The sequence below is a fragment of the Lactuca saligna genome, chromosome 4, assembly GCF_052625555.1.
Source record: "Lactuca saligna cultivar CGN05327 chromosome 4, ASM5262555v1, whole genome shotgun sequence".
Lineage (NCBI taxonomy): Eukaryota > Viridiplantae > Streptophyta > Magnoliopsida > Asterales > Asteraceae > Lactuca > Lactuca saligna.
The window spans coordinates 179914943-179987031 of NC_136420.1; the positions used below are offsets into that span (position 1 = coordinate 179914943).

General features: G+C 36.7%; 4 protein-coding genes across 9 annotated transcripts; 2 read left to right on the plus strand and 2 right to left on the minus strand.

The window, feature by feature from the left end:
• Positions 1–24473: 24473 nt before the first annotated feature.
• LOC145040362 (uncharacterized) lies at positions 24474–25202 on the minus strand. Its single transcript, XM_078988302.1, has 2 exons — positions 24896–25202; positions 24474–24781 (listed from the first exon to the last, which is right to left on the minus strand). The coding sequence occupies exons 1-2, from the start codon at positions 25200–25202 to the stop codon at positions 24474–24476; spliced, it is 615 nt and encodes a 204-aa protein (XP_078844428.1).
• Positions 25203–29225: 4023 nt separating this feature from the next.
• LOC145040363 (uncharacterized) lies at positions 29226–29717 on the plus strand. The gene has a single exon (XM_078988303.1). The coding sequence runs from the start codon at positions 29226–29228 to the stop codon at positions 29715–29717; it is 492 nt and encodes a 163-aa protein (XP_078844429.1).
• Positions 29718–32064: 2347 nt separating this feature from the next.
• LOC145043135 (UBQ, helicase-c and DEAD-like helicase domain-containing protein) lies at positions 32065–39577 on the plus strand. 6 transcript variants are annotated; one of them, XM_078991693.1, is made up of 24 exons: positions 32065–32296; positions 32514–33209; positions 33638–33734; positions 33833–33930; positions 33996–34154; positions 34286–34354; positions 34437–34559; positions 34641–34790; positions 34892–35023; positions 35101–35180; positions 35706–35800; positions 35899–35966; positions 36058–36159; positions 36261–36331; positions 36428–36535; positions 36604–36679; positions 36789–36925; positions 37004–37448; positions 37512–37667; positions 37745–38025; positions 38115–38238; positions 38889–38984; positions 39092–39154; positions 39383–39577. In XM_078991693.1, the coding sequence occupies exons 1-24, from the start codon at positions 32138–32140 to the stop codon at positions 39434–39436; spliced, it is 3639 nt and encodes a 1212-aa protein (XP_078847819.1). In that variant the 5' UTR covers positions 32065–32137; the 3' UTR covers positions 39437–39577. The 6 variants fall into 6 exon arrangements, 5 of the variants coding, with proteins under 5 accessions (XP_078847819.1, XP_078847820.1, XP_078847821.1 ...); XM_078991694.1 differs by having other exon boundaries at positions 34005–34154; XM_078991697.1 differs by lacking the exon at positions 32065–32296 and having other exon boundaries at positions 32864–33018; positions 33099–33209.
• A 9080-nt stretch (positions 39578–48657) lies between these two features.
• On the minus strand, positions 48658–50593 carry LOC145043136 (uncharacterized). Its single transcript, XM_078991699.1, has 2 exons — positions 50457–50593; positions 48658–50008 (listed from the first exon to the last, which is right to left on the minus strand). Exons 1-2 carry the CDS (start codon positions 50475–50477, stop codon positions 48854–48856), a joined length of 1176 nt encoding a protein of 391 aa, XP_078847825.1. The 5' UTR covers positions 50478–50593; the 3' UTR covers positions 48658–48853.
• Positions 50594–72089: the final 21496 nt, after the last annotated feature.

The following is a 72089-nucleotide window of genomic DNA, read 5'->3' on the forward strand; positions in this document are numbered from 1 at the left end:
AGGAACTCAACGGTAAAAAGACAGACAAAAATGGAGCTCGTATGCGAAAGTTATGGACGAAGCTTAGTCCATACTTTTCGAGCACGGCGAATTCGATACAGTTTTGTAAATCCGAGATAGAATGAGAATTAGCCAACGAGGTCTAAATGAAAGTTAAAGATCTCATTAATAGGAACTCAACGGTAAAAAGACAGACAAAAACGGAGCTCGTATGCAAAAGTTACGGACGAAGCTTAGAGCCTACTTTACTATAAAACTCCTATAAATACAAGGGTGAACTCCTCATATTTTCTTCACACCATAAGCCTCTCTTTCTCTCTCTAACTTCTCTCTAGCCTTCCTAAACCCCTCCCAAGTCTACGGAACCTCCCTAGCACGAGAAGAAAGCCCCGGAGCGCCCGACGGCTCCGAGAAGAAAAGCTTTCGGCTTGGAAACGCTGCTCCAGCGAAGCCCGGTTTTTAATAAAAACTCGCTGTAAGTGAGCTACGCCTATACTATATTTAATATAGATTTTATTTAATTATAGTAACATTATTAGGACCTTAAAATAACTATTTGGGCTATTATTATGAGTTATATTGAGTGTTATTTAACGCTTATATAATAGTAATAATAGCTAGACTATTAATTAGTCGTGGTTAACGTTAAAAACTAAACCCTAGTGGTATTGATACTAGGTTTTGTCGAGGAAAATTGTTTTGAGATAACGAAGTGCTGTCTGAGTTCGGAATCACCACCTAATCAGGTGAGTGCATGGTCCCTTTCATCTTACACATAGATATGAAGTATTTATTATATAATTTACGTGTTGTGAGTGCATAGTCCCTTTCATCTTACACATAGATATGAAGTATTTATTATATAATTTACGTGTTGTGAGTGCATAGTCCCTTTCATCTTACACATAGATATGAAGTATTTTATATAAACTACGTGCTATGTGTGCATATTATCTGAATACTTGCTGTCTATGTTGGATGAACGTTTTATACATGTTTTAAAGGATTTAAACTGTATATGTATTTTATATATACGAATATGTTGGGTATGATGATGGGTAGATAAATGATGAGAGATAGAAGATGACGTGAGTATACATTGGCAGCTATAGACTTAGTGCCTATGGGACAAACACCGGTAGCTATGGACTTAGTACCTGTTAGACGTTGGTAGCTATGGATTTAGTACCTGTTGGGAATTGGTAGCTATGGACTTAGTACCTATTAGTAGACGCTGGTAGCTAAGGATTTAGTACCTGTTGAACATTGGTAGCTATGGACTTAGTATCTATTAGATAAAGACTGGTAGCTATGGATTTAGTACTCGATGAATAGACTATAGCAGCTATGGAATTAGTGCTTTATGAACGAACATTGGCAGCTATGGATTTAGTGCCAGTCCTAGAACCCTGGAAGTAAGGGACTTCGGAATAAACGAATGAAGGATAGATGACTCTTAGGTTAAATCCTTAAAGAGTAAAAAAGATAATGGGGATGGGTAACTGGGTTGATTGTTTGATTAAACATAATAATTATATTATTGTGGGTTGAAAACCCTATGTACTCACCAGGTTTCCCAACCTGACCCACTCAGTTTATGTATACCACAGGTGACAAAATGAAGTGACATTACACTGAGAGATTTAAAGAGATGTAGATCACTAGTGTAAATAATTGTAAGTTCTGTTTATGCTTATGTTTCTGTATTAACGATGACATCCCAAACGTTTTAAGATGAATAAAAATACGTTTCTTCGAAAATGTTTTAATAACGTATTTATCGTGTTTTTCTGGGATCAAATTCCGCAACCTTTTTATAAAATGAAGTACTCTGATTTTCATAAAGCATAAACAAAATCGGTCTTTTCTGGCCGTGAAAATGGGGATGTCACAGTTGGTATCAGAGCATTAGTTTAAGCGAACTAGGAATATGGATTTATTTCTAGACTTAAACTTAGAATGCTAAGCGATGATTGTGAGGTGTGAGCACTAGCTTAATTTAGGAATGATGCCTAAATTGCTTTTATGTGCTAAATGATTTGTTATGCTATAGTTTGATCGGATCTATGGTCTGTTGCCGACCGGATCTGGAAACCTTATGTGTTTAGGATTCTAAACGTACGAATACAATATTAGAACTAGCATATAAACGTTTCGGAGTGATAAGGATGATTTAAACGTCAATCCTAAGTAAAGATCTAGATTCACCATATTCGGTGTAGAGATCAAGATGGCAAGAACCCGTAGCGGAAACGTAAATGCGAATGGGAACCGAAACTAACCCCCAGTGGTTCAGCAAATACCTGTTGCTGAAGAAGTGCGCCTGAGCCAGTCACCATGGCTGGAGTTCAAGCCATGATTCGGGCTATGTTAGCTAAACAAAGGGAAGAAATGAGACAGATGTTGAATAGGGACGAACCTACCGTACGTGTTGAACCGACGGAGCCAGTTCCCGGGCAATCTGAGGAAGGGAACTACAGCCGCCAAGTGAGTCAAGTAGGGACTCAAGGTGAGCAAAGGGATGGCCCAGAAGGGAGAAACAACAAGGATGGGCGAATGTACAAGAATTTCTTGGGTGCGAAACCACCAAGCCTCTCAGGAAGCCCGAAGCCGGTTGAGATTATGGATTGGATCTCTGAGATGGAGATGGTGTTTGAGAGCTGCAGCTGTAATGAGAAACAGAAGACTGTCTTCGCAGTAAGACAGCTGAAAGCTGGAGTCTTGAGCTGGTGGAAGCTATTGGCAGATACGATGCCACGAGGAAAAGCCTTAAGGATGTCGTGGGAAGAGTTTTTGGAGCAGTTGAAAATGCAGTACTGCTCGGAGGTAGATCTGATAGACCTAAACAACGAGTTTTAGAATCTGAAGAAAGGGAAGATGAGTATTGACGAGTATGCCACCGTATTCACCGAAAGGATGAAGCTATTCCCCTACTTGGTGCCTACTGAACTCTCCAAGATTGATAGGTTCGCTAACGGACTGCCCATTGACTTTGGCCCAATGGTCAAAATGGCAACTACTTTGAAAGCAGCTGTTACGGAAGCTAAGAATGTAAAGGCCCAGATAAGAGAAAAGGGTCTAGAAATAGATAAGGTAGGAGAGAAGCGAAAGTTTGAAGGATCTTCAAGGCCGAACAAGGAAAGCAAATTCTCAAAGCTTGGAGGAGCAGATGGAGGTGAAGCAAGATGGTGTGATAGATGCAAGAAGAAGCATGGTGGAAAGTGCAACGAAGAAGTGACTTGTTAGAAGTGTGGGATGACTGGTCACTATTCCAAAGACTGCACGCATAATGACAAAGTATGTTACGGATGTGGAGGTAAGGGCACATGTCCAGAGACTGCCCAAGGAAAAATAAAGCAGCAAGACCAGAAACGCCACCAAGGCCGAGGGCATTTCACATGATCCTTGACGAGGCAGAGAACCATGCAAGGAATCAAGAATGAGGAATTCTTACCCGAAGATCGGATTATGCAGTAGCCATAGTTTCGTACGATGTAGCCTGGTAGAGGCATAGTCTAGGGTGAACTTGAACACCTATGTAATAGTTTCGAGAAATAATGAAATCTTCGTTTTGTTATCTGGTGTGTGAAATTGTTGTGTGATTTGCTGCATGGTGACTTGGGAAACTGCGAGACGATACTTGGGACGAGTATGAGTAGGTGTGAATGGTAGTAGAGGCCTATACTACCGGAAGCACAGGACTCACACTTGGATCAGGGAAAGTCACAAGGTTACCAAGAAACTAGTAATTGATTTTGTTTTATTCATGTGTGTCGCTACCATTGTTTCGGTAATGACTAAGAAGATTGTTGTTATCCCGACTCTAGTGTTCATATCACATTGAGTCCGAATACAATGAGTAGGTTACGTGGTTCAGAGAACCAAGTTCGATGTAGCGTCCGAAAAAAACCAAACAATTGAAATCAAAGCGATCGATAGAAGTATCGCGTTCGTTGTTAAAGAAGTTGGTAGCCAGAAACGCTACATGTTAAAGTGTGATTATATCACATTAGAACATGAAGGAAGGCATAGTCTATTTTAGAATTTAACTCTAAGAGACCTAAGTCTAAACGTGCATCACATGATGATAGGTCATAATTTGAAGTCTAGCCTGAGGTAGAGAGCAGGTGCACGATCGAGTACTGCATACAGTCAATGAGTCTAAGAGATAGACTTGAAGGAATATAGAAGTTATAATTATTACCTAGGATGAAGAGATGATGTATGGAGTTATTATACGAGCCCTGTTTCGTTGATGATTCCGGGACGTAATCATCCTAAAGGGGAGATAATTGTAACGCCCGTAGATCCGGGCAAGTCAATTTAGAGGCAATATGGGTCGAAAACGACTTTTCGGAAAAAGATTATTTAGAATAAATAATTTTAACCAAGTTATATTATATGTCACAAGGTTTCCGTACATATAAAGAACGCCGAAATCTGAGTTATAACGAAGAAGTTATGGCCCGTCGAAGTTTTACGGCAAAACCGGCACGGCACCGAGAAGCGTAAATAGTGAATTTACGATAGAGCGAGATTTAGCCTTAGCGATCTAAAAGAAAGTCGTATAATATGTTAAACTAACAACAGCGATAAAAAGAACGCCCAAATCTGACTTCGTATGAGGAAGTTATGATTTTTCTAAGATTTAGCATAGCAGTGCACAGCCCGAAATCTGAATTTTAGATCGGTCGATTTTTAGCCGACGGGATCTAAATGAAAGTTGTAGTACTCGTAAATACCAACGCGTGGATATAAAGAACATCGATAATAGAGCTCGTATGCGAAAGATATGGACGAAGCTTAGTCCCTACTTTTCGAGCGCGGCGAATTCGATACAGTTTTGTAAGTCTGAGATAGAATGAGAATTAGCCAACGAGGTCTAAATGAGAGTTGAAGATATCATTAATAGGAACTCAACGGTAAAAAGACAGACAAAAATGGAGCTCGTATGCGAAAGTTATGGACGAAGCTTAGTCCCTACTTTTCGAGCACGGCGAATTCGATACAGTTTTGTAAATCCGAGATAGAATGAGAATTAGCCAACGAGGTCTAAATGAAAGTTAAAGATCTCATTAATAGGAACTCAATGGTAAAAAGACAGACAAAAACGGAGCTCGTATGCAAAAGTTACGGACGAAGCTTAGAGCCTACTTTACTATAAAACTCCTATAAATACAAGGGTGAACTCCTCATATTTTCTTCACACCATAAGCCTCTCTTTCTCTCTCTAACTTCTCTCTAGCCTTCCTAAACCCCTCCCAAGTCTACGGAACCTCCCTAGCACGAGAAGAAAGCCCCGGAGCGCCCGACGGCTCCGAGAAGAAAAGCTTTCGGCTTGGAAACGCTGCTCCAGCGAAGCCCGGTTTTTAATAAAAACTCGCTGTAAGTGAGCTACGCCTATACTATATTTAATATAGATTTTATTTAATTATAGTAACATTATTAGGACCTTAAAATAACTATTTGGGCTATTATTATGAGTTATATTGAGTGTTATTTAACGCTTATATAATAGTAATAATAGCTAGACTATTAATTAGTCGTGGTTAACGTTAAAAACTAAACCCTAGTGGTATTGATACTAGGTTTTGTCGAGGAAAATTGTTTTGAGATAACGAAGTGCTGTCTGAGTTCGGAATCACCACCTAATCAGGTGAGTGCATGGTCCCTTTCATCTTACACATAGATATGAAGTATTTATTATATAATTTACGTGTTGTGAGTGCATAGTCCCTTTCATCTTACACATAGATATGAAGTATTTATTATATAATTTACGTGTTGTGAGTGCATAGTCCCTTTCATCTTACACATAGATATGAAGTATTTTATATAAACTACGTGCTATGTGTGCATATTATCTGAATACTTGCTGTCTATGTTGGATGAACGTTTTATACATGTTTTAAAGGATTTAAACTGTATATGTATTTTATATATACGAATATGTTGGGTATGATGATGGGTAGATAAATGATGAGAGATAGAAGATGACGTGAGTATACATTGGCAGCTATAGACTTAGTGCCTATGGGACAAACACCGGTAGCTATGGACTTAGTACCTGTTAGACGTTGGTAGCTATGGATTTAGAACCTGTTGGGAATTGGTAGCTATGGACTTAGTACCTATTAGTAGACGCTGGTAGCTAAGGATTTAGTACCTGTTGAACATTGGTAGCTATGGACTTAGTATCTATTAGATAAAGACTGGTAGCTATGGATTTAGTACTCGATGAATAGACTATAGCAGCTATGGAATTAGTGCTTTATGAACGAACATTGGCAGCTATGGATTTAGTGCCAGTCCTAGAACCCTGGAAGTAAGGGACTTCGGAATAAACGAATGAAGGATAGATGACTCTTAGGTTAAATCCTTAAAGAGTAAAAAAGATAATGGGGATGGGTAACTGGGTTGATTGTTTGATTAAACATAATAATTATATTATTGTGGGTTGAAAACCCTATGTACTCACCAGGTTTCCCAACCTGACCCACTCAGTTTATGTATACCACAGGTGACAAAATGAAGTGACATTACACTGAGAGATTTAAAGAGATGTAGATCACTAGTGTAAATAATTGTAAGTTCTGTTTATGCTTATGTTTCTGTATTAACGATGACATCCCAAACGTTTTAAGATGAATAAAAATACGTTTCTTCGAAAATGTTTTAATAACGTATTTATCGTGTTTTTCTGGGATCAAATTCCGCAACCTTTTTATAAAATGAAGTACTCTGATTTTCATAAAGCATAAACAAAATCGGTCTTTTCTGGCCGTGAAAATGGGGATGTCACAACGCGCTCCTAGCAAGGCCATCATCTCAGTACGGAAGGCTCCCAGCCTCTCATCCAAAATCTCCAATATACCCTCCTTGACCGTGCCAAAGATCACAGGAGTCTGAGCTAGAATACTGCGCGTCACCTCGGCTGATATCAACTCTCTCATCCGCTCCTCGAGCTGCTCGGCCCCTAAACCCGAGCCCAATCCCTCTCCAGCGCCTGATCCGCCCGCTGGCCCCTCTTGCAATGTCACCATACTGGAACATATAACATAACCATTATCAGAATACTCCTCACTGCCGCGAGACCAAACATACTCACTACCAGGTTCCCGGTCTTGTCTCGGCCTTTCCCGAATCGAGTACGGATCCTCTGCTTTCAGTAGTACGGGCCCATACTACCTTCCACATCTATCCGTACTTTCCTCAAGAACTGCTTTGACTCCACCAGGTCCCTTTTCTACTACTACTGCTCCCAGCACTACCTCATCCTAGGCTTACCCTAGGGAAACCTTTGACTCAACTCAAACCAGTCCTCAGCTGCTGAAGGCCTCCTTGCAATGCCAATTAGCCATTACCTAGATACCATCACATGTGACGAGGCTCAGATAATCCTTCAAGTAAAAGACTCGTTCCTACAATGGTTGGACTCAAACAAGAGCTGCGCAATAGGACCAAATCCTACACTCTGAGATTATTCAACCCTGATCACATGTGACGTGACGTATCTGTTGGATAAGGTGTCTAAGTCCATAACTATTTCTGGTATGTACTTGACCGGACCCGGCATGGTCCATTTGGGTTGCATGGCACCATGCAATTGGATAAACTAAATGAGAGAAATAACGCTTGGAGATTATTAATATATTATAAGTTCTAATATATTAATAATATTATTTGATTAGTTTGATCAAGAATTAATTTAGAATTAATTAAGTGATCAAAAGATAACTAATTAAATATATGGGTTGATTAAGTAAATCATCCATATCTTGTATAGTGGGCTAAAAGGCTCCATGGATCATCAAGTTGGGTTCCACCCATAGGATGCTCCATGGATGCTCCATGGGAGTTACAAACCCATGGGTCATGGAAATGAAGAGTCATGACACATTAGGGTTTAACCCTAGATGTGTCAACACTATATAAGGAATATGATCTCCTCCCAAATCGGTTACACTAAGTAATAAGAGGGCTTGGCCGATTTTGAAGAGTGTGTATTCTCTCATAAGTTCTTCCAAGAGCATTTGGTGTTGTGTGAAGCATTTGAGGCATCACCACTTGAGGTGCTAGGCTCACAAGGTTTCAAGGAACACAAGCAACAACAAGGTAAGTTATTCTATCTATACTTTATGTTAAAATTGTTCCCCATGTATGCTAGATAGGAATATAACCTTGGAATTCAACTTTGCATGACAAATTAGACAAACATAGATCCAAGGTTATTAGGGTTGCATGTACACTTAGGAAGTGTTAGAATGCTCAAAACCCATCAGTGGTATCAGAGCCTAGGCTTGTTTGTTCTTATTTGTTCTTAAAAGTTGAAAAACAGAATCGAAAATTTGCTGTCTGCGATCGGACTCGCCGAGTCCATAGGGGGGACTCGTCGAGTCCATGTGTATCTTCAACCAACTCGGCGAGTCATGTTCATGCACTCGGCGAGTAGGGTCGAATGAGTGCAAAATTTCGATTCAGTTGCTGGAAAATGAATTAGAAACATTACCCTAAACTGTTTTGGTAATTGTAAACTTGTTTTTGGTGGTGTAATGTTTTTGCTAATTCATTTACAACAACTAGTTATCAAAAATTACAAAGTTTTATGTAATTTTTGATTATGTTCATATTCATGTTCTTGTTCTTATGATGTTTTAGATGATCATAGGAATTATTTGTAACCTATTTGGTAGTTTAATTCTTGATCATAATGTGTTTTAATGGAGTCCATAACTTATCCTTAAGTTATGGAAAACCAAGAGTCACACTTGAGTTAAAACCATTAAGAAAAACACAAGAGTTATAAAAATGAAGAGTCTTCATTTTATGACTCTATTAAACTCATAAGTTACAAGAAATGAAAAGTTTTGAAAGTTACAAAACTTGCCCTCAAGTTTTGGAACAAGTAAAGTTAAGTTAAAACTTTAGTTCCAACCCCTAGAATTTTAAAAGTTAAAATTCAACCCTTATACTTATATTATGATAATTTAATAATTATATATATATGTATAAGAACAAATCGTCTTACCGCTAGTACGCCTCATTCACGAAGCCGGTCTATAAGGTGGGTATAAGGTTGTTGCCTATAAAATGGTGACTTAATGGGTGTATATTCTCACCCACCGCTTGCTTGACTGGTGGAGGGTCGTTAGCCGAACGGGTAAGACAAAGACTTATAAATTCTCATTCAAAGTATGATGAATATATAAAGTAACTAAACGTTTTATTAAATTCCCAATCTTAGTTACTTTAGGAAAAATGTGAATAAGGTGCTAATCCATGAAATTACACTTTACACTTTGTCTGAGTCGTTGGTGGAGCGTGTGTGGTTAACCGGCACACTAACTTGGACTTAACAAGGTAGGTAAAGGGTGACTTAAGGTTTATTATAGTATTGGTGGAGCGTGTGTGGTTTACCGGCACATCGATTGAGTGATAAACTTTAAGGGTACCAAGTGATTTGCATGGTTACTTCACACCTCGTTTTGTGATCCTCGGCATCCCAGTCACAAAACCTGGAGGGCACTCCCGAGATCGAAACATGCCTTTGAAAAGTTCATTGGATCTCAAAGAATCTAGGAATTTCTAAAACCAATAAAAACTAAATATTTATTATTTCGGTTTTCGTGGTGGAAATTGGTGAATCGTCATTCACCTACCTTTCAAATATGGTATAGCTTAGATTACGGCATACCTCTTCTAAGTTATATTATATTGTGATTGGATCCTAGCCTTAATATTACATTTGGGTGTTTTATTAAGGACTCTCTTAAATCTAAACTAAACTTGTTCTTCTTCTTCAGATGTCTTCAACTAATGCTTCTGGCTCGAATCCTAATGGCTCCTTTACTCTTATGAGTCTGTGTGGGAAAGTCACCTTTGATGGATCCAACTTCAATAAGTGGATCAGAAACATCAATGATTACCCGCTACGAGGACAAAGAATATGTCCTAGACAAGGAGCTTAAGGAAATTGACGAGTCCACTGCAACTCCTCAGGAGATCGCTGACTTTCATACTCATGAAAGAGATGCAACCAAGGTGGCTTGCATCATGTTAGCCACCATGACAGCTGAACTCCAAAAGTCTTATGAAGACTTCTACCCTTATGAAATGCACCAAGATTTGATGGAAAGATACCATCAAAGTGCACGACAAGAGAGGTACGAAGTCATCTGCTCCATGATAACAACCATGATGAAGGACGGAGAGTCTGTCACGAGCCACATGCAGAAAATGCAAAGGTATGTGGATCGGTTGCTGAAGCTCAATGTGAACTTCCCTGAGGAGCTTGCAATAGATATCATTTTGCACTCCTTACCATCGTGCTATGATCAATTCCGCATGACATATCACATGAACAAGGAAGAGGTCACCCTCAGCAAACTTCAGGGACTTCTCAAGACCGCAGAAACAGGTCTTAAGGGGAAGTCGGTTGCTATCACTCCTACTCCAGAAACAACTCCGGTCTTGGCAATCGGGCAGAGTCGAGGGAGGAAGAGAAAGAGATCTTCAAAGGGTACCAAGGCTCGGACCCTTGATGGCTCTTCTTCAAGTGGAACCAAGAAAGGTTTCATTACTCCTTCTTCTGACCCAAAAGAAGCTGAATGCTTCTATTGCCACGAAAAAGCTCATTGGAAGCGGAACTGCCCAAAGTACCAGCAAGATGTAAAGGATGGGAAAGTCAAACCCAACCATGCAGGTATTTACACTATCATTTCTAATAACTCACCCCATTCGAAATCTTGGGTCCTTGATACAGGTTGCGGAATTCATATTTGCTGTGACTTGCAGGGACTAGGAAGAAGTGAGAATGTGGAGCAAGGAAGAATAAACTTAATCATGGGGAATAGGAAAGTTACACCTATCACCAAGATTGGAGTTTATACTTTATCGCTAAGTAGTGGGTTAAATTTAGATTTGAATAAGTGTTGTTATTCGCCAGAAATGGCAAGAAATATTATTTCCTTTCATGCATTGTACAAACAAGGTTTCACCTTTTCGTTTGATAATGAAGTTGGTTCGATTAATGCTTTCTTTAATAATGTACTTTATTTTAAAGCATTACCTTGTGATGGTGTGTATGAAGCTGTATCTATTGTAGATAACTTAGGAAATAATGTTTTGTGTATTGATTCTACTAATAATAATAACTTGGATAAAGCATCGTTATGGCATTGTCGTCTTGGACATATAAGCAAGAAACGCATAGGCCAACTCCAAAAGGATGGAGTCTTGGAGTCGTTTGACCTAAAGTCAAATGATAGTTGCGAATCATGCTTACTTGGAAAAATGACAAAGTCACCCTTCATAGGCTCATGTGAAAGGGGTGAAGGTTTGTTGGACCTTATACACACGGATGTGTGTGGACCATTCAAACATGCCACTAGAGATGCTAATCGTTATTATTTGACTTTTACCGATGATTACAGTAGATATGGATATGTCTACTTAATCAAGCATAAGTCAGAGACTTTCGAGAAGTTTAAGGAATTTAAACAGGAAGTCGAGAATCAATTAGGCAGGAACATTAAGATGCTTCGATCTGATCGAGGTGGTGAGTATCTTAGTTCAGAGTTCCTCGACTATCTAAAGGAATGTGGGATTGTCTCACAATTGACACCTCCCAGGACACCGCAGTTGAATGGTGTGGCTGAAAGGCGTAATCGAACCTTGTTGGACATGGTTCGTTCCATGATGAGTCGAGCTTCGCTACCAATTTCATTCTGGGGGTATGCCTTGGAGACTGCCGCCCATGTCCTTAATCTAGTCCCTACAAAGAAAGTTGCCAAAACTCCTCACGAGATGTGGACTGGTAAAGTACCTAAACTAGACCACATCAAGATTTGGGGCTGCGAGGCTTTCGTGAGACGCGAGACTCATGATAAGCTCGAACCCCGAAGCGAGAGGTGTATTTTCATCGGCTACCCACAACATTCCTTTGGTTACCTCTTCTACAGACCTAGTGACAACGTGGTCTTTGTAGCAAGAAGAGGAGTCTTTCGAGAGAGAGAGTTTATAAGCCAAGGAGACAGTGGGAGGCAAGTTGATCTTGAAGAAATTCAAGAGTCAAGTGGTGAAGGAACTTCAAACTCTAGCCCTCAACTTGAGGAGGAAACTCTTGTTGAGCCAATTGACGAATCTGTACCTCTGAGGCATTCCACGAGAGTTAGGAGTGCACCTGAGCATTACTATGGATTCCATATTACTGCAGAAGGTGAGACACTTATTAGTGATGAGACACTAGTAAGTCAAGATGACCCTAACAGCTACGAGGAAGTCATGGCGGGCCCCGAGTCTGCTAAATGGAAAGAGGCTATGGATAGCGAGATACAATCCATGTATGACAATCAAGTTTGGAACTTGGTTGAGAATGTACCAGGTCGAAAGACTGTAGGGTGCAAATGGGTCTTCAAGAAGAAGACCGACATGGATGGTAAAGTACACACTTATAAGGCTAGACTGGTTGCAAAGGGCTTCTCTCAAATTCCTGGAGTGGATTATGATGAGACCTTTTCTCCGGTACCCAAGATTAAGTCTATTCGGGTTCTGTTAGCCATAGCCGCATTTCATGACTATGAAATTTGGCAAATGGATGTCAAAACCGCTTTCCTTAATGGGAAGTTGGCTGAAGATGTTTACATGAGTCAGCCAGAGGGTTTTGTCAGTAACGAGTACCCTAATAGAGTGTGTAAGCTTGAGAAATCCATTTATGGATTAAAGCAAGCACCTCGCAGATGGAATCTTTGCTTTGATGAAAAGGTCAAGGAATTTGGCTTTTCTAGGAGTGAAGATGAATCTTGTGTATATGTCAAGGCTAGTGGGAGTATAGTTAGTTTTTTGGTATTGTATGTGGATGACATACTACTCATAGGAAACGACATTCCAACCCTGCAGGAAGTAAAGTCCTGGCTTGGAAAGTGTTTCGCTATGAAGGACCTTGGTGAAGCTGCCTATATTTTGGGGATAAGAATCTTGAGAGATCGGAGTAAAAGACTAATTGGACTGAGTCAAAGTACCTACTTGGAGAAGATTCTGAAGAGATTCAGAATGCAAAACTCCAAGAAAGGAGAGTTGCCCATCCAGAGTAGCGCCAAGCTGAGTAAGACACAAAGCCCTAGCACTGAGGCTGAGATAGCAGAAATGAGTCGATTACCTTATGCTTCGGCTGTAGGTTCGATCATGTATGCTATGACGTGTACTCGACCTGATGTAGCCTTTGCCTTGAGCATGGTTAGCAGGTTTCAGGGGAACCCTGGCAAGGCACACTGGATTGCGGTAAAGAATATTCTCAAGTACCTACGAAGGACTAAGGACTGGGTCCTTACCCTCGGTGGGAGTGATGACTTGAGATTTGTAGGGTATAGTGATGCTAGCTTCCAGACTGATAGGGATAACTTCCGCTCTCAGTCGGGCTGGGTCTTTACCCTAAATGGAGGAGCAATTTCTTGGAAGAGTTCCAAGCAAGAGACAGTGGCAGATTCTACTTGTGAATCATAATATATTGCAGCTAGCGAAGCGGCAAAGGAGGCGTTATGGCTGAGAAACTTCATTGGAGACCTTGGAGTTGTACCAGCTATTAAAGAGCCGATGGAAATTTTCTGTGATAGTGAAAGTGCTGTTGCCTTAGCCAAGGAACCAAGGGATCACGGGAGATCCAGACACATCGATAGAAAATACCATTTCATCAGACATCGGATCGAAGAAGGACTCCTCGTGGCAAAGAGGGTATCATCGGATGAGAACCCAGCAGATCCCCTCACGAAGGGACTGACTCGGGTTAAGCATCTCCAGCATGCTCGGAGCATAGGGCTGAAGGATGATATTAGATTTAGTAGTTAGATAATCTTGAAATTTGTAAAGTGTAATTGACATTTGATGATGAATAAAAGTGTTTTATTTATGAGTAAAGTGTTGCTATCTCTTGTCGATCGTTTACTATATTTCTTTTGCATGTTTTGACTTCCAGAATAATTTTGTTTGGTTTAACATATTATTCAAACCTCCACAGTCGGTCATATGTCGGAAGTAGGTATGAATCAAGACTGTCATGTTTGATTGTAGAGGTCTAGGACAAGGCTACAACAATCATGAGTGCTCATAAGTTCTGAGCATTGGACTCAACCCACGCTCACTGGAATCACTTCATGGAATTCTATCTCGAGTGATCGTGAGACGGTAATATCATATAAGTCTTTAAACCTAGAGATATGATTTGTTACTTACGAGTTGGTTATGCATTGATTGTACGAAAAACGCATTGGTAACTCGATGTTATAAAATCGTGCTCTTATGTGTAATTCAATAAGTAGTAGAACAAACATATGAGTCGAAGTTTATCTGTTCCTTCTTGGATTAGAAGCTGATATCTGGGCCCCTCGATGATTTTGTTTTGACCTATGTACCGGGCCCGGTCAGAACTAGATTGATGTGTTCAATAAAGTTCTTTGTCAAACAAATCGGAAATCGGGAAACAAATGTTGGACAATAAGTAAGACATTGTTCCATGTATTTGTCCGACTGATATCTAGAACAGAGGATTATATGATCACTTATCTTAAATGGCGTACCATCATCTTCTCAAGTTTCGAGAAACCTTGTAAAGAGCTACGATTGCCGATCGGTTCCTGAAGTCATACTTGCAGTAATAGTTATTAGACTTATCCAAGTGGGAGACTGTTGGATAAGGTGTCTAAGTCCATAACTATTTCTGGTATGTACTTGACCCGACCCGGCATGGTCCATTTGGGTTGCATGGCACCATGCAATTGGATAAACTAAATGAGAGAAATAACGCTTGGAGATTATTAATATATTATAAGTTCTAATATATTAATAATATTATTTGATTAGTTTGATCAAGAATTAATTTAGAATTAATTAAGTGATCAAAAGATAACTAATTAAATATATGGGTTGATTAAGTAAATCATCCATATCTTGTATAGTGGGCTAAAAGGCTCCATGGATCATCAAGTTGGGTTCCACCCATAGGATGCTCCATGGATGCTCCATAGGAGTTACAAACCCATGGGTCATGGAAATGAAGAGTCATGACACATTAGGGTTTAACCCTAGATGTGTCAACACTATATAAGGAATATGATCTCCTCCCAAATCGGTTACACTAAGTAATAAGAGGGCTTGGCCGATTTTGAAGAGTGTGTATTCTCTCATAAGTTCTTCCAAGAGCATTTGGTGTTGTGTGAAGCATTTGAGGCATCACCACTTGAGGTGCTAGGCTCACAAGGTTTCAAGGAACACAAGCAACAACAAGGTAAGTTATTCTATCTATACTTTATGTTAAAATTGTTCCCCATGTATGCTAGATAGGAATATAACCTTGGAATTCAACTTTGCATGACAAATTAGACAAACATAGATCCAAGGTTATTAGGGTTGCATGTACACTTAGGAAGTGTTAGAATGCTCAAAACCCATCAGTATCCACCTAATGGCTAACTCTCATTACTTAGAATCCCACAATGCACAAAGAAAACAGCATTCAGACAAGGGGAAATCTAACCATAACATACTCAAGCAATCATGTCCACGTAGCAAGAATCTGAACTGGCGTGCAACACAACTCATAAACTCAGGCATAACCTAATCAGGCTATCCTACTACTGACTATTCAGCACTATCATACAGATCAAAAGCACATATAACAGGCACATAAGGCATCCTCCCTAGTTCCTTAGTCCTAATCTAGCATGCTGTTCTATTAACTAATAATCAAACCGTAAACTTGTATGGGTATTTTGGAGTACTTACTTGAGCTCGGTTGATTGCATGCACCACACCTCTTTTCTCTTTTCAAAGTTCTTTTCTTTCTGAATTCTTTTTACATTTCTAAAACCATTTTCTCTTTCGAAACTCTCTTTTTACAAAACTGACTTTTTGTTTTGAAAACTCCCATACCAATTCCTCAGTTTGAGTTCAGACACACCCGAGAGCATGTCCAAATCCCTCAAACCAAGGCTCTGATACCAACTTGTAACGACCCAAAATTTAAGACCAAAAATTTATTTTAATAAATCATTACTTAAAGTAAAGTTATCATTCCAAAACATAATATGAGTATAAGTTTTCAAAACGCATGTTCATTATCAGAGTAAACATTCCCAGGCTGTATAATCTATGGTGTGTGCCATGTGATCACCCCGAGCTCTTCCCTCCGCTACCAGAAGTACCTGAAACCAAAACTGAAAACCGTAAGCACGAAGCTTAGTGAGTCATGTCCATGTCCTAAGGCCTCGCCTATCCTGGGCCTCATCCATGTCCTGCTACTGATGAGTCATGGGACCCCGTCCACGCTCCTAATGGTAGTGAGGTACAGGCCTAGCCCACTCTCACTCCTGTTCTAGTTTGGGCCTCGCCCCTATTCTGCTACTAATGAGATATGGAACCCCATCCACACTCTGCTATTGGTGAGATACAGGACCTCGCCCACACTCACCTCCCTACCAGGCACATACATGTATCACACAGACAACAAGTCATATAAACAATTCCTTGGGCACCCGCCCGCTATTACTGGACCTCGTCCTGAAAATAATACTAGCATATTGTGCCTAGGGCTAACCCCCGGGTCTTCTACTCATAACTACATGGGTCGGCATTGTGGCCTTAGACCCATTCACACAAAGGGAAACTCACCTGCACTGGCTGAACTTGCTGATGATCTCACTAGTTGCTGCCCGACAACTCACGAAACTCCTGCTTCCCTTGCTCCCCGAACTACCAATATCAATGCAACACTGAGTCTAACTGACCCCCGAAAGACAACCAAGTCCACCCTGGTCCAAGGTCAAAGTCCTGGTCAAAGTCAACCTTCCAGGTCAACCCTACTCGTCGAGTCACCCTACTGACTCGTCGAGTTCATAATGTTCAGATTCCTTCCATTCGCGACTCGACTCGCCGAGTCAGTCCATGACTCGCTGAGTCTACCAATTTATGAGTCCAGACCTGTCCAACTCACTGATTCGAGTCTCAACTCGAAGGGTTTGGGGTTTCGCGACCTGACTCGCCGAGTCCAAGAACAGACTCGCCGAGTACAAGGCAATCTTCATATGACTCGACGAGTTGTTCATCCCACTCGTCGAGGTTCTCCACAACTTCATGCTACTCGCCGAGTCCACTCAAAGGACTCGCCGAGTCCCTTCAGTTCTCCTTACATGCAGAGGACTTTTGAGTCATGCATGGGCTCCAAACTATATATCTACCCTTCCCAAGCCTATTCCTCACGTAAAGTTGCAAACTTTACGTGTAGAGAAGGAGATCTAGGCAAAATATACCATAAACTAGGGTTTAAGGCCAAGGGGCTTCAAAATCGACTCAATGGTTGTTACTTTATGCTTCTCCAGACCATAACACACTTGGATCTGAAGTAGCAACTCCAGATCCGGCTTCTAACCAATAAGGGTGGCTAATAATGGCTTAAAAGCCCTAAAACTCACAACCAAGATTTGATCAGAGGGAAGGAAATGACTTAATACCTTAAATACTTCAGAAAGGTTCCACAAACCCCAGATCTGAAGCAAATCCTTGAAGCTTTACTGATTCCCCTCCTTCTTCTTCCTTCAAATTACCCAAAAATGGCTTGGAAGCTTGAATGTACAACAATGAAGGCTTAGGCTTCGTTTTCTGAACAAGGGAGGCTCTAAGGAACCCTAATGGAGAGAATAAGAAGCTTAAATAGCGCCCAAAGTCCCGGATTTAGGGTTTTCCTCGCACAGACCAGAGTCGTCGAGTCCACTTGGCCGACTCGCCGAGTTGGCCACTTACACCTTGACCCGGATCCCGCTCGGACTCGCCGAGTCCCTCCTTGGACTCGCCGAGTCGACCCTTAAAATTAGGGCTTTTCTTTCCCTTCTTGGCCTTTAAAACTTTGGGTGTTACACTAACCCTATATATATATATATATATATATATATATATATATATATATATATATATATATATATATATATATATGTTATAAATTTGATGTAATTAAAACAAGATTAGTAAAACTAAACTAAGAACCTTTAAGAAAGAAGAAAGGAAATTTGGAGAGAATTTGATAACTTATATAAAGTATTCAAATTGGTGTATCTTTTACATATGTGATAGTGCTATTTATACTAGTTAAATCACTAGACATAATTAATGAGTTCTTACACATATTTGACATATTTATCATAAGAGTTGAAAATAACTCTTACACATTTGACATTAGGAAATGTTGTCATTCAATTATTTACAACACCCCCCCTTGGATGACATCATTTCAAATTAGAGTTCAACCTTGAAGTACTGCCTCATTAAAAACCTTGCTAAAGAAAACCCAGTGGGAAAATACTTTAGCGAAGGGAAAAAGAGTGCAGTATATAGTTGACTCCCCCTTATTTAGACATTTGTCACATTATATTCTATGCACATGTCGCATTCCAATGCCATGGACATGTTTCCTGAATATTGCAGTAGGATGTGCCTTCATAAAAAGGTCTGTTGCATTGTTACTGGATTGAACATATTTGATTTCAACTTGATGGTTCTTTATAAGCTCTTGAGTGTACTCAAAATTTTTTTGGAGGTATATGTTTTGTCTTGTCGCTCTTGATATATCCTTCTTTCATTTGAGTGACACATGCTGAGTTATCTTCATATATTAAAGTTGGACATATATCCTTTTCAAGTCCACATGAAGTTAAAACTAGTTGTGTCATTGATCTTAACCATGTACATTCTCTACTAGCTTCATTTAGTGCAATTACTTCAGCATGATTTGAGGATGTGGCAACAAGTGTTTGCTTTTAAGAACGCCAGGAAATTGTAGTACCTCCATTCATGAATACGTATCCAGTTTGAGATCTAGCTTTATGAGGATCGGACAAATAACCTGCATCTGCATAACCAATCAAGCCTTGTTTTGAATCGTTAGGGTAAAATAACCCTAAATCACTAGTTCCTCGAAGGTATTGAAAAATATGTTTGATTCCATTCCAATGTCTTTTTGTTGGGGCTGAACTAAATCTTGCTAGCAAGTTGACTACGAAAGAAATGTCAAGTCTAGTATAATTGGTAAGATACATAAGAGCTCCAATTGCATTTAGATATGACACTTCTGAACCAAGGACTTCTTCATTTTCTTTGCATGGACTGTGACATCCCCAAAATCATGGCCAGAAAAGATCGGTTTTGTTTATACTTTATTTCAAAATCAGAGTTATCTTTTAATAAAAGGGTTGCGGAATTTGTCCCAAAACAATAATATGATAAAGATTTATCAAAAGCATTTCCATAGAAATGTATTTCATTAAAAGACTTGGGATGTCATGTTCGTACAAATCAAAAGTATAAACAGTATAATACAAGCCTTACTACATTATTTCATATCTACAGGCCTATATCCGTAATCCCTCGTCCAAAACATCACACCTATGCTCATGCGCCACTACCTGTAATACATAAAACTGAGTGGGTCAGGCTTGGGAGCCTGGTGAGCACATAGGGTTTTCAACCCACAATAAATAAGTTTATTAATTTCATCAATCAACAATAACCCGATTACCCGTTCCCGTTATCCTCACTTTACGTCCCTAAACACCTATCATAAGGGACCTAGCCTAAGGATCATCATCGGGACGGACACTACTGCTAAGGGGATTCCTCAGCAATAAATGTCCTAATAGGCAACCATGTGGGGGATGGAGTACACCGGTGAACACATCGTTCACAACACCTACAGGTTGCGAGCCTGCTAGTGCTCCACTGGACTGTCTAGAAGAGTCCGTGGTCGTCATCTATACTCCGCTAGATGACTGGATCAACAACAACAACATCGAGGCCTCTCATCATTTTATCACACATCACCTATTACATCTACCCATGTTTTACCCCAACATTTTCGTAGATATAAAATACATATACAGTTTAAATCATTGAAAACATGTATAACAACGTTCATCTAGCATAGATAGCAAGTATTCAGATAATAAACACACATAATACGTAATTTATATAAAATACTTCATATCTATGTGTAAGTTGAAAGTAACTATGTACTCACTTGATTAGGTGGTGACTCAACACTCGGACAACGCTTCGATACTCTCAAAATAATATTCCTTTGATAAAACCTAGTATCGATACCACTAGGGTTTAGTCTAATGATAACCGCACAAATTAATTATCTGACTATTATTATTATTATATAAACGTTAATAACACTCAATATAACTCATAATAATGGCCCAAATAATTATTTTAAGGACCTAATAACATTCCTATAATTATTTGAAAGCTATATTAAAAATTGCGTAAGCGTAGCATACTTACAGCGAATTTGATCGAAAACCGGAACTTAATTGGAGCAGCGTTTCGAAACTGAAAAACTCCTTTTTCTCGGGACTCCGGGAGCCTCGGGGCTTCCCTAGGGTGCTAGGGGTTTAACTAGGGCTTAGGGGTGGTTTGGGGTTGTAGAGAGAGAAAGTAGTGAGAGAAAGAAGGTGGAAAGGTGTGAAAAATGGAGGCATCCTCGGCCTCCTTTTATAGCCGCGAGGGCCTCGGTACGCTGGGCGTACCTCGGACCCTACGTAGGGCGTACCCATCGGATAAGAGTGCCAACGAGGTTCCAACTGTCTGACACTCAGAGTAGATCAGGGCTAGGGTACGCGGGGCGTACTGGCTTCGGACGCGGGGCGTAAGCGAAGGGCGATGTGTCAAGATCCGAAGCGCGTTCCTTCCTCAGCGATGGGCGGCCCAGATGCAGCCACGTCATCACTCCTCGCAACAGACTTCGTAGATTCATGCTTCAACTTTAAAAATTCGTAACTTTCGCATACGAGCTCTGTTTTCGACGTTCTTTATATCCACGCGAAGGTGGGAACGTACTCTACAACTTTTGTTTAGGGTCCGTTAGCTAATTTTGGCTCGATTTTAAATTTTTTATTATCAACGGGCCGGGACACGATTGGTCCGTTAAATCCTCATAACTTCTTCATCCGGCATCCGTTTTCACCCATATTTTTCTTGTTACGCTACTCTCAACGAGATCTTCGATTCTCCTTTAGGTCGTGTCGGCTAAAAATCACTTGATCTAATATTCGAATTTCGGGCTGTACGCTGCTATTCTGAAACTTCGAAAAATCATAACTTCTTCATACGAAGTCAGATTTGGGCGTTCTTTTTATCGATGTTCTTAGTTTAACATATTCTACGACTTTTGTTTAGATTGTTAAGGCTAAAAATTCTTCTATCGTAAATTCACTATTTACATCTCTCGGTGTCGTGCCGGTTTTGCTGTAAAACTTCGGCGGACCATAATTTCTTCGTTATAGCTCGGATTTCGGCATTCTTTATATGTACGGAAACCTTGAGACATATTCTACAACTTTATGTAGAGATATCGGGATTACCTCACACTTTAATTTTGACGCTCATTTTTATTCTTTATTAATTATACATTTATAATTAATTAATAAACACATAAACACACATAATTCACATAATACTCAAATATTTCATATTTATTACTTAAAAAAAAGAGTTACAATAGTTGACCTAGACTATTACATTGACAAAAGTGCTTAGCCCTGAAACCCGAGCGTTACATGGACGAAATGGATCCTTGTCAATATTTAATGATCTAACAACCATTGGAGTGCTTAAAGGATTTGCATTGTCCATATTGAAACGTTTCAAGACTCTTTCTGTGTAATTTGATTGATGCACAAGTATTCTGTTGGGCATATGCTTAATCTGTAAACCAAGATAATATTTGGTTTTTCCAAGATCTTTCATTTCAAATTCTTTCTTTAAAAGTTCAATCACTTCAAGGATTTCTTTATTCGTTCCAATGATGTTCAGATCATCAACATAGACTGCTATGATCACATATCCAGATGTTGTTTTCTTAATAAATACACATGGACAAATAGTGTTATTTTTATAACCTTTACTTGTCAAATAATCGCTTAAACGATTGTACCACATGCGCCCAGATTGCTTTAAACCATACAAAGATCTTTGTAATTTTATAGAATACATTTCTTTGGGTTTTGTACTTAACGCTTCAGGCATTTTAAATCCTTCAGGGATTTTCATATAGATATCACTATCAAGTGATCCATACAGGTAAGCTGTAACAACATCCATAAGACGCATCTCTAAATTTTTAGATACTACCAATCTGATTAAATATCTGAAAGTGGTTGCATCCATTACAGGTGAATAAGTTTCTTCATAATCAATTCCAGGTCTTTGAGAGAAACCTTGAGCAACAAGCCTGGCCTTTTATCTTACAATTTCGTCTTTCTCATTTCTTTTCGTACGAAGATCCATCTATATCCTAATGGTTTCACAACTTCAGGTGTGAGGATAATGTTCCCAAAAACCTTTCTCTTGTTAAGAGAATTTAATTCAATTGGCATAGCTTCCTTCCATTTAGCCCAATCATTTCTTCTTTGACAGTCAATGACAGATTGTGGTTCAGGATCATCATTCATAATATCAAATGCAGCTGAATAAGAAAATATTGCATTTACACTGTCAGTTTCATTTTGGTCACATATTTTATTTGGCTAACCATAATTTTGTGCATCATCCTCTTTTCCTGGGGGAATTTGAATAATTCGTGTTTCTCCAGGAACATTTTCCTCATGATCTAGTGCATTTTCTGATCCTCTTCTTTTTCGTGGGTTCTTATCCTTAGAACCAAATGGCCTTCCATGCTTCAGGCGTGTTTTAGACTCTTGAGTGACTTTATCATCAGATTGTCCATGTGGAATGTCAATTCGAGCTGGAACATTGACAACGGGTATATATGATTTAGTCACCCTTTTTGTGTCAGTAAATGCATCAGGTAATTAATTTTCCATTTCTTGGAAATGCATTATCTTTTGAACTTCTATATCACATTACCTTGTGCGAGGGTCAATATATGATAAAGAAGCCTCATGCCATGACACATCCTTTTCCATGATCTTCTTTTCTCCACCTAATGATGGGAAATTTGCCTCATCAAATTGACAATCTGCTAGGCGTGCTGTGAAAACATCACCTGTTAATGGTTTAAGATATCTTATAATAAAGACTGACTCATAACCAACATATATTCCCAACCTTCTTTGAGGACCCATTTTTGTCCGTTGAGGTGGTGCAATAGGGACATATACTGCACACCCAAAAATTCTCAAATGGGATATATTTGGTTATTGACCAAAAGCAAGTTGTAGTGGAGAATATACATGATATGAACTTGGTCTTATGCGTATCAATGATCCAACATGTAAGATTGCATGGCCCCAAACAAACACAGGAAGTTTGGTCCTCATTATCAATGGTCTAGCTATTAGCTGGAGACGTTTAATCAGTGATTCAGCTAAACCATTTTGTGTGTGTACATAAGCAACTAGATGCTCAACAATAATTCCGATAGACATACAATAGTCAATAAATGCTTGTGAAGTAAATTCACCAGCATTATCAAGTCTCACTCTTTTGATAGTATAATCAGGGAAATGTGCCCTTAATTTAATAATTTGGGCAAGAAGCTTTGCAAATGCCATATTACGAGTTGATAATAGGCAAACATGATACCATTTGTTGGATGCATCTATTAAGACCATAAAGTATCTAAATGGTCCAGATGGAGGGTGAATCGGTCCACATATATCACCTTGAATTCTTTCTAGAAATCTAGGTGCTTCCCTTTCAACTTTCATTGGAGAGTGTTTTATAATTAACTTTCCAAGGGAACAAGATGTACATGGTTTTATGCTATTAGATTGAGGGAACTTTTGGTCCTTCAATGGATGCCCATGTGTATTCTCAATTATCCTTCGCATCATTGTTAATCTTGGGTGGCCCAACCTATCTTGCCATAAACTGAATGTCCCAGGATCACAATGTTTTCCTTCGATTACCATATTTGATTCAATCATATGTATATATGTATAATGCATACCGGGATCAAGTGTTGGTAGTTTTTCAAGCACATGACTTTTGTCTATAATATACATATATTTCTTATTTTCAATGGTCACAGTCTTTGTGTCATATCCTTTGAAATATATGTCATTGAAACTTAATAAGTTTCTATTAGACTTTGGAGAAAATAAGGCATTCTCTATACAAAAGTTTGTACCATTTAGTAATATAAAATGGGCTTTCCCGGTTCCCTCTATCAAGTCTGTAGGACCTGATATTGTATGTATAATTGTTTTTGTTGGTACTAATTTTGAAAAATATTTCTTTGATTTCATAATAGTATGTGTACTACCACTATCTGCTATACAAATATCTCCAATCTTTTCTTGGTGTTGTGCTCCAGTTGGACTCATATTAAACTTCACATATGAAAGGAATAATTAGTGAATAAACATAATCATAATTATTATTAAAAGAAAGTTCATTTATTGAAGGAAAGGAATTACATGCAAAATAAACGAAGGAAAAACAATTTTACTAGAACAATAATAGATTTTTTTTTAGTTAATGTCTTCCATGTCATTGCAGAAATCTGCAACATTTAGCGGAGTGAATTCAACATTATCAATGAGGTTTGCTTCTTTTCCTTTTCCTTTAATGGACTCTTGATAAAGTTGACAAAGATGTGCAGGTGTACGACAGGTCCTTGACCAATGGCCTGTGCTACCACATCTATAACATGAACCATCAGATTTTTGTGATGTCCCAGTGTCATGCCTTGCCACTTTGGCCTTATCTTGTGTGTGGACATTGTTTCTTTGTGAATGTTGGTAATTATTCCTTTTCTGGCCACGACCACGATTATTACCTTGTCCACGACCAGAATTATGGTTCTGATTATGGCTTTGGTTTCGATTAAAATAGCCACGGCCTTGTCCTCGACCACGACCACGCCCTCGTCCACGTGTATTGTTTCAATGACTATCAATATTTGTAGCATTTACTACAGGAAGTGCTACTGATCCTGTTGGACGAGATTCATGGTTTTTCATCAAGAGTTCATTGTTTTGCTCTGCAACGAGCATACATGCATTCAGTTCAGAATATCTTGTGAACTTTTGCATCCGATATTGTTGCATCAAGGTAATGTTTGTTGCATGAAATGTGAAGTAAGTTTTCTCCAACATATCTTCATCAGTAACTTCTTGTCCACAATATTTGAGTTGTGAACATATTCTAAACAAAGCTGAGTTGTATTCATTTACTTTCTTGAAGTATTGAAACCTCATTGTTCTCTATTCATCTCTAGCATTTGGAAGTATAACTTCCTTTTGATGATCAAATCTTTCTTTCAAAAGATTCCAGAGAATACTTGGATCAGTAACAACAAGATATTCAAATTTTAACATTTCATCAATATGCTTACGAAGAAAAACTTGTGCTTTTGCTTTGTCTTGTGCCAAGCAATTATTAAATTCATTTATAGCATTTGAGATTCCCATGGACTTAAGATGCATTTTTACATCTATCATCCATGGCACATAGTTTTCCCCGCTAACTTCAAGTGCTGCAAACTCGAGCTTTGCAATGTTGGACATAATGTAACTATAAATTTTAAACAAAATAAAAATTAAAATCCATTTATTTCAATAAATATTACACAAAAAAGAAGCGGTAAAACTAACATTGCATACAAGCCTAAAAGTAGATGAAATTCCATATTATCTTCGATGTTAAAGATTGGGATGAAAAGTAACATGACTATTATAGTCATGATTATCACAAACGGGTGAATCATCATGAAGCTTGATTTCTTGAAATTGATTTGTTTGATAGAAGAGAAAAATATTTATTGTGGGTAAAATAAGCAGGGTAAATATGTTTATTTATAGGAAAAAAATATAACCGTTGTTTTTACTGTTTATAACCGTTGCATATATATATATATATATATATATATATATATATATATATATATATATATATATATATATATATATATATATATATATATCCGTTTTGTATATTTATAAATCATTTAATAAGATTTATAACTAATACATAACTTTACTTTGTATAATTATACTAATTAGATACATTAATAAATATTAGTAAATGTTAAAATAAAATTATGAAGAGTAAAAAATAAACATTGACATGTATAAACAAATATAATTTAAATGTTAGTATGCGTAAAAAAAAAAGTCAGTTGCATAATATAAATGTTAGTATGCATAAATAAAAGTTAGTTGCATAATGTAAATGTTAGTATGCATAAATAAAAGTTAGTTGCATAATGTAAATGTTAGTATGCATAAAAAGATCAGAATACATAAAGAAATGTTAGTATAAGAAATAAAAATCGTTAGTAGTCCATAATATCCATAATGTATAAGTTTTATTAATTCATTAGTATTATTATTATTTTAATATGATGAAAGTTTTTATAATTAATAATGTTTTTACTAAGTAATACATACCTTGATTAAGATACATGTGATTTCCACTTCTAAATAACATTTGTTTGAGCTTTCGTGCTGATAACGTGTTTTAAATTTGATGTAATTAAAACAAGATTAGTAAAACTAAACTAAGAACCTTTAAGAAAGAAGAAAGGAGATTTGGAGAGAATTTGATAACTTATATAAAGTATTCAAATTGGTGTATCTTTTACATATGTGATAGTACTATTTATACTAGTTAAATCACTAGACATAATTAATGAGTTCTTACACATATTTGACATATTTATCATAAGAGTTGAAAATAATTCTTACACATTTGACATTAGGAAATGTTGTCATTCAATTATTTACAACAATATATATATATATATATATATATATATATATATATATATATATATATATATATATATATATATATATATATCCTCCTTTATAACCTATCCTCCTTAATAAATGAAGGTTTTTTTTGCCACATGTCAATCTCTCATGAGTTTTGACACTTATCATTTTATGGTATTTTTAAAATAAATATTATCCACTTGTCAATTTTTGATTTATTTTAATTTTTAAAATTAAAATCATATACTTATATATATAAATTGCAATAAATACATTTCTTCATTTAATCTTATTTAAAGTTGTACATTAAAAATATTTTATATTACACTTTAATTTAATATTTAATTTTTTTAAATCAACCAGTGTATTACACGGTTTCACATAAGGGTGAGCATTTGGACCGGTGACCCAGACCGGACCGGTAAACCGGACCGGTGAACCGGACCGGACCGTTTTTTTGGACCTCCGGGCCGGTTCTCGGTTCTAAGTTTTGTATCCGGTTCGGTCCGGTTTTTTTCCCGGTTCGGTCCAGTTTTTACCGGGTCCGGGACCGGTTGGACATGGTAAAAAAAAAAACTATCGGCCTTATTATACCATAGCAAAAACGACGTTCCCTTTCCCATAACACGTAATACGGCTATTACCGATAATTTCCAAACCAAAAAAAAACCTCATTCGATGTCGATCATCTCAAATCCCAAATCGGCCCTAGTCTTTTTTGAAATCTGAATCGCATCGCAAGCAGCAAGCAATAGTCGTCTAGTACTCTAGTCGATGCCAAGCAGCCAAGTAGGGGTTACGAAATCGGAAATCTGAAATCTGTATCCTCAATTCGCAAGTAGCCAAGTAGCAATTCGCCAATTCGTTTCTCTCAAGTCTCAACTCTCAAGTGTGGTTTCTCTCAAGTCTCGATTCACTCAAGTCTCGATTCACAATTAATGGAATCAAAAACCGGGATCGCTAATTGGATTGCACTTGATGATGATGAAATTCAAGTAAGGGTTACGATTTTTGGTTCTTTTTTTGTTAAATTTTGTTGAAATAACAAACAATATTGTTATATTTAGTTGAATACTTGTCAAAACAAAATTATTGTTATTATATGTAAACTAAGGTTATGTTTTTTGGTTGAATTTTGTTAATATTTGTTGAAAATTATAAAGAATGTTGCTACATTTTGTTGATTAATTGTGAAAACATTTTTGTTTTGATTGCATGTAAACTAGGGTTTTGAATTTTTGTTGATTTTTGTTAATTTTTATTGAATGTCATAAAGTATGTTGTTATATTTAGGTTATTTGTTGGTAAAAAAAAATTATTGTGATTGTATGTAAAGTAAGGGTATGTTTTTTGGTTGAATTTTGTTAATATTTGTTGAAAGTTATAAAGTATGTTGCTATATTTTGTTGATTAATTGTGAAAAAGTTTGTGTTTTGATTGCATGTAAACTAGGGTTATGATTTTTTTGTTGATTTTTGTTAATTTTTATTGAATGTCATAAAGTATGTTGTTATATTTAGGTTATTTGTTGGTAAAAAAAACTTATTGTGATTGTATGTAAAGTAAGGGTATGTTTTTTGATTGAATTTTGTTAATATTTGTTGAAAGTTATAAAGTATGTCGTTATATTTTGTTGATTAATTGTGAAAACATTTTTGTTTTGATTGCATGTAAACTAGGGTTTTGAATTTTTGTTGATTTTTGTTAATTTTTATTGAATGTCATAAAGTATGTTGTTATATTTAGGTTATTTGTTGGTAAAAAAAAATTATTGTGATTGTATGTAAAGTAAGGGTATGTTTTTTGGTTGAATTTTGTTAATATTTGTTGAAAGTTATAAAGTATGTTGCTATATTTTGTTGATTAATTGTGAAAAAGTTTGTGTTTTGATTGCATGTAAACTAGGGTTATGATTTTTTTGTTGATTTTTGTTAATTTTTATTGAATGTCATAAAGTATGTTGTTATATTTAGGTTATTTGTTGGTAAAAAAAACTTATTGTGATTGTATGTAAAGTAAGGGTATGTTTTTTGATTGAATTTTGTTAATATTTGTTGAAAGTTATAAAGTATGTCGTTATATTTTGTTGATTAATTGTGAAAACATTTTTGTTTTGATTGCATGTAAACTAGGGTTTTGAATTTTTGTTGGTTTTTGTTAATTTTTATTGAATGTCATAAAGTATGTTGTTATATTTAGGTTATTTGTTGGTAAAAAAAAACTTATTGTGATTGTATGTAAAGTAAGGGTATGTTTTTTGGTTGAATTTTGTTAATATTTGTTGAAAGTTATAAAGTATGTTGCTATATTTTGTTGATTAATTGTGAAAAAGTTTGTGTTTTGATTGCATGTAAACTAGGGTTATGATTTTTTTGTTGATTTTTGTTAATTTTTATTGAATGCCATAAAGTATGTTGTTATATTTAATGTAGGATACGAATGTTGATGAAGAGGAATTTATTGAGGATACACCACAAATCAATTTAGTTGATGATTCGGCAAAAGATGATCAATCAAATGTTAACAAACGAAAAAGAACAAATAGCAAAACGAAAACAAGTCACAAAAAAAAAAAAAAAACAAACAAGTGGCAAAGAAACATCCTCTTGTTGGGACTCATTTGATAAAGTTATGATAAAAGAAGATGATGGTATGGAAAGAAGATATGGAAAATGTCAATGGTGTGAAAGGCTACTAAAGGCGGATGTGGAAAGGAATGGGACTTCTAGTTTACTCAAACACGTAGATCGGTGTCAAAAAAACCCGAATAAGCTACAAGATCCAACTCAAACCAAATTGAATCTAAAAAAGGAGTCAAATGGAGATACTAGTGTTAAAACATGGAAACACGATGATGCAAGGATCAAAAAAGCATTACTTAACCTTTTTGTGGTAGGCGAATTACCTTTCAAGTTCGTTGAAAACGAGGCTTTTGTGGAATACACCAATGCACTTAATGCTAAGGTTGTGTTGCCATCTAGACATACAATATCCTGAAATGTTTCCAAATTTTACATAGAAGAAAGAACCAAAATGCTTCAATTTTTAAGTAACCCAAAGACCACTATACATTTGACAACGGACACTTGGACGTCTTCTTGTCAAAGGACTACTTACATGGTGGTCACGGCTCACTTCATAGATGAGAATTGGATGATGCACAAGAGAATTATAAACTTTAGGGAGATAGATAGCCATAAGGGAGAGGATATGGGCCGAGAATTACTCGATTGTATTCGTGGATGGGGAATGAAAAATGTCATGACCATTACCTTGGACAACGCCGCTACAAACGACAAGGCAATGGACTTTTTGGTCAAAAAGTTGCCCAATCTTTACAAGGGTGGAAAGCATTTCCAAGTTAGGTGTATGGCTCACATTTTAAACCTTATCGTAAAGGATGGACTAAAATACCAAAACTATCATGTTGAGTGTATCCAAAAGGCGGTACGGTACATTAGATTGTCACCACAAAGAATAAACAAGTTCAAGAAGGCGATGAAAGATTGTGGCTTACAAACGAAGAAGTTTCTATGTGGTGACACTCCTACTCGATGGAACTCGACTTTCGAGTTATTTAAGTCCGCATATGAGTTACGAGAGGCATTTACGGAATTTGGCATAAGAGGTAATATTTATTTTTAAGTTATATATCATCTTTTCAGCAAAATTATTAAGATTTTGTTTAGACTATAATTTTGTTTGTTTATGTATCTTTGACAGATAAATCATATGAAAGGGATCTCGGTAGAGTACCGGAAAATTATGACTTTGAAGTTGTAACCGAAATGGTGAAATTCTTTGAAAAATTCAAAACAAAAACAGAGCTTGTTTCGGCTACATCAAAACCTTTGGTAAATCTTTTTATCAGGGAAGTCTTAGATGTGGACATACATCTAAGAAAATGGTCAACCAAACCAATGTTTCTCGATATGGTAAAAGATATGAGGACGAAATACGAAAAGTATTGGGGTGCATACAACAAGATGAATGATTTTATGTACTTTGCGGTTTTACTTGATCCTACCACCAAATCACCTTTTTTGTTACATGCTTTTAAAAAAATGATCGGGTACATGGAACCATCATTGACCCCCGCGAGCATAGACATAAAAGCACGTCAAATGGTCCGAGAGGTTGAGAATAGGATGGAAAATTTATTTATGACCTACTTGGAACGATTTGACAGCGGTGGATCATCTCAACAAGAAGCGAGTCAAATAGCCATTGATGTTGATGATGATAATGATTTTTTCGGTGATTTTCTTTGTACGGGAGGTAGCAACTCGGATCCAACGGATAACGAGTTACGAACTTATTTGAAAGAGAATATAGTTAATTATAAAAAAGATTTCTCAATTCTCGGGTGGTGGAGAGTAAACGCAATTAGGTTCCCAACAATTGCTCGGATGGCGAAAGGTGATTACTTTTTTTTATACTTTCATAATTTATTTATAAATTAATGTTATTACAATTTAATTCTTTGTTGTTAGATATATTGGCGATACAAATCTCAAGTGTAGCGTCCGAGTCCGCGTTTAGCACATGTGGTAGAGTTGTAAGTGAGTATCGGACTAGTTTATCGACGTTGATAGTTGAAGCTTTGTTATGCACCCAAGATTGGGTGAGAAAAACTACAAATTCGATAATTGACAACGTTGATGACATCTTGAACGATGATGATATAGCTTTGGGTAAAAAAAAATTACAAGCTTTGTTCTTTTTTTATACAATATTACTTTTTATTAAATACTAACAACATTTTCATTTGTGTTTATGTAGAGATTGCACAAGCTTTAAATATATTACATATTGATGACAATGATAAGGGGAAGAAGCCAATGGAAGATTAGATTACGAGTTTATGAAGTTTGTTGTTTTGATTGCTTTTAAAGTTTAAACTTTAAACTATGTTTTTTGTTGCTATGGTATTATTTTTGTATGTTTGTGTTTAAATTGTTAACTTTTGTTGGTGAATTTGAAATATATGTTAGTTGTTTTTATTTGGAAAATTAAGTTTGCAAGTTATAATATTTTACATCAATGTAGATTACTTATACTTTATGCAACTAAAGTGGTACCGGTCCAAACGTGTCCAAAAACCGGAAAACCCGGACCCGGACACGGACACGGACACGGACATGGACATGGACACGGACACGATGCATCCGGTCCGGTCCATGGTCCACGATTTTCTCCCTAACCGGTCCGGTCCGGTCCAAATGCTCACCCCTAGTTTGACACCTAGTATTTATTCAAATAATAAATTCAATTCAATTAATTTTTTTTTTTGTTAGATTTATATATTGGCGCGTTTAACCAAACGGACATCACATGTAGAAGGGTTTTGTTCATCGTTTATCCGCGAACCAGTGCCACCAGAAGAAAACCCTAAAAACCAGTTGGAAAACTGTTGAATGGAAGAACCAGAGACGCAAATTGAAGTCCGATCCCTAACCGGTGAAACAGTAACTGTCTCAATTTCCTCGAGTAGGACAATTCAAGAACTCAAGCTTCTCCTTAAACAAATCTTTCCTCCCGCAACCACCTCCTCGAACTTCCACCTTTTTCTCAAGGTATTCGCTTTCAAATGTAGATACATATGCGTAGAAATGAGTCTGTGAATTTGGAGATTGGGGCAATTAGTGCGGTATTGATATTTAATTATTTATGTATGTGTATATAACTATATATCACTGATCATAGAAACTTAAAGACTGCAATTGCTTCCAATTTCTTTCAGTTTCTGCGTTACTGTAATCTGATTGTCTGCATTGCAATACGTTGATTCAGGGCACGAAACTAAGCTTGCAGAGTCAGATAAGTAGTACCTTGATTTCCCATGGCGAATTTATTGTTCTTCTTCCGTTTACAAAGAAGGACAAACAGAAAATCGTGGATCCATGTGAGAATGAAACAAATTCTCAAAATTTCCATCAGTGTTCCACCTCAAAGTTTGCTGAATCAGCTTGGTCCGATATGATGCAAGATCTGTCATCTCTCCGGGATGCAGAAATTGATGGGAATGAGAGTCATACTCAATTTGAATCTGGGAATACAAAATCCAACACTCCAAATGAAGCAGAGAAGAGCTTGATTGATGAATCAATAAACGAGCTTTTGAACACATTGCATTCATGTGATAGTGATGAACTGGATGAAAAGAGCTGTGAGGGGTTTATGCAAGTTTTGGAGTCAGTTAACTGTTTATCCGATCCAAAAACCAGAAATTGTATGTTAATGAACGAAAATACACGAATCAGTGAATTCCATGGTGCTTCTGGCAGTAGTTATTCATGTATTTGTCCATCATGGCTGAAGGTTCTTTTGAAGGCCTTTTATTTCTTGAACATTTATTCTAGTTTTCTTCAAGTGCAGCAGAGAAAAGTTACCCTATTCAGTTTGGAGCATGGATTTGACCAGCTAAGTAAGTTGGGATTTGGATTTGAATCTTCTTATCTTGAGAATCTTGCTGTGCTTTGTCCTCAGGTAATTGTCTATGTTACAGATCTGTATGACTAATGTGCTGTTTTTTTCCCCTCATTAAGTTCTGTATTGGTAGTGATGTTTGTCTGGATAAAGTGTTGTATACATAGGTCTGTTACTTTTGTAGATGGTTCACTAAATGACCATTTTATCCTTACATTCCAAAAAGCAAATTTCACAATATTCATCAATTTTAATGCCATAGGAGTTGGAAGAAAAAGAAGAAGTGAAAATAGGTAAAGGGATAGTGTCTTAATACATTAAGTCAATCAATAAAGTCAAAGTAACAATCGTTTATACCTGTGCAGATTAAGTGCTTAACTCATTAAGCTCATTAAGGCAAAAAGAAACAAACTCTAAGATTATTAGCTTAAGTACTTACTAGAACTGTATCATTCTTCACTCAAAACATGTCCCTTTTTCTTTTGCAGGTTATACAATTTATTGACAATGATGCTGGAGGTAAAAGGTCAAACAATGCCATTGTTGTCATTAAGTCAAAATCAGATCTTAAATACCAAATTAAAGGTATACCTAATCATTTTATGATGGTTTTATTTGATCTCAAGTCTACAGTGTTTGCATTTTAATTCACAACTAACTTAACTGCTTTTGTTTCTATTTAGGTAAGAGAAAGATGTCCACTCCTAGAGTAGTTAATGCTTTGAAAAAAAGAGAAAGTTCCTTCAGAGCAGATTTATGGGCAATTGTTAAATCATTTATGGTATGTGTAAATCTTAAAAGTTCATAACATTTTACTTAGTTGATATGCAAAATGTTTTCCTTTAGGAAAAAAAGGGGAAGGAGAGAATCAAGTCATTATCTTTAAATGATCTTTTGCTACATGCAACTGAAGAAAATCCTAAAGCAATAAAAAATAATGCTAAAAGAACAAAAAGAAACATGTCTGAACCCTCAGATTCCTTTTCACCTGAAGTACAATGTAATGTAGGTGTCATCTTTGAGTTCCATTTTTCAGTTTTTCTTCAAATTCTCTTTACATTTCTTGTTTCAATACACTTTCATTCACAAAAATTTATAATTTTATTTTCATGTCCCATTAATTCTTTCCTTCACAGGAAACAAATCCTTTGCTGCCTACAGAAATGGTTGAGCATCTGAAGACAGTCCTTGGTTCCCAAGGACAGGTGTCATCTTTATTCTTTATCTTTACAAATTTTCAAATCTACCCTTGTTATGTACCCCAATTATTTTCATCCTCTATTTCAGATAGCTCATGTTGAAGAGATTAATCCCCGAATAGCCAATTTTGTAAACATTCCACATTATCTTTCTGAAGGAACAAAATCTGCACTTAAATGTTCAGGTGTCTCAAAGCTGTATAGCCACCAGGTATTGTAATTATCCAAAAATCCATTATTATTATTATTTTATATTTTTGATTTTTCTCATTTGTTCTTATGTTATTTTTAGGCAGAGTCAATTGAGGCATCAATTTCTGGAAAGAATGTTGTTATTTCAACAATGACATCAAGTGGAAAATCTCTTTGTTATAATCTACCAGTTCTTGAAGTATTATCTCAAGATCCTTCAGCTTGTGCTTTATATCTCTTTCCAACAAAGGTCCATTCTTTTAATTTATTCAGTTAAAATTTTATACCCTTATTCACTTTTGTGAATTATTTTCATTTCCTTTTAATGAAAACATCAAATTCATCATGTAGGCTTTGGCACAAGATCAACTAAGAGCATTGTTATCTTTCACAGAAGGTTTTTATGTAGGCTTAAACATTGGTATATATGATGGAGATACTTCTCATGAAGATAGGTTATGGCTTCGTGATAATTCTAGACTGGTATTTTCGTAATTTATTGTCATTTTGAGGGTATCAAATATTGCTTATTTTGACTAAGTTTGTTAAACTATTTGTAGTTGATTACAAATCCAGATATGCTCCACATGTCAATCTTGCCCTTTCATAACCAATTCCAACGATTCCTATCAAACCTCAGGTTATACTTTATGATAAATAATCATATATTTTAGACAAAGTTACATAAATGGTCCCTGTGGTTTACCAAAGGTCACAAACTTAGTCCTTGTGAATCTTTTTTGATACAAATGGCCCTTGTGGTTTCTAAAACTTGCACCAATAGTCTCTGAACTACATAAAATGACTTTTTTGCCCTTTCGGGACCAACTACACAAGTTTTAGAAACCACAGGGACTATGTTCGTAAAAAAAAAAAAATTAGTAGAGACTAAGTTTATGACCTTTGGTAAACCACAGGGACCATTTATGTAACTTTGTTTAAAAAAATATGTTTTTTTGTAATAGGTATGTGTTGGTCCAGATAAAAGAAATTATGAAAGGGTAAAAAAGTCATTTTATGTAGTTTTAGAAACCACAAGGACCATTTGTATAAAAAAAAATAGCAGGGACTAAGTTTGTGACCTTTGGTAAACCACAGGGACCATTTATGTAACTTTGTCTATATTTTGGATTTTAAAAAAAATATATATGTTTTTATGTAAAAGGTATGTGGTGATCGATGAAGCTCATTCATATAAGGGAGCATTTGGATGCCATGCTGCTCTTATTATAAGGAGACTTCTTCGACTCTGTGCTCATGGTTTTAACTATTAAAATCCTGGCTTTATATTTTGTGTTTCTACTATTGTTTTTGTAAATTTACATATTTACCCTCGAATCCTGCTTTCATATTTGTAGTTTACGGGAGTGATCCGTCTTTTATATTTTGCACTGCAACCTCTGCCAATCCACGTGAACATACAATGGTAATAAAATGATACTTTTTTTTTTTTCATAATCAGATGACATGTTGCATTATATTTAATTATTTATCCATTTTTTTTTATAACTTTTTAGGAGCTTTCAAGCTTACCAACAATGGAGTTAATTCACAAAGATGGAAGCCCTTCTGGCCCTAAACTTTTTGTCCTCTGGAACCCTCCTTTACGCATGACAACTGTAAAGATTTCTTGATTTTTTTTTTTTTTTTTTAATATCTAGAAGATTACAAGATATATTATTGGTTTTGTTTCTTTATATGATTATTCTAAAATTTACAGGTTAACAAGAGAAGTAGAAGTAGCATAGATAATGACAAATTTGATACAACAGTTTTCCATGGTCGATCAAGGTATATAAATAATCATATTTAAGATATTTTGCTTTTAATTTTTGAATTAGCTCTTCAATGATTATAATTTTTTTTTTTTTTTTTTTTTTTTTGTAGTCCTATATTGGAAATTTCATATCTGTTTGCAGAAATTATTCAACATGGACTTCGTTGCATCGCGTTTTGCAAAACACGCAAACTATCTGAACTCGTTTTGAGCTATACGTATGTGTCCTTTTCCCTTTCCATACTTTACATGAGAAATTACCGAATTAACCTTTTCCTGTTATCAGGCGCGAAACTCTTCAGAAAACAGCGCCCAATCTCGTAAATTCCGTGTTTGCTTATCGAGCTGGCTACACTGCTCATGTTAGTATATAATTATATAAACATTCGTTATTTTATTATTATTTTTTTTTTAAAAAAGTTGAAACTTTATGTATTTATTGATCTTCCGTTTACGTAAATGATAAAATAGGATAGGAGACGACTTGAAAGCGACCTTTTTAGTGGGAAAATTCGTGGTGTTGCTGCTACAAATGCTCTTGAATTAGGGATCGATGTTGGACATATTGACGTCACCCTTCATCTAGGGTTTCCTGGAACTATAGCTAGGTATGTTAATTTTATACTCTTTTGAATTTTTTTTTATTTTTTCTCATTATTATAATAATAATAAATTTCAATTTTTAGCTTATGGCAACAAGCTGGGAGGTCAGGAAGAAGGGAACAACCATCACTTGCTATATATGTCGCATTTGAAGGACCACTCGATCAATACTTTATGAAATTCCCTCACAAACTCTTCAAAGGACCAATAGAATGTTGCCACGTGGATGCTAAAAACCCTCAGGTTCTTCAACAACATTTAGTCTGTGCATCACTTGAACACCCGATAAGTCTGGTTCATGATGAGAAGTACTTTGGTCCTGACCTAAAATCTACATTATTAGCCCTTAAAAGTAAAGGATATGTCGCTTTCAATCCCTCTGCTGAAATTTGGAACTACATTGGGCCTGAGAAAATACCTTCTCGTGGTGTTAGCATACGTGCAATAGAATCAGAGAGATACAAAGTAATTGACATGAAAAATGATCAAGTTCTTGAAGAAATTGAAGAGAGTAAAGCTTTCTTTCAGGTAACTATTATTTTAAACATGGGAAACAGATTATATTTTCCTTATGTTTAATTCATCTTTCAGGTCTATGAAGGTGCTGTTTATATGCAGCAAGGGAAAACCTATCTAGTCAAGAATCTTAATTTATCTACAAAAATCGCTTCATGTCAAGAAGCCGATTTAAAATACTACACCAAGATTCGTGATTTCACTGACATTGAAGTTGTAGGAGGCCACATCGTAAGTTTTTTCAACCTAAATCATCTCTTAATTTCTTCCATTTTATATTTTTAACCTAATTTTTACTTTTATTCCAGGCATACCCAGCAAAAATCCCTCACACTCATAACTCAAAAACATGTGCCCAATCAAATCCATGTAAAGTGACTACTAATTGGTTTGGATTTAGAAGGATTTGGAAAGGAAGCAATAGAGTTTTTGACACAGTTGATCTATCACTTCCTAGTTATACATACGAGTCAATGGCTGTTTGGATGCGGGTCCCACAATCAATAAAAACAACTGTGGAAATGGAGAATTATTCCTTTCGTGGAGGCTTGCATGCTGCAGGGCATGCACTTTTACATATTGTCCCTCTGTAAGTCTAAATACATTGTAACTTCCAACTGATTCCGGCGGAATTGGAATTTGAGATTCCATTCCGTGGTTGTTTGAAATTGAATGTAGGTATATAATTTGCAACTCATCGGATTTGGCTTCAGAGTGTGTGAATCCTCATGATACTCGTTACATTCCTGAAAGAATTTTATTATATGATTCGCGACCTGGAGGAACAGGCATTTCATCACAGGTAGCTGAAAAACTAGCTGTTAGCTTTCAAAAAATGATGTTTGGTTAAAACTAGCTGAAAGATATAAAATGACATAAAAGGACGTTTAAAAGAATATGGTTTTTATAATTAATTAAGGGTATATTCGGAAGATTTTAGAAAAAAAGCTCCTGAAAAGCTAGTCTAAGGCTATGTTTGGCGTACCAGCTGAGAAGCTAGCTGTTAAATAAAAAGTCAGCTGATAAAAAATGACGTTTGGTAAAACTAGCTGAAAAATATGAAATGACATAAAAGGACATTTAAAAGAATGTGTTTTTATAAGTAATTAAGGGGTATATTTGGAAAATAAAAAAGTAGCTTTTTAAAAAAGCTAGCTTATAAGTTACTTTTTGGCTTGCCAAACATGACAATTTAAAAAAGCTCGGAAAATAAGCTAACTTTTCAACCAGCTGTGGTGCGCCTAACACAACCTAAGTGAGCTTATTAAAAAGCTATTTTTTGGCTTGCCAAACATATAAAAATAAAAAATCAACTAGTGGCGCGTCAAACACAACCTTAATGAAATTGTTTCAATAAACATGTCCATGTGGACAAAAAAAATACATAGTTTCATAATAACAAAACAAAGTTTATATGCAAGGGATTTGATGGTGACATATTGTGTATAATAGGTTCAACCTATTTTTACTAAGCTTTTAAGTGCTGCATTGGAACTTATCACATCATGTTGTTGCTCTGGTGATGCTGGTTGCCCTAATTGTGTTCAAGTTAGTTTCTTTCCACTTGTTGGTTATTTTTAGTATTTTATTTTTATCTTTTTATTTATCTAAAATAGTAACATACTTTGTACTTTTTATTGTTTGGCATTTTTCAGAATCTTTCGTGTCATGAGTACAATGAAGTTTTGCACAAAGATGCAGCTATGATGATTATTAAGGTTATCACCAAACACTAAATTTAATTAAATGCAAAAAGTAGCAACATACTTTCATCTATTATAGCATCATAACATTGTAGTTTCAGTATTTTTCTTATTGAAGCATCGTACTTTTAGTATTTCTTTTTATTGAAAATTGCTTAAACGAATTAATGAAAGTAAGTTGCTATTTCATGCATTTAATCCAGGGTTAATGTTGACTTAGTAATTTGTGTGATGTTATTGCAGGGTGTTTTACAACCGGAGAAATCAAACTTTCCAGATACTTCCACTCTTTCATGACTTGTTGAGCTAGATTTGTAAATATGGTAGGACATTGAACTTTCAGTTAATTGTTTAATCGTCTCAACGTTTCCAAAAACTAATCAATTCAATGATTATTTTTTGGGATTTTTTAAAAAAAAAAAGTTGTATTGGTGTTCATTTTTGTTGTATATTTGAATACTAGTTGTGAGACCATGTATTACATGGGTTTGTTGAAAAAAATAAACAAACATGAAAATCTAACAATTTAGAAAATTTAAATTTATAAGAAAAAAGAAAAATATTTAATTATTAAAATTGAAGTGGTTATTTATCTTTAAAATTTAAACTAAAATTTAAATAAATAAACAACTAAAATAATTGGATTTAATTTAGAAATTTAGAAATTATAAGGAAAATTACATCAATGAGTTGGATATACATTTATTATTAAATTTAATTATTATATGAAATTTTATAAAATGAAAAAAACCACAAAATAACATGGATATAATTTAATTTAAATTTACTATAAAATAACATGTGATATAATACATAAGAGGATGACAAGTAATAAGATTATTTTCATTTATTAAGGAAGATAATTTTAACTGTTAAAGGTGAAAGTATATTTCAAGATTGGAAACTTGAATGTTTTTTTAAAAAGTTTGCTTAAATGGTTTTTATATTATATTCAAAGTATTTTGATATGGAAAAGTAACCCAAAATGTTACATTGGCTATAGCAATTTCACTCGTGTTGATGATTAAGTTCAAGCATATGCAACGAGATGCTTTTTTTTTTCTTCGGTAGAATGTAAAATTATTTGTCATGTTTATGCTTATCATTTTTGAAAGACGACCGACTAATTTTGCTAATTTCATAATTAACTAGTGCAGGACCCATGTTTCACATGGGTCGGAAAGCATTTTTTTCCTTTACATTTTTTTGCTTCACATGCTTCACATAGATATTTTAAAATACAATACTCCGATAAGAAAAGTTGAAAATATGGTTCTATAATATAATATAGACAAATAATAGCAGCAATTAGAAATGAATTACAGTAGTGCATTCAAACAATGATCATAAATGTGAGAAAAACTTCAAATTAGAGATCATAACTGAAATACCATCATAGGGACAACAAATATAAGTTAAGCAATTAAAAATTTAAGTGAAATCGATGGAATTGAAGATTGAGAGTGTTGAAGGCAAACTCGGCGTGTTTGGGGGGCTGTGGAGTAAAGTGAAAACGATTTTGCTCTTTTAGGGTTAGAAAACTTTTTGACTGAGTTTAAAAAGGGTCTTATTTCGGTAATTGATAAAGCAACACGTTGTGTTTCCGGTAAACATGCCTTGTTGAATTTTGAAAACTCGAAAAATCACGAACTTTTGCCCAAACATGGCGTGGGAACAGCTCGTCCATGCCGTGTTGGGTGTTCAAAACAATTTTTTTTTTTTATTTTTTTTATTTTTTTTTTATTTTTTATTTTTATAAATGTTTTCTCATTAAAGGTCTTACCACACCCCACACTTAGACATTTCTTGCCCTCAAGCAACATTTCAATTATCTAGAGACAAAAATGAAAATCCTTAACAAAACACAATGAAATAAAGAAAGAAAACGAAAAATAAAAGAAAGATAAAGGAAAAGGAAATGCAAACTCAAATGACGGGTTGCCTCCCGCAAGCGCTTCTTTTTTAGAAGTCTTGGGCTGGACTCCTTTCCGCCCTACGTTGTGGCAGCCTCCTCCAAGTCCATGCCTTCTCCCACACTCTTTTCGCTAGGTATCCCTTCCTCATAATGTTTTACTCTATGCCCATTCACCTTAAAGGTTGACCCATATTTGTTCAACAACTCGATTTCCCCATATGAATATACTTGCTTAATCTTGAATGGCCCGGACCAGCGCGTTCACAACTTTCCGAGAAAAAGTTTCATCCTTGAATTATAAAGGAGGACTTTCTGACCTGCTTCAAACTCCTTGTTTCCTTTCAGCCTTGCTTAGTGCCATTTTTTCTTCTTATCCTTGTAGATCAACGAGTTTGTGTATGACTTGTTTCTCAACTCTTCCAATCCATTAAGAAGGTCAAATTGAAAATCAATTGAATGGAAGAATTATTGCAAAACTGCATTCTATGAAGACCAGTTTTCACGATGTGGCCTTATTCACCACATCGTGACATCGATGTCATCACAATTCAAAATCCAATTTATATCGACACCATGTCGTGACCACACTTCTCCCATGTCCATTTGGACCCCCTACGATGCTCCCACTGCACCTTCACCAAAGGTATTTCTTTGTTCCGCAAAATCTTCTTCTTCTTCTCCAAAATGGCCATAGGCATCTCCACGTAAATTAGGCGCTCATCGACCTGAACATCATCCAGTGATACTACCGCCTCCTGATCCATGACACACTTTCTCTGCTGCGAAACATGGAAAGTGCTGTGGATGCGACTAAGCTCTACCGGCAGCTCTAACCTGTAAGCCACCCTGCCAACCCTGGAAATGATCCTGAAAGACCCAATGTAACGGGGACCGAATTTCCCCTCTTCTTAAAGCGAATCACACCCTTCCAAGGTGAGACCTTCAGGAGAATCATGTCACCTACCTGGAATTCCAACTCCATCGGCTTCTGTCGGCATAACTTTTCTGCCGACTCTGAGCGGTCTGTAGTCGCTGCCTGATCTGCTGAATCTTCTCAGTAGTCTGCAAGACCACCTCCGTCCGACCCATCACCTTGTGACCAACCTCACCCCAACAAACCGGGGTGCGACACCTCCACCCGTACAATAGCTCGAATGGCGGGGCGCAAAGAGTAGAATGATAGCTTGTAAGCGAACTCCGCAAGCGGTAGGTGAGAATCCCAACTCCCACTGAAGTCAATGACACATGCCCTCAACATGTCCTTGAGGGTCTGAATAGTCCGCTCGCTCTGGCTGTCTGTCTGTGGGTGGAATGATGTGCTGAAGTGCAATCGCGTGCCCAACTCCTCGTGAAACTTTTGCCAGAAGCGGGAGGTAAACCTGACATCCCGATCAGAGACAATGGAAACGGGAATCCCATGGCGAGACACGATCTCGCGGACGTACACATCAACCAACTTCTCGGCCGATGAACTCTCCCGTATAGCCAAGAAATGCGCACTCTTGGTCAGTCGATCCACGATGACCCAAATGACATCAAACCCTTTCGCCATCCTCGACAGCTTGGTAAAAAAGTCTGTCGTGACTTGTTCCCATTTCCACATGGGAATCTCCACGGACTACAACTTGCCATGCGGCCTCTGATGCTCGGCCTTGACCATCCTACAGGTCAAGCGCCTCTAGACATACCAAGTGATTTCTTGCTTCATGCACAACCACCAGTAGCTCAAACTCAAATCGTGGTACATTTTGCTGGCCACCGGGTGAATAGAGAAGTGAGACTTATGAGCCTCCTCCATGACTGTCTGTCTGACTCCACCAGACATCGAAACCCATACCCGACCGCATCGGGTCAAAAGCCCCGGCTATTCTGCACAAACCGGGCGTTCTCGCCCTTAATCCTCTCCAGTTTCCAGTTCTCTGGTCGCATGCCCTCCACCTGAGCATCTCTGATCAAACTCACCAGCGGAGAATCCACCTCTATCCTCATACATACCGCTGGGGTGGAAGACCCATCTGATTTGGGGCTCAAAGCATCCGCAACCACATTCGCTTTACTAGGGTGGTAAAGGATCTCACAATCGTAGTCCTTGACTACATCCAACCACCTGTGCTGTCGTCTCATGTGTTGGTTCAGCTGATCAATGATATTCCTCAAGCTCTTGTGATCTGTGTATATGGTACAATGGACCCCATAAAGGTAATGCCTCCATATGTTGAGGGCGAACTCCACCGCCCCTAACTCCAAGTCATGCGTAGGGTATCTCATCTCGTGCGGCTTCAACTGCCGCAACGCATAAGCTATCACTCGCCCTCTCTGCATGAGGACTGCCCCCAAACATGTGATGGATGCATCAAAAAACACTACAAAATCCTCAACTCCTTCCAGGAGCGTCAAGACCGGGGCCATACACAATCGCTGCCGGAGGGTCTTGAATGCCCTCTGCTGCTCGGGGCCCCACCGGAAATCCACCCCCTTCCTCTTCAGATGAGTGAGGGGTACCACAATCTTGGAGAAATCCAGAATGAATCTCCGGTAGTACCCTGCCAATCCTAAAAAGCTCCTGATGTCTAAGGGAGATTTCAGAACCTCCCACTGCATGACCGCCTCGATTTTGGCTGGGTCGACCAAAATCCCATCCTGGTTAACTAGGTGTCCCAGGAACTGGACCTCTCGTAACCAAAACTCGCATTTCGAGAACTTGGCATAAAGCCGTTCTCGCCTCAAAACTCCCAATAACTCCCGCAAATGCTCCTCGTGCTGCTCTCGAGTCTTGGAATACACCAACATATCATCTATGAACATGATGACCGAGTGATCCAACATCGGACTGCAGACCCAGTTCATCAGGTCAATGAATATTGTTGGTGCATTGGTGAGCCCAAATGGCATCACCACAAACTCATAATAACCATAACGATTCCGAAACACGGTCTTCTCCACGGCCTCCTCTCTGACCCGGACTTGATGATACATAGACCTCAAGTCTATCTTGGAAAACCATGATGCACCCTGCAATTGATCGAAAAGATCATTTATCCTCGAGAGTGGATAACGGCTTTTCACCGTTAACTTGTTCAATTCCCGGTAATCAATGCACATCCTATGCGAACCGTCCTTCTTCCTGACGAAGAGTATCAGCACTCCCCATGGAGAACTGCTCAACCGAATGAAATGCTTTCCTAGCAGCTGTGATGACAACTCCTGCATCTCTGGTGGCGCCAATCGGTACGACACCTTGGCGATAGGGGCCACACCTAGCACTAAGTCGATCCTGAACTCGACCTGCCTCTCCGGAGGCACTCCGGGTAACTCCTCTGGAAACACATCGGCAAACTCCTTGACCACCGGAACCTATGAAACTGAAGTCTGATCCCTGACCCGTGTATCCACCACATATGCTAAATATTCTGCACACCCGTGCTGAATGTACTGTCGAGACCTGGCAGCTGAACAAAACCCTGATCCCACTCTGGTACCCTCACCATAAACAATTAGTTCTCCCCCACTTGGGGTTCGAACTATAACTCGCTGGCCCTCACAATCTGTCATGGCACCGAAATGGCTAAGTTAATCCATCCCTACGATTACGCACACTTCCCCCATGGGAATCGTTATCAAATCAATCGGAAAGAGCACTTCGAAGATCTCCTCGATAGAGCGATGAAGCAAAAACTCCGTGTTCGTTGGTGATAGAGACTCGTAATGGACACTCTAGCTCGTCCATTGGTACACCAAACTTCCTACTGAAAGTCTGAGATATGAAAGACCAGCTCGCCCCTGAGTCAAATAAAACCAAAGCAGGCAAGGAATTGACTAAGAGCGTTCCTAACCACAGGTACAACTGATAAGCATAAGACATATGTAATAACATACCCACAACCACATCTGGTGCTGCCCTGGCCTCCTATGCGGTAAGCTGGAAGGCACGCCCCTGAGCCTTCGGAGGCTCTGCCCTAACTGGCCTCCCATCAGTAATCCTCATGTAGCCGGCGCTGGAGCCTGCGCCGGCTGGCTGCGAGCTGCGGATAGTTGTTCTTCACATGACCAACTTGATGACAATGATAGCATATCCTCATATCCGATGCAAGAGCGGACTGGCGGCAGTCCCTCGCATAGTGTGACAACCTAATATTTAGAGACAATGTAATCTAAAACCAGTCAAATTTAGGTCAAAATATAACTTTGGTAAAATCTTAGTTGGGTTAAATCAAGTGGTAGTAATCGTAACAAGGTTTTCATACATATAAATAACACAAAAATCCGAGTTATAACGAGGAAGTTATAACCATTCTAAAATTCCCGACAAAACTGGCAACACCGATTAAACGAAAAACGCAAAGTTTCAATACAATAGTTTTTAGCCTTACATATCTAAATGAAAGTTGTAGATAACATTAAACCGCGAGCGTACATAAAAAGAACGTCCAAATCTGACTTCGTATGAAGAAGTTATGATTTTCCAAGATCCGGATATAGCAGTAGACAGCTAAAAACTCGAAATAATGATCGATAGACTTTTGGCCAAAACAACCTAAATGAGAATCTAAGGTCTCAACAATAGTAGTACAACGATGAAAAGTCTGACGAAAACGGACATCGGATGAAGAAGTTATGGATTTTAATGGAATTTTCGTGTCCCGGCCCGTTAAAATAAATAATAAAAAATAAAGTCAAAATTAGATAATGAAGTCTAAACGAGAGTTGTAGAGCATATTTTCAGCTACGCATGCATATAAAGAACATAGAAAACGGAGCTCGTATGCATAAGTTACGGATTTTACAAGTTCGAGGCCCGAAATCCGAGGCTGTCAGGTTTGCCACGACGTGGCATAGTTTTTTCGCAACCCGGCAAGTGACTGAGGGCGTCCAATCAATGGAAGGGGATAAGACTTGCTTCCGACGACATGGCCACCCTTAGCTACAACGTGGCACACCAGAAATGCCCCTATAAATAGATTTCAAGGGCTCTGAGTTTCATTGCTCAGTTCCCTTCTTTCTCACGCCGAAACTCTGCGTTTAAGCCCCCGAGTCCCTACCAAATCCCCGGTTTTCACCTTCAAGTCCCGAAGGAAGGTTTCGCATTCCCGAGATTCCCAAGAATCCCGAGAAAATCAACTTTTCCGAGTCGAAGTTCTACTCGATTTTCATCTCGCTTTCTTCAATCAATTAGGTGAGTTCATACCCATATAACTACGTTTTCAAATGTTTTGTAAATGCCTTTATACACTTTTAGGGGGGGGGGGGGAATACAAGTAAACACACGACTAAAATCGTGTGAAACATCGATCTTTTGCTATACTTTTGATACTGTTGTTTTAAATATCTTATGAAGTTATTATCATGCAAAATACCTCACAACACAACTTTACCCTCTTGGGATACAATATGTTTTATAAATAGAAATATGTTTTATTTATACGTTTGCATACTACATCATATCAAGGGTAACCGTTTCAACTATAACATGATGCTTTTACAAGAAAACTCAACTCATCATCACGTCTTTGTAACACGGTAGAAAAGGAAATCATTTCATACAAATGATTTTTCATCATATTACTCGTGAACTCGTTGTTAGCAATCTTGTGGTGTCATATGGCTTTGTTTGTACCAAACGAAAGTCCCCACCTATAACCAGAGTCTCTTGGAGGGAGAGCGTGACAAGTGTGTATAGATCTATACGGGGCTGACAACTCCGCACCCTGACTGTTAGCTACAGTCCGTCATTAGGGGTGACAAATGTCAACATAGGTACTGCGTCTAGTATGGTTATGAGGAACTCACAACACGCGGAAACAATGACTCAAGCACGTAGTAATACATAACCCAATCATGCTTGGGGGGTAATAACTATATTCTAGGGTATTATCAGCATAATCAAAAACTCAGGATAAACACTTCCACAATTAGTTTTACTTAACAATACAACTATACATCTTCTTTTTAGCATGTCATAATTGCTTACAGGTTACGGTCTTGGTAATTTGAGACTGCATTTCACGTTTAGGAAAATATAGGATTTTCCTAGTTCATATACATTCATTTTGTACAATAACGATTTACAACATCATTCTTTTGAGCATGTCATAGTTGCTTACAACTTACGGTCTTGGTAATTTGAGACTGCATTTCACTTTTAGGAAAATAAGGAATTTTCTTGGTTCAAATACATACAATTTATACAACAATCATTCATATTCATTTCATACACTCATAAGAAAATATCGGATTTTCTGGAAAACACACACGCACTTTCGAATGGCATACATTTCCTCAAAATACTACTTATGAACTCACTAACTTAAATGTTGACACTTTTTCTTTGAAATAACTTGTATTCTCAGGAAACCGCTAAACCAGGTAGCAACTACTTTTGAAGACTAACGCGCTGGCATTAGTAACATATTTTGGGTCACCATATTGTATTTTATTTCTTTTGCAAACATGTAACACATACAATCATGTAAACTTTTCAAATATATTTATATTATGGTGGTGTGTACTTTCTTTACTATTCAATTGTTATGATACTTGACATGACGTCCTCCGCCCTCGAACGTTTCCGCCGTTCTGGTTTGGGGGCGTGACACATAGTGCCCCTCCCTACCACACTTTTGGCACCCACTACTCACTCGACAGGCTCCCGAATGACCCTTGCTGCACTTTCCACAAGTGCGGCCCTGCTGGCTCTCAACCCTAGAATCAGCGGTCTTAGACCGCTTTGGCGCCGGATGCACCTGTGCTGGAGCCCAACCCTGCTCCCTCAGCTTCAACTCAATCTCAAGATCTCGCCGCCTGGCAGCCTCCTATAACTCCAAAAGTGTATCACAACGTTGAGTCGCCACAAACTGTCGAATATCTGTCTTGAGCATGCTCAGATAACGGGTCATCTGAGCTTTCTCAGAAGCAAACTCCGGGCAGAACATCGCCCTCTCAGTGAACATGCGAGTGATCTCCGTCACTGTCTCCTGATCTTATTTAAGCTCTAATAACTCCTGAGCTAACCGTTCCTGCTCGACTCGAGGAATGTAGCGAGCACGAAACATATCCTGGAACTGCTGCCATGACACAACAGCCCTTTGCTCATCTGAATACGACCCAGTCACCAACCTCCACCAGTCCTTTGCCCCGAACCTTAGCAAGTTCAGGGCACATCTGACCCTCTGGTCAGTAGGACATAAGCATGTGAAGAAACACCCCTCCACATCAGACAACCACATCATGGCTTTGATGGGGTCCTGAGCCCCATCAAAAGTAGGGGGATTCGTGTCATCGAAATCCCAATACTAAAAAGCCTGACCGGCTCCCAACCCTGCCGTGGATACAACTGCTGAAGCTGCGGCAGCAACCGCCTCGGTGAGGGATGCGTAACGATCATCGAAATACTCCACCATAACTTTATATTTAATTGTATTGTAATAATTACATCAACTTGGTTTACACCAGTTGAACCATCAAACTGATAGAATGACTATGACCACTTTAGTGGTAAGACCAATTTTCAAAACAATAGGAACTGATGAGTAAACCTTGGAACAACTATGATTGTAAACTTTTACTAGCTACCTTAAATAGCACAAGCAAAGTTATAAATGTAATTAAAACAGGTAAGAACAAATTATCTGTTCTTTTAAGAAAAAGATGTTATGTTTACATCGTACAACACCAAAGTCAAAAGTGATGATAATATATCATTTATCAATAGTAAATACTGCAGCTAAATATGAGGAAAACATGCCAAAGTACAATTATAACCCGGATTACTCTCTAGTTTCATCAGCCATGACTCAAGAACTTTAGAACGACACCGGTACCTCCTCCCTTTTAGTTTTTCCACTTGGTCCTGATGAATGAGCAACACAAAGATCACCGAGATCAATGCGGATGTCTAGCTCTTTAAAGACTCTATTTTTCAGATCATAACTGAATACACTTTTCTTGCGCCTTGATCTCATGAAAACGATATATCTCTTATTTATCACGCCACAAACTGGATATCGAAAAGAAGCACTTACAAAGCCATGATCCTGGACTGTTATCGAAAGCAACTTCTCCCACTTCATACTTTGAAAATCTTTAAGAATCCATAAGTCAGTTTTGTCCCTAGAAACTCCATCAATGAGGCTGAGAAAACCACCCATCTCAAAAATAGAATAGTAGAGCCTCTTACGCTCACCAGGTTCAGGTAGGCTCATTTGGAGAACTTCTTCTTTTATCATATCAACAGAAACCAGGTACTTAGAACAATTAAGATTCCAATGAAAGTACCTTCCTTGAACTTGAACTGAAACTATCTCACCCACATTCGTAGGATCCAAGTAAAAAGGTACTTTGATCTTTTTCCACCTTGAGGAAACACGAGAGACTACAATATCTTTTTCCAATTGGAGAATATGACATTGGAGTGATAGGCCATTAAACAAGTGAACAACCTTATGTACTCCCTTGAATCTGTCAAAAAAAAGGGCCATTGCACATACGCTAGTATCTTGATGTGCAAAAAATGTTGGAGGCTTGGGAAGAAATGATTTTTCCCTGGTGATTATATTGAAAATATACAGTGACTTTCTTTTTCTGGCGGGGTCTGATATCAGAAGAAACTCGTTATACCATGACTTTATCCTTCCAAAGAAATGTATGCCAAGGTTTTGCTGTTTCACTTCTAGTCCATGTCCTTCTTCCCTTACATCCACATAGCGGACAGTAAATCCAAATGACGTCTGGAGGATAAAGAAAGAATTTTCTGCCAAGATCATGTTAATTATATTGAACCATTTTCTACAGACATACTTTGCGTTATAACGAAGGAAAACATAAGGAAGCTTTTTAAGGATATCTTCAACCACGTCATCTGGAAGAAATGCAAACCATTGAACCTCATTTTTCTTTCTCTTCATTTGTTCATCTTCACACTCTTTCCTGCACTTGCTCATTGCCACCTCCATCGATTTCTGTATCAAAATAATATATTACATTTTTTGTAAGCAGCAACATGAGGAAGAAACACAGTTGTGTACATAGCCACAAGGGAACATGCATGAATGATCAATAACATACATCAACTGAACATGTTTGTACATGTTTTATTTCGGATCAACAGAAATAAGTACATATGGTGTTTAGGTAAACACAAGAAGTGTAATTAAATCCGATCAATTTTATTCCTGGGTTTTAAGTTTCCAATCAACTTTGAGAGTTGAAATTGTAAAAACTAACACCCTTTTCTGGTATCTTGGTATCTGGAGGCTTTTAAATTAATTTTAACATTAGTTATATAAGTAATTTGTTTCCACATTTACATTTGCGTCGAATAGAAAGAACATAAGAGACACAGTTGATATTAAGATGATAGTGCATAAAAAAGCCACATTAAACACATTGCAAGAAATGAAAAGAAACCTGTAGAACGCTAACTTCCATACTTGTAGAGATCGATGATAGTCGAAAGTTAGGGTTTTTTAGGACACAACCTGGAAGGAGTGTGATGTTAGGCGGTGGGTGTTTTTATTTTGGGATCTACTAAGTCCTAAATTGACGTCAATTTATATCCTAATGCTGTCTCCCCATTTTATGCTCAATTTATATTGAGAAATTAAATTACCTCCTACCTTTTATTTCTACAATTATTCCTATCCACTAAAATTATAACAAATCACCATTCAATTTAATTGTATTTGATATATTCCTAATATAGTCTTAATGATTTAGTTTAAAAAATATGGAAAGATGACACTTGTCATAATTTTATTGGGTAGGAACATTTGTAGGCATAAAAAGTAGGAATCAATTTAATTTCTCATTTATATTCTATAGTATATTCCGGCATTTTATTCATTAAATTTCAAACATTAAATTAATTTACTTAAGCAAAAAAGGAAAATTTTGGGTTATTCCTATAAGTTTTTTTTTTCTAAAAATTTAAGCTAAAATTAAATCATTTTAACATATAAATTTATTAGTTCACACATGAGCTTACTTAATTAAGCAAAAAATAAATAAATAAATAAATAAAATGAAAAGCCTAGTTTCAAGCTTGGAATTTCAATATTAGATTTACAAAATCCAACTTTCTGCCGTCAATCCCTTAACATGTAAAACCTCACATTATTGAGATCTATATTCTTAGATTTAACACCCAAACATATTTTCAAATCTAATAAAAAACTTAAATATTTTCCAACGATTTTCTCCTATTTATTCTTCTATATATATTAAATAGTGAAAATTATATAAAAATATTATTAAGAAAAATTAAATATAAAACATATCATCGTTTGATATGGATAGAAAGAAGGTGGAAAAAATTATAAAATGATATTTAATTTCTCTTTAGGTCTTTTTATTAAGAACTAGTGAACTATAGCATAGAACTTTTATGTGAATAACTGAATATAGACTCTTATCATTGTTAAATTTGGTGAAATTGAAGGTATGTATGAAAGATAAAATTAATATTACTTAGTATTTCCGACATCCTAACTTCTAAGTTGCATAATGTTATGAACATAGTTAACGACGATGTCAAACACTTGAAAATTGTTAGACTAACGTCTCAATGTTCTACGTCCGCATCAAGTATTTGTTTTATTTCTTTGAAAAGTGATTACCTCTCTAGGGTAGTTTTAGGTTTTTAATCATATACATTAATAACCATTTCAGACTAATTTATTATAATAATGGAATATTAAGTTTTCTAATCGTTTAATTATAATCCTCATTTATGTTTTTAACAAAGAAATAAATAAGATTTTCTTTTATTGGCTTTATCATTATCTTATCTTATGTTCCTCACCATCGTGAACATTACGAAAAAATAAATTTTTTTCCACATGTGATTTTCGTTACCATGTACTACTTTTAAAGTTCTTTTTTATGTCGGGATAGAAAGTTTATTTGATAGATTATCCCATATTAAATTTTGTGTAACCTATTTAATTATATATAACATTAAAACCCGTATTGACTTATGAGCAGTGTCGAGTTTTCAGTCGTGACTTTCTCAGTTTAGCTATCAGCTATGAACAGGACGGTTTGGAGTCGAGGACATGTCCTCCGCCGCCTTTTCCACCATGTCCTCTAGGCATTTGCTCATATGCGTTTTTATCCGCTCTCAAATGTCGATTGTGAATGAAATAGGTGCACAATTTATGCTATCTTCTTTTCCATCATTTTCCTTTGTTGGGTTTTAGGTTCTATCTATGCCCTTTTGCCATCTCCTTCTGAAGGAAACGACAAATGATTGGCAGACATCAATATTCTTCATATTGTTTCCATCTTTTGGATTTTGTCACTTGAAAATGTTGGGTTTTATTCAAAAATTAGTGTTCTTAAAACGTTAAATACTGCACCGGAAGCTTTAAAATTTGAATAAATTTAAAACCATTTTAACCCACCAATGACCTTTTTGCATTTATCGAAAGATTAAACCAAACACTTAATAAAAATAATATCAAACTTCGTAGACCTTGATTCCTCAAAGAGAGGCTTGAAAGTTCAATACGACGACAAAAGATACCCAAAGTACAAATCCTCAATATCTATCCACCAAAGCAAGTATTAGCCATCAAATATGCTAGTCTTCTCTTTATTAAGTACTTCGTAAGCCTTTTAGAACCAAACAACATTTAGTCCTAAAAGAGAATTTATAACATCTTGTTTTGAGGTACTTTTAGTTTTGACCCTTATATTGAGTTTTATTACATTTTGGTCCTTATTATGTAAGATTTATGGATGGGATGGGCTAATTTTGCCAATTTTGGAATGGTGGGGTAGAGTCACGTACGTTGGGCATACGTTTGCGTATGATGGGCGTATGTGGTGAAGTCACAAACCCTAATATTTAGGGTTTGGGCCATATTTATTCTTCATTAACTCTCAAACCCGGTTCCTTTCATCAGCCTCCATCCTCTAGAAACGTTTTTGTAAACCCTAATCTACCTTGTGAGAATTTTTGAGTTTGTGTGTTTGTGTTTTGTGCCTTTGAAGAAGAAATTAGGAAGTAGAGACCATCTTGGACGAGTAAAGCACCTTAGATTTAGAATCACATCATCATCTGACATCACTTGGACGTATAAAGTTCTTAACTTGATCACTCCATCTTATAGATCTACATATTTCTTCCTTTAAGACAGTTTTTATCCAAAAATGGTGATTCTTGAGCATGAAATGTTCTAGACCCAATAAGTCGTCCTTTCAGACCTTATGAAGGGTCTTGAATCATAAAAATGTGGTCTTGATGGTTAGTTTTTCTCCATGCATGTTATAGAAGGTCTTAAGGAATTAAGATGTTAAGATTTTTTGTATTTAACACTTAATGGGCATGCAAAGTCATAAAGTTGGAAAATGCTTGACTCTTCAGGGTATTTTGGCCTTGGATTTGATTTTGGATGTGAAGATGTGGAGTATTAAGCTCTTAATATGGAAAAGGGCTAAATAGAGCACGTACGCAAGGCGTACCAAGTACTATGCTCTGCATACGCGATCAGCGCCCTGTAACTTGGTCAATCACTGAGTACGCCCCGCGTATAGAACACTACGCTCAACGTACTCGGCTAAGTCAACTCGGTTGGGTTGGCTCGGCTAGGTTGACCCAATTAGGTGTTGACTTGACTTCTCATTGTTGACAAAGTTTGACTAAAGGTATTTTAGGAAAAATATTATTAATGGTTAATGTCTTGACATTTAGGTTTTGGATTGAGCCGATTTTTGGGAGTAGAGTATTGATCAGTTATTTTTCAGATTGTGAAGTGAGTCTTCTTCATGGTACTTATGTGTCGAAGGTACCAAGGCGGTCCTATTGGACCGAATATCATGTTATATGATAGTATGTTATTATGTTGTAGAGACCTGTTAGATCGATATCCTGGTATATAGGATGTTAGCATGTGGTAGTGATCTGTAGATGTACCTGTTTGTATATTGATTGGTTATATGTTTATCTGATACGTATATGTTGACATGTTATGTTTGGTTGGGTTGAGGCAATCCTGCTTTGTGTTGAAGGCCAATATACATAGGGCAGTCCAGATAGACTGTAAGCCCTGCGAAGCGGTCTAGTAAGGCCGAAGGCCCGGAGAGCAGTCCGGATAGGCTCTAGGCCCTGCGAGGCAGTCCAGTCATGTCAAAAACTCAGAGAGCAGTCCAGATAGGTGGTAGGCCCTGTGAGGTGCTCCAGTCAGGCTGAAGGCTCATTTATGCATGTTGTTGTTTGTTATGTTTATGTGGTGGTACTTTGGGGGAACTCACTGATTGTTGGATGATGGTTTTAGTTTTGTTTCAGGTACTTTAGAAGGCTGTGGCATGGCGAAGACATGACCGTACACATCCTCGATTTCTATTTTGATGGATCTTGAGAGACTCTGAATTAAACAATGCTTTGAAAACAATGATTTTTGTAAACACTTTTGAAGTAATGGGTTATTTTGAAAAGTTTAATTTTTTATGATTTTTGAGATGTTACAAGTTGGTATCAGAGCCTTGGTTTAAGAGAATCGGATAAACATTTGTGCGAGTCCAGACTGAAACTAAGGATCTATAAAGGGTTCAAAATGATTTTCGAAATTGTTTTCAAAACTAACCAAGGAAGGATGTGATGTGTACGATCAGTTGGAGCCAGTAAATATACCCCAAGTTACCATATAGTTAACTGTTATTATGTTATGTAGAAAAACATCCTAGTGATAGGTTAGGGATCTTTAATAATTGCATGATATAATTGCCTAATTATATGATGCATGACAGTGTAGGATTCTTTCCTATATGAAATTGACATCATTACTATAGTTACTTGGTGTATGCACTATAGTTGTACATAACTATGATCATATAGCATGAGAATGTTTGGTTTGATTTGATTTCCTGTTGTTGTTTGATGACGGGCTTAGGGTAGGATCAAGTATTCGAGTGTCTATAGGGTCTAGCGTTATGTATGATTAGTATATACGAGTGTTGTAGGGTTGGTGGAAGCTTCATGGATGAGTTATGTGTGGTCAACCGACCAGTCAAGGGATGTCTAACCTTTCTCTAGTTAGTGAGAATAGGGTGTACACGTATTCTAGTATGTACTGATAAGGTGTTGTCATGTTCTTCTGAGACAAATATGGGTAGGTGAAAAATGTAGTATGGGCCCGTACTACTGGAAGCAAAGGACTCGTACGCGTAATAGGGAAGTCAAAACCCTAGGGTTTTGTTGGGATATGGTTTATATAGTATGATATGTGTTTTATCTGGTATCTCTCTAGTTTATTTTCAATATGGTGGTTACGAGACGATTTGAGTCAAGATCCAGATCAGGAGCTGAAGCAGGTGGCCAGGATGGTCCAAGATTGACTAAGGACTAGGTTGGGGAGATCATTTATGAGGAGATTGCTTCTATTCTCCGGAGGAAGATACCGAAGTTATTTGGGTCTATCAAGACCGCTATAATTGAGTTCTTTGACGACCGATACGCTACACTTTCTAAGGTTGTTGTCACTGCGGCAGAGATTGGCACTGCAAGAGCTTTCTAGTATCGAGAATTTGACAATATGAAGCCTCGGTGTTTGATGGGGTTTAGGATCCGATCATTGCCATGAGGTGGATGTGAAATGTTGAGGGATGTTTCTTTGCATGCTCTTGCCCAATTGACAAGAAGGTCAAGTGCGCTTTGAACCTTCTTCAGTTTGGAGTGAAGGATTAGTGGAGACTGGTTACTAGTTCATACACCCCAAAGCATGGAGCTGCATTATCATGGGAGCAGTTATTTGAGACATTCCACTCAAGATATGTTCCATTGGTGGAGCGGGAGAAATTTTTCCATGAGCATTTGGATCTAAGACAGGGGAACGAGTCGGTGACGGAGATCACCATGATGTTCATAGAGTGAGCTATGTATTTCCCTAAGTTTGCTCCTTCCGAGCAAGCTAAGATGACTCAGTACCTGAGCATGCTCAAGACGGACATTGATTAGTTTGTATCTACTCAGTTCTATGGTTCACTCCTTGATTTGCAAGAGGCCGCGAGGAACCATGAGATTGAGATGGAGCTCCAGACAAGGGAGCAAATGTGACAGCCATCAATTTACAGTCAAGTCAAAGTCAACTAAAGTCAACAAGTGAAACCGGTCGACTCAATCAACCCTTGTGTACTAGGGCTTACGTTAGGTAAGTACTATACAACTCGCAATTCTAATGAGAAATCATCAATTGAAAAGTTCGTATATCTAGATTTCCTTAACCTAAAATTGTGGTAAGTAATGAACCAAACCGATATAACAATGTTGCGTACTCATCGGGAGTGTGTAAGATCCATAAACATGGCTTAACGGGGTTTACGAACCTTGCGTTGTGAAGCCAAACTCTCAAATAGGGCACAAAAGAAGCCTCTCCTAATCTCTTTCACTCTATCTCTCTCTATTTAAAATCTCTCCAAGTATGTCAAATCTTTCCCAAATCTCTCCAAGAATATGAAATCTCCCATGGTAATCGATACACATCCGGTGTGAACCATCTTTTTTCTTGACAAAAAGAATCGGTGCTCCCTAAGGTGAGCTACTCGGTCGAATAAACCCCTTTCCCAACAGCTCATGAAGCTGCGAGGATAACTCCTACTTCTCTGGTGGAGCGAGGCGATAAGGCGCCTTGGCAATGGGTGCCGCTCCCGGAACCACATCGATACGGAACTCCACTTGCCTTTCCGGAGGCACTTCCGGCAGTTCCTCGGGAAACACATCCGGAAACTCGCACACTACTGGAACCTCGTCAACCGAATTTGGCCTCCCCGCGGCCACTCCTGTGTCCATCACATAGGCTATGAATCCACTGCAACCCTGCTGCAAACTCTATCTCACCCTGGCAACCGAAGAAAATGCTGACCCACACTGGGTCCCCTCGCCATACACAGTAAGCACTCCCCCACTAGGGTCTCGTATGGTCACCCCAGCTGTCTCTCGCAGTCAATGACCGCTCCAAACTTACTCAACCAGTCCATGCCCACGATGACACATACATCTCCCATCGCGATAGGAACTAGATCTATATGGAACTTGACACCGAAAATCTCGAGCACACATCCTCGAATCACGTCGGCGGCGTAAACCGCTTTCTCATCAGTTATGGAATCCCTCATGGGTCGACTCATCACCTCCCGATCAATACCGATGTACTGACTAAAAGCCAAAGATACAAAAGAACGACTCGCACCCGAGTAAAATAATACCAAGGCAGGTACAGAATTCACAAGAAAAGTACCTACGCATAACATAATATAAGCAAAATATCTCAGCATGAAAGTAAGTACACGAAAGAATACATACCAGCCACGACATCGGGCGCCGCGCGGACCTCCTCCGCAGTCAACTGAAAAGCTTTCCCACGAGCCTTCGGAGCCTCAGCCTTCACCAGTCGAGTCTCGGTAACCCTAGCAGCAGGCGCAGATCCCTGTGCTGATCCCTGGTCAAGTTGAGGACACTCAGCCTTCCGATGGCCGGTCTGGTTGCAATGTAAGCAAACCATAAATCCCTTGGGGCAATCCCTAGCGATGTGGCCCTCCTTCCCACATTTGTATCAAGCACCTGATCGATGGCCCCCTCATAACCCTTGCCGCACTTTCCGCAAGTGCAGCCCTTCTGACCTCCCGTCCTCAAATCGGCGGACTTGGTCCGCTTGGCTACCGGCTGAGACTCGGCCTCCTCCCTGCCTGATTCTCCAACTCGATCTCCCTCTTCCGGGCATTTTCCTGGAGCTCATCAAATGTTCGGTATGTCGAGTTCGATACGAACTCCCAAATGTCCCTCCTCAGAATACGCAAATATCGGCTTATCCATGCCTACTCAGTGGACACCTGCTCAGGGCAGAACATCGCCCTCTCATGAAACTTCCGGGTGACCACAGCAACTGAATCGTTACCCTGCTTGAGGGTCAAGAACTCCTGAATCAACTGTTCCCTCTCCAACGGGGGAACATACTCATCTCTGAACGTAGTAGTGAATCTCTCCCAAGTCACAGATGAAATCTCCGCAAGACTGAAGTTCGCCATCACGAACTTCCACCTATCCTTTGCTTCTAGGCGGAGCTGGTTCAAAGCGAACCGTACCCTCAGATGCTCCGGACATGAACACGTATAGAAGCATCCCTCAATGTCATCAATCCATCTCATCACAGCGATCGGATCCTGAATCCCATCAAACTCGGGTGGCTTCGTGTTTCTGAACTCCTGGAATAGCAACGAGTCACCTCCCTGAGGTCTGGCAGCAGCTGCAGCTGCTGTAGCTGCAGCGGCTGCGGCCGCAGTCACTGCGGCGTACTGCTCATTGAAAGTCTCCATCAGTGTGGTCTTGATAGACCCAAACATCTCCGGAATCTTGGTCCGGATTGCCGCAGCACCTCATCGTGGATCATCTGACGAAGCTCCTCGTCACTCACACCGCTCGTCCCAGGTCTGTGGCGTGTCCAGTGCTGGCCCAAGCCCAGGACGAGAATGCCGATGACCCTGGGCAACAATTTCTAGTGGGGCATCAATTTTTCATAGCCTCTTATAGGTATTATGTATTATGGTATATTTGGGCCTGTTAAGAAGACTGAAGACTAGTCCAGTAAGCCATCACGTTCAAGACTTGGGGCAACAAATTTTCGGAGACCTAATAGCAGCAACTACAACGGTACAACAATTCCGACTCTTCGATCTAAACTTCTAATAATTGAAGATGAAGAACACGAGGCGTCCCTAGCGTTCCTTCTAGAGAATGGAGATGGACAATCAAGATTTAGTCGGCATCAATTCAATCGCCTACTGCCTTATTATCTCTTCCAGTGTTCCGATTCATTGCATCAACACTCAACAGTTCAGCTTCTCTTGCCCCCTCTCTCGATAAATCGATCGCTTCTCCAGTTCTCATATATTCTTCTTTCTTTCTTTCTTGAATCGTCCTCTACTGAATGTCTGAATCGTCCCTACTAGTTTATCTATTGCTTTAATTGTATTGTGCTAAAGACTTAAAGTGAAGATTCAAAGGTGGATACAGTGATTGAATGAATTCTTCTCCTCCTAAGGTCCTAATCCGGTAAGTTTTTTCTAGTATTTCAAATTTCTTGCATAACCTACTTGAATACTTTATGTTTCAAAAATTTGATAGTGAGTATTGGTTAAATTTTTTGAAATTTCAGTTTTTTTTTAAGGTTCCTGGAGTCTGGAGAAGTGAAATTTTCGATCCAACTCATCCAAAATTGCAGACTTGCAGTGTTGTTGTTCCTGGATTACACTAAGCTTCAATAATTTTCCAGGTAATTTCTTTCTTCTCTTGTGATTTATGATCAAATTAAGTTGCTGATTTTGATTTTTTTTATATAATAATATAAGTTTTGTCTATTGTTGAATGTGATATTTTTAGTTAATTTCTGAATTAAGTTATCAAAATTGCTGGAAATCTGATGTAGTGATATGTATGAACCTGATTTTGATTTTTATGAGATGTGAATTCAGAATTCAGAATAATTGGATTTGTATAATCTGTTGATTTCTGAATTTTTGAAAATCTGATGGTTTTCTGAAATCTGAATAATCTTATTGTGTTTTTGATTTCTGAATAATACCTTAATTTAATTTCTGAAACATTGTGAATTTGTGATATATATATGAATCTGATTTTGATTTTTCTGAGAAGTGAATTCAGAATTCAGAATAATTTGATTTATATAATCTGTTGAGTTTTTTAAATTCTGATTTTTGAAAATGTGATGGTTTTCTGAAATCTGAATAATCTGATTGTGTTTTTGATTTCTGAATAATATGTTAATTTAATTTCTCAAAATCTAAAAGATACTTTTTTTTTTTTGTTTAGGTTGTTGATATGGATTGTTAACTTCAGGCTTTGGATACGGATTGCTAACCTCAGGTTGTATCCTTCTTTGTTGTTACTGCAACTTTTTTATTTTTAATTTTTTTTTGTAAAGTTTAAATATGTTTCCTAAAAAACAACCATCTGGTGCTCAAAATAGAAAATGAAAACGAAAAGAACAAGATCTTACTAATAAATTACAAGGATCTTTAAATAAATCTTTTGTTAGAAATGAAAATAATGATGAAAATGCTAATGATGTTGAAACTAATCATTTTGTTGATAATTCTAAAGGTCCAATTGAAAGTTCTAATGAACCTATTGAAAATTCTAATGATAATGAAAATAATGATTTTGTTGATAAATCTAGTGATATTAATATTTTTGATCCAAGAGTATGGGATAAGTTAGATTTAAAAATGAAAGATTTGCTTGTAGAAAAATGGCCTATTAGGGAAATTAAAAATAACATTTTTTTTTCAAAAAGATGCATTAGGTAGACATTTTTCTTGTGAATTTTATATTCGTAAATTAAAGAATGGTGATTCTTATGATTGAAAGTGGTTAATGTATTCAAAAGAACTCGATAAAGTGTTTTATTTTTGTTGTAAGTTATTTAAAACAGCTCGATCTAGAAGTAATTTGGCAACCGAAGGAATTAATAATTGGAAACATCTTAGTGAAAAATTAAATGAACATGAACATAGTTCTGAACACATGATTAACTTAAAAACATGGACACAAACACGACTTAGGTTAACAAAAAATGAAACTATTGATAAAGAGTTATAAGAAAGAATAAAAAAGATACTCAACATTGGAAAGAAGTTTTGATAAGAATTATTGTTGTTGTAAAATGTTTAGCCAAATATAATTTCGTTTTTCGTGGAACTAATGAAAAAATATATGAGAAATCTAATGGTAACTTTTTAGGTGTACTTCAAATGATTGCTGAGTTTGATCCAATAATGAAACACCATTTTCAACTTATTCAAGATAAAAAAAAGTCACTTTCATTACCTTAATCATAAAATTCAAAATGAATTAATTGAATTGTTGGCATCCGAAGTAAAAAGTGCAATTATTAAAAAAATAAAAAAATCAAAATATTTTTCGGCAATTCTTGATTGCACTCCGGATGCAAGTCGTAAAGAGCAAATGACATTGATTATTAGATGTGTTGGTGTTGCAAGTGTTCCAATAAAGTAGAAGAGTTTTTTTTTTAGAATTTTTAATGGTAGAAGATACATCCGGTTTAGGACTTTTTAATGTTTTACAAAATGCTTTAAAATCTCTTGACTTGAATATTAATTATATTCGAGGACAAGGATATGATAATGGAGCAAATATGAAAGGCAAACATCAAGGTGTACAAAAAAGATTGCTTGATGTAAACTCAAGAGCTTTTTATATGCCTTGTGGATGTCATAGTTTAAATTTAGTTTTGTGTAATATGGCAAACTCTTGTCATAAAGCTAAAACTTTTTTTTGGTACTTGTCAAACAATATATAATGTTTTTTCTAGCTCCACACATAGATGGAGTGTTTTACTTGATCATGTAGATGAGTTAACCCTAAAATCATTGTGTACTACTCGTTGGGAAAGTCACATTGAAAGTGTTAAAGCAATAAAAACTCAACTTTTTCAAATAAAAGAAGCATTAACAAAATTAGATCAAGTGAGTGATGATCGTAAGGTTTGTAGAGATGCGGAATCATTAGTAGATGGTGAATTTTCTAATTTTGAATTTATTTTAAGTTTAGTGATATGGCATGAAATTTTATTTAGAATTAATTTGGTAAGTAAAAAATTACAATCCAAAGATATGATTCTTGATGTTGCAATAAAAAATTTAGAGGGATTAGTTAATTATTTTGAAAAATATAGGGAAAATGGGTTTGACTCTGCTATTAATGAGGCTAAAGACATAGCAGAAAATATTAGAGTTGAACCAAAATTTCCTATCAAACGTGTTTATAGTAGAAAAAAACAATTTGATGAAATTCCAAATACCGAAAGAGAACAACAATCATCTCAAGAAAAATTTAGAATTGATTATTTTATTGTTATAGTAGATATGGCTCTAACTTAATTGAGAAGTAGATTTGAGCAAATGCAACATTTTGAATCTATTTTTGGATTTTTGTTTGATGGTTCAAAGTTAAAATCTTTACTTGATGATGAATTAAAAAAATGTTGTAAGAAACTTGAAACTAGTTTGACAAATGGTGAGGAACTTGATATTGATGGAAAAGATTTATTTATTGATTTACAAGTTTTACAGGAAATGTTGCCAATGAAGCATATAAAGGTGAACTTCCTTGGACAGCTATTCAAATTATGGGGTTTGCAAACGAGATGGACATGTTTCCCAATGTGTTGGTGGCATATAAGATTTTGTTGATGGTACCGGTCACGGTTGCTTCCGCGGAAAGAAGTTTTTCAAAATTGAAGTTATTTAAGTCATATCTTTGAAGTACCGTGACTCAAGAAAGATTAAATGGATTAGCAATTTTAAGTATTGAAAGTCAATTCCTACGAAGTCTTGATTATGATAAAATAATAGATGTTTTTTGCTTCAAAAAATGCAAGGAGACATCGTTTTAGAATCTCGCCCTGGGCATTAAAAAATCAATGGATCGGCCCTGGGTGTGTCCCAACCAGAATGCCTCTAAAATACAACATAAGAATGTTAGAGACTCAATCGAGCATACTCGCACTCGATAACGCAACCCTAATCGGCCTCCGATACCCAAAGGATTCTTACTTGGGTTGCCCACTGATCCGGTGTTTTCAGTTGTACGGGCCCTATACTACTGACTACACCGCATCAGCATTCACCCCAAGTCTTCCTCCTTGGAACTCGGATCACGAGTACTCTATTCTTGCTATGCACTGGCTACCTACTTGCTCTCAAGGCATCTCCTAGCAGCAGGTTTCCCCTAGACTAAGGCATCACAAATCAGGCCACTCTAGTCCTAATATGAATACCTAGTCTACTCTAGCATGCATAACATATCATAACATATCTCATAACACATATTGTAAGGGTATTTTGGGGATTTTACCTTTCGGGAGCTGGCTGACCATACACACTGCTTCTTCTTTGGTTATCACAAAATCTCTTATAAAATTTTATGCTTTTATTATTGAAATTTTTTCTCAAATCCTCGGTTTGAGTTCAGTTACGCCCGAAGGTGTACCCGAATCCCTCAAACCAAGGCTCCGATACCAACTTGTAACAACGTAAATTTTAAAAAAAAAAGTTTTATTTCTTAAAACATGTTTTCATCCAAATCAAGTCATAAAATCCAATGTATCATAACATAATACAAATCACGTAATCCCAAGATCATAAATATATCCTCCGATAGTGTGTACAGATGATGCAGGCGCCTTCCCACGGTCCTATTTAGTACCTGAAACACGTAACACAACAACTGTAAGCATAAATGCTAGGTGAATTCCCCAAAATACTACTTACTCACATACGCCCTTCCAGGTCACGACCTTCCGGTCCATGTGTCTCAGGGGACTTCCGTCCCGACCCGGTAAACCTTCCGGTCCTACCCACATCAACCTTACGATCCACATCACAATGCCTTTTGGCACATAACATATATGCCTTCCGGACCATATCAAGCATAGCATACATAGCACATACAAACGGTTAACTTATCATATACAATGCATACAACTCATAACTTATCATATACAATGCATACAACTCACACAATAATACCCTTCCGGGTACAGTATAGTGAGAAGACTCACCTCGTAGAAAGTCTAGAATCTCACGTGCTTGCTATCTCCGAATCTCGAAACGAAGACCCAACCCCGCCTAATCATAACGAAATATCATTCTAATTAATTTAGACTTCTAAGACTAGGCTTCACCCTTATTATTATTCCTCAGTGGGGTAAAAGACCATTTCAACCCTCCTTGACTCAGAGTCCACATGTTGACCAAAACCCTAAAAGTCAACAAAAGTCAACATGCCACAGTACGCGGGGCGTATCAGCTTCTGTACGTGGGGCGTACATCACTAAACCACAATCGGGGTCTCAACCTCGTACGCTGTGCATACTGGGAGTTACGCCCAGCGTAATTCCGAGATTCAGCCACACCTTATTTTTGGTCTTAAATGGTTAAGACACTTCTTCAACTTCTAGATTCGGCTCTCTTTATGTCTCCTAACCCATAAAGTCGAAACCTTTAAGCCTTGGCATGGTTGTAAAGGCTCCTACACTCTCTAATACCTTTCCTTTTCAACTCAAAAGATCTAGATCTCATGCATGGCTAATCATTTACGTCCAAGATTACATTTTTATGAACATACAACTCAAATGGACCATGAATATGGTAGATCTAATCCAATGGAGACTACATCCTCATAAAGTCTCCATATTTGGGACCAAAACCCTAGAAATTGGTCCAAGAAGCATACCATAAGAACTACAAGGCAAGATCTGAACTTTTTACCTTAGGAAGAAACTCCAACCTTTGCTATCCACGGATCGACACTTGTACACCAACTTCTAGCCTCCACAATGGACTCCTCTTCTCTTTTGCTACCTTGAAATGACGCCTCAAAGCTTAGAACACTCACAAACAAGCTATGAACGAAGGAACAACTCTCTTAGGGTTTCTTTCTGAAGGATGGTGGCTGAGGAACCAAGCCATCTCATTCCTTTTATAGCCAACAACCCAAATTAGGGTTTTGGGTCTGGACCGGTTACGCCCGACGTAACCTTGGGTACGCCCAGCGTACCCGGGTGATGACGCGTTTAAATGAGGCGCGCGAGTACGCGCAGCGTACTCCTTGTACGCCCAACGTACTCGCCTAACACAAAGGCCCAAAAATGACAAATAATAAAAGATGAAGAGCTAACTAGTGGTACCTAAATTTCGGGCTGTTACATTCAGTTTTCTAGAGAGAAATGAAAAAGAAAATCAAACTTCAAAAAGCACTTCTTTATATACTAACACTTACTTATATAGGACCATACTTACATTAAAGAAAATCACGTTACAAACGAAAAGCATTGGTATGTAAGAGAATGGAAGAAAATCAACCACCTTCCAAGTAAGGAAGCCTAGGACTTTGACCTTCAACATGTGGGGTTGGAGGGTCTTTACTCCATCACTTATTATAGCAGGTGTAAGTACTATGTAAAAATATATAAATGAACACCAACTTGTCCGAAATATTGTCCACAATATATAACTTATACTTTATGAGTTATTATTTAATTTCACTATTAGAAAATATTATTTTCATACAATTATAATTTTCCAAATTAAAAACAATAGTCAATAATATTTATTTGTAGTCAAATTCTAAGAAATAATCAATAAGTTACTACTTGCTATAGGGTGTGACCTTATAGTATTATATGTTATTAGCTGATATTGTAACATCCCCTTTTTTCATTACCAATAAAAACTTTTTCTTTACGATTAAGATATTGAGTTGCAGAAATTGCTAGTTAAATAAAATATTTTGAGATAACAAAAGTTGTTTCATTTTATTAAAATTTCGAGGACTTTATATTTCATATAAAAATGTACATTAAAACGTAAATATATAAAAGTTCTTGAAATATTATAGTATGCACAACTCTTTATTTCGCTCGACATCCTAACTAAGCTTCAGCAGCCTTGCATCCACCACATGTGATGCACATGAAATGACAGGGACAGGTTTGTAACATCTTATTTAAGGACGTTTCTTAATTCAGGATTTAAGGACCGTAATACAATAATGTAAAGTCCTTGGACCACATTGGAATGGATTTTAGACTCTTTTGGAGGTGTATGATGATGATAGGTGATTTAAACCATGGATTATTCGATAGAAGCTCTGGGGTAAAAAAAAAAAAAAAAAAAAAAAAAAAAAAAAAGTTGAAAAGCCTAGTTTCAAGTTTTGAATTTCAATGTTAGATTTGCAAAATCCAACTTTCGACATAAAATACGTAAAACCTACAAAATCACATTATTGAGTTCTATATTGTGTGATTTAACAAACAATTATATTTTGAAATCTAAATTAAATATCTTTCAACAATTTTCTCATACTTATCCTTCTATCCATATTAAATGGTGAAAACTATATTAAAATATTATTAAAAATAAATAAAAACAACAATTGTTATCATATGATATGAATAGAAGGATGGTAGAAAAAAATTATAGAAGAATATTTAATTTCTCATTAGGTCTTTTTTTATTAAGAACTACGGCATAGAACTTTTTGTGAATATAGACTTTTATCCTTGTTAAATTTGGTGAAATTGATGGTATGTATGAAAGATAAATTTAATGTTATTCAATATTTCCGACATACTAAAATTCTAAGTTACAGAATATTATGGACATAGCTCACGACGGTGTCAAACACTTGAAAATTGTTAGTTTAACGTCTCAATGTTCTTTCTACATGTGCATCAAGTATTTTTTTTATTTCTTTAAAAAGTGATTACCTCTCTAGGGTAGTTTTAGGTTTTTAATCATATACATTAATAACTATTCCAAGCTAATTACTTACAATAAAGGAAAATTAAGTTTTCTACTCATTTAATTATAATCTTCATGTACGTTTTTAACAAAGAAATAAATGAGATTTTCTTATATTGGCTTCATCATCATCTTATCATATGTTCATCACCATCATTAATGTTAGAAAAAAATAATTGTTTTTCCACATGTGATCTTCGTTACCATGTACTCCTTTTAAAGTTCCTCTTTATGCCCGGATAAAAAGCTTATTTGATACATTATCTCATATTAAATTTTGTGTAACCTATTTATTTATATATAACATTAAAACTCGTATTAGCTTATGAGCAGTGTCGAGTTTTTAGTCGTGACTTTCCCAGTTTAGCTATCAGCTATGAATAGAAGACGGTTTGGAGTCGGGGACATGTCCTCCACCGCCTTTTCCACCATGTCCTCCAGGCATTTGCTCATATGCCTTTGTATCCACTCTAAAATGTCGATTGTGAATGAAATAGGTGCACAATTTATGTTATTTACTTTTCTATCATTTCCGTTTGTTGGTTTTTAGGTTCTATCTATGTCCTTTTGCCATCTCCTTCTCAAGGAAACGACAAATGATTGGCAGGCATTGATGTTCTTCATATTTTTTTTCCATCTTTTGGATTTTGTCACTTGAAAATGTTGGGTTTTATTCAAGAAGTTATGTTCTTAAAACGCTAAATATGCCATCGGAAGCTTTAAAATTTAAATAAACTTAAAACCATTTTAACCCTCCATTATTTTCTGATTGATTCTAAACATAGTTTTACTTCATTTCTAGTAAAAATCATCTGTTAGAACTCAATACTTAAATTTCATATAATATTTCATAATATTATTCACTTTTAAAATTACATAACACGATAATTGAACGTGTATGTTATACATTTCAAACTTGAAATTTTCGAAGGCTGGAGTTGCAAAATCCAATAAAACTATCATTCATTTAATAGGTAAAAGCTACAAAATCACATTTTGTAGGTAACCTAGTAGTGACAATATCTATATTCTATTGACAAACAAATTTTGAAATCTGACTAGTAAATATCCTCCTACAACTTTTTTTTTATATTTATCCTTCTATCCATATTAAATAATGACAAGTAGAGTAAAATATTATAAAGAAAAATTAAATATAGCACATGTCATCATTTGACATGGGTAAGAGTATGGTTAAAAAAAATTGGTGGATGATATTTAGTTTCTCATTATGTCTTTTTTATTAAGAACTACGACATATAATTTTTTGTGACTATAAACCATTATCGGTTGTTTAATTTGATGAAATTGAAGGTAGGTTTGAAATATAAATTTAATATTACTTAGTATTTCTAAGATCATAACTTCTATGTTGCATAATGTTATGGACATAGTTAATGATGGTGTCAAACACTTGAAATGTGTTAATTTATTGTCTCAGTATTCTATATGTGCATCAGGTATTTATTTTATTTCTTTAAAAAGTGATTACCTCTCTAGGGTACTTTCAAGTTTTTAATCATATACATTAATAACCATTCAAAACTAATTACTTACAATAAAGGAAAATTAATTTTTCTAGTCTTTTAATCATAATTTTCATTGACTTTTTAACAAAGAAATAAAAGAGATTTTCTTTTGTTGGCTTCATCATCATCTTATCTTATGTTCATCATCGTGAATGTTAGAAAAAAATAAATTTTTTCCACATGTGATCTTTGTGACCATGTAATCTCTGTAAAGTTCCTTTTTATGCTCGGATGGAAGTTTATTTGATTGATTATCCCATATTTAATTTTGTGTAACCCATTTAATTATATATAACATTAAAGCCTATATCAGCTTATGAGTAATCTCGAGTTTTGATTCGTAGCTTTCCCAATTTAGTTGTGAACACTGCACGGTTTGGAGTCGGGGACTTGTTCTCCGCCACCTTCTCGAGCATATCCTCCAGGCATTTTCCTATATGCCTTTGTATCTACTCTCAAATGTCGATTGTGAATGAAATAGTTGGACAATTTATGTTATTTTCTTTTCTGTCATTTCCATTTGTTGGTTTTTAAGGTCTATCTACAGCCTTTTGCCATCTCTTTCCTCAGGGAAACGAAAAATGATTGGCAGGCATCAATGTTCTTCATATTCTTTATGTCTTTTGGATTTCTTCACTTAAAAATATTGGGTTTTATTCAAAAAAAAATTGTTCTAAACACGCTAAATACGACAACGGAAACTTTAAAATTTGAATAAACTTAAGACCACATTAACCCGCCAATGATCCTTTTGCATTTATCAAAAGATTAAACCAACAATATAATAAAAAGAATAATAACCTTTGTAGACCTTCATTGCTCAACAGTAGCATGAAAGTTGAAGTAGATGACATAAGATACCCTAAGTGAAAATCCTCTATATGTATCCACCAAAGCAAGTATTAGCCATCAAATATGCTAGTATTCTCTTCATTAAGTACTTCTTAAGACTTTAAGAACCAAACAAAATTTAGTGCTAAAATCGAATCACTTAAGAACTTAAACTCTACACTACACTTTGCAAGAGAGAATATTGAAAGAGCAATAGATGCTTTCAGTTTTCTAGAGAGAAATGAAAAAGCAAATCAAGCTTCAAAAAGCTAGTCATGCACTTCTTTATAAACTAACACTTACTTACATAGGACCATACTTGCATTAAATGAAATCATGTTACAAAGGAAAAGCATTGGTATGTAAGAGAATGGAAGAAAATCAACCTCCTTCCATGGATAGAAGCCTATGGATTTGACCTTCAACATGTGGGGTTGGAGTGACTTACTCCATCTCTTATTATATCATGTGTAATTATTATATAAAATTACATAAATGAACTCCAAGTTATCCAAAACATTGTACACAATATATAACTCATATTTTATAAGTTATTAGTTAACTTCACTAATGGAAAATATTATTTTCATAAAATTATAATTTTCATAATTAAATACAATAGTTTTTTCAGAACCAATTAAAACTTTTTCTTTACACTTAATATATTGAGTTGCGGAAATTCCTAGTTAAAAAAATATTTTAAGATAATAGAAGTTATTTCATTATATTCAAATTATGAGGATGTCATAGTTCATATCAAAACTTACATTAAAATGTAATATATAAAAGTTCTTGAAAAATTATAATATGTACATCTCTTTATTTCAGTCGACATCCTAACTAAGCTTCAACAACCTTACATCCACGACATGTGATGCACATGAAATGAGTGTGTCGGGTTTGTAAAATCCTATTTGAGGACATTTCATAATTCAAGATTCAAGGACCGTAATACAATCATGTAAAGTCCTTGGACCTCATTATAATGGAGTTTAGACTCTATTGGAGGTGTATGATGATGATAAGTGATTTAAACCATTGATTATTCTATGGAAGCTGTGGGGTAAAATAGGAAAGGATATGTTTGGGCTTCTTGCATAAATTAAGGATTTTAGTTTGGGATGGATATAGTCAGAAGTTTCAAGAGAGAATTGTAGAGCTCGTTGATACCTTGTCGTGGATATATAGATAATCAAAAACAGAGTTGAAACGAAGAAGTTATGGTTGTTTGAAGTTAAGCTGAAAAATGCAGTATGGCAGTACGTTAGGCGTACACCATGAATACAAAGTGTACTAGCTGAGGGGAGACGTGTTTTTAAGAGATTACATCGGGCTTAACAAAAGTTACGATGGGTGTACCTCTGTAGTGACAAAACCCTAGTTTCTTGATTTTGAGCCTTATTTAAGGACTCTAACCCCTGGGGGTCCTTCCTAACATCAGCCTCCACCTAGGAGAGGCAGACTATATTCTCGGGATAAGAATTTTGAGAGATAGAAAGAACAAGCTAATTGGAATTAGTCAAAGTAGATACTTGGACAAGGTACTAAAATGGTTTAGTATGGAAAATTCCAAGAAATGAGACCTACCTATTTAGAGAGATGCCAAACTGAGTAAGCCTCAAAGCCCAAGTACGAATGAAGAGATAGGTGATATGAGTCGAGTCCCCTATGATTCGGCTGTAGGATAGATCATGTAAACTATGACTTGTACTCGCCCTAATGTGTCTTTTGCTTTAAGCATGGCCAGTCTCTATCAGGGAAATCCTAGAATGGCTCATTGGACGGTAGTAAAGAACATTATCAAGTATCCGTAAAGGAAAAAGGACATGGTTCTAGTCCTTGCTGGTAGTTATATGTTTAGAGTGATTGGGTATAGAGATCCCAACTTTCAAACAGATAAAGACAAATTTCGTTCTCAATATGGCTGGGTATTTACATTAAATGGAGGAGCAGTTACTTGGAAAGTTCCAAGCAAGACACAGTGGTTGATTCCACATGTGAATTAGAGTACATAGCAACAAGTGAAGCATCAAAGGAAGCATCATGGTTGAAGAACTCATCAGAGATCTTGGAGTTGTTCCGACCATTCAGGAAGCAATGGAACTTTTCTACGATAATGGAGCGGTTGCTTTGACTAAAGAGCCGGGGGATCATGGAAAATCAAGACATATCAACAGAAAGTACCATTATATCAGAAATAGAGTAGAAGAAGGTTGTCTCATAGTGAAAAGAATTTTTTCAGAAGATAATCCTGAAGATCCTCTCACAAAGGCTCTGAGTAGGGTTAAACATAATCAACATGTAAAAGCGTTAGATTGAAAGATGATATTAGCTTTAGTAGTTAGAAGATTAGTTTGAAACTTGTAACAAAATAAATTTAATTTAATTTTGGTGATTAAATAATACAGATTATTTATAAGTTTGTTTACTGCGTTTGTCAATTACTTATTCTTGTGTTTCGTTTTGTATGTTTACTTCCCGAATAATTTAATTATTCAAATTCCATAGTTTCTCATACTTTGGGAAGTAAGTAGTGAATTAATATTGTCGTGAATTGGATTGTAGATTTTCTAAGAGAGTTAGACATAGCAATTATAATGCTACAACATTCATGACTACATGGAAATGGAGATTTAAGTGTTAGATAAACCCAACCCCAGAGAATTACATCATGGATTATATCATGAGTAATTCTCAGACGATAACATATTATATTGTTGAAACAAAGATATGTGATTTGTAATTTACAAGTCGTTCGTGCATTGGTGTTGCGTAAACGCATCAGTAACACGATGTTATAAAATGTAGTGTCATGTATGATTTAGAGACTAAAGGAAACAAGCATATAAGTAAAAGGTTATTCGTTCCTTTTTTCGTGATAGGAAAAGTGATATCTTTGGGACCCTCAGTGATTTGGTGTTGACTTATAGTGTCGGCTCAGCCAGGACTCAGTTGATGTGTTCAATTTGAAGTCATATGTCATCATCACAAGTCAGTAAATCGAGAAAAAAAAACTTGGTGAATGAGATTGATTGTGTAACGCGAGTAGATCCGGGCTAGTCAATTTAGAGGCAATAGGGGTCGAAAACGATATTTCGACAAAATATTATTAAGAATAAATAACTTCAACCAAGTTTTAGCATATGTTACAAGGTTTCCGTACATATAAAGAGCGTCGAAATCCAAGTTATACCAAAGAAGTTATGGCCCGTCGAAGTTTTACAGCAAAACTGGCACGACACCGGGAGACGTAAATAGTGAATTCATGATAGAGCTTCTTTTAGCCTTAGTAATCTAAATGAAAGTCTTAGAATATGTTAACCTGAGAGGGTCCATAAAAAGA

Excerpts from the sequence above, each read along its gene's own strand:
- LOC145040362 (XM_078988302.1), bottom strand. The coding sequence starts at position 25,202 with ATGAGGTTTCAATACTTCAAGAAAGTAAATGAATACAACTCAGCTTTG. Across the intron at positions 24,782-24,895 it reads AAATGCTACAAATATTGATA|GTAATAATCGTGGTCGTGGC; the intron begins GTCATTGAAACA and ends GTCGTGGACAAG.
- LOC145040363 (XM_078988303.1), top strand. The coding sequence starts at position 29,226 with ATGATCAATCAAATGTTAACAAACGAAAAAGAACAAATAGCAAAACGA.
- LOC145043135 (XM_078991693.1), top strand. The coding sequence starts at position 32,138 with ATGGAAGAACCAGAGACGCAAATTGAAGTCCGATCCCTAACCGGTGAA. Across the intron at positions 33,210-33,637 it reads TTGCTGTGCTTTGTCCTCAG|GTTATACAATTTATTGACAA; the intron begins GTAATTGTCTAT and ends TTTCTTTTGCAG. Across the intron at positions 36,680-36,788 it reads GAGCTGGCTACACTGCTCAT|GATAGGAGACGACTTGAAAG; the intron begins GTTAGTATATAA and ends ATGATAAAATAG.
- LOC145043136 (XM_078991699.1), bottom strand. The coding sequence starts at position 50,477 with ATGGAAGTTAGCGTTCTACAG. Across the intron at positions 50,009-50,456 it reads TGGAAGTTAGCGTTCTACAG|AAATCGATGGAGGTGGCAAT; the intron begins GTTTCTTTTCAT and ends ATTTTGATACAG.